This window comes from Schistocerca cancellata, chromosome 6 (genome assembly GCF_023864275.1).
Source record: "Schistocerca cancellata isolate TAMUIC-IGC-003103 chromosome 6, iqSchCanc2.1, whole genome shotgun sequence".
In the NCBI taxonomy this organism is placed as follows: Eukaryota; Metazoa; Arthropoda; class Insecta; order Orthoptera; family Acrididae; genus Schistocerca; species Schistocerca cancellata.
In genome coordinates, this window is record NC_064631.1 from 304,721,227 (window position 1) to 304,793,315 (window position 72,089).

At 45.1% G+C, this 72,089-nt stretch overlaps 2 protein-coding genes across 2 annotated transcripts; both read left to right on the forward strand.

Annotated features, from left to right (window-relative positions):
* Positions 1-7,166: 7,166 nt before the first annotated feature.
* LOC126088303 (calcium-binding protein P-like) lies at positions 7,167-8,293 on the forward strand. Its single transcript, XM_049906434.1, has 2 exons — positions 7,167-7,728; positions 7,770-8,293. The coding sequence occupies exons 1-2, from the start codon at positions 7,167-7,169 to the stop codon at positions 8,291-8,293; spliced, it is 1,086 nt and encodes a 361-aa protein (XP_049762391.1).
* Positions 8,294-13,508: 5,215 nt separating this feature from the next.
* LOC126088305 (calcium-binding protein P-like) lies at positions 13,509-57,607 on the forward strand. Its single transcript, XM_049906435.1, has 3 exons — positions 13,509-14,070; positions 14,112-14,627; positions 57,465-57,607. The coding sequence occupies exons 1-3, from the start codon at positions 13,509-13,511 to the stop codon at positions 57,605-57,607; spliced, it is 1,221 nt and encodes a 406-aa protein (XP_049762392.1).
* The last annotated feature ends 14,482 nt before the right edge of the window (positions 57,608-72,089 follow it).

The following is a 72,089-nucleotide window of genomic DNA, read 5'->3' on the forward strand; positions in this document are numbered from 1 at the left end:
GGCTGCCCGTTCTCAGTAACATAGCCCCTCCTAACCTGCGCCGAGAACACGCTCTGGTTAGAGAATTTCAAAAATCATGAGCATCCCTCAATTACAAATCCATGAAGATACTCACGACATCCAAGGAAAGCGACTCCGGTCTAGGCATCCTCCACTAAAGACCGCACAGGCTCTGCACCAAACCAACTTTAAAATAAATGACCGATGGAAAGAGAAATGGGAGAGCAGAACAGCTGTAAACTGCCACAGTATGCCATGCATCTTTAGTAAATCAAAAGGATTTGATTGCCCTCGCAAAGTTTGGTCAACTCTTAATCGCAACAGAACCAACTGTGGGAGATGCGCCGACTCCTTACACAGATGGGGTAAACTTCCTTCGGCCGCTTGCGACTGTGGCGCTGAGAGAAAGACGGTCAAATACATCGTGCAGGAATGCCCACTAAGGGCATGGCGACCCAAGGGGCAATCGACTATATATTATCTAAGCTGGACGTCTGCTTGTGATTGCTCTTCTGTGAGTGTAAATTTACAATTGGTGGTGTCCTTATATACAAACTGTTATTTATTGTTCTGTTAATACATATGTGACCTTTTTTTTTTAAATCGTGTTGTTTCTGTAATTTTTACTGTGATGTTATGAGCCATACGCTAAATAAATAAATAAATAACCAACTGCCCCCGCCAACAACCGGTTCCTGTTCACGGAGCTTACAAACTGTGCAGTACTGCCAACCTTGGTTGTATATCGATATTTTACACATCGCACGTATACATATATGAAAAACATGGTGTGAAAAATGAAAAGTGTTTATAATGTAGTTCTATGGCAATATACCTCATGATTGTCCTCATATTAACAGTTTTGTAACAAAATAATAATATTTCAGTTTTTGTTTACGTAGCTAAAGTTCACTTGCTCCTTCAAGTTGATTGACGCCACCGCACACCTCACCAGCCGGTGGTATCGGTAGTTTCAGTAGTCCGTTACATTACAACGTGCTGCTTAGAGCATTTGGCAGGATGGATGTTCACTCTGCAGCGGAGTGTTCGCTGTTTTGGAACTTCGTGGCAGATTTAAACGGCGTGTCGGGCTGGGATCCGAACACGGAACATTTGCCTTCGCGGACATCTGCTCTGCCAACTGAGCTATCCAGGCGCGACACAGGGCCTGCTCTCATAGCTTTATTTCCGTCACTATCTCTCCCCTCTCCAAACTCCACAGAAGTTCTCCTACAGATCTTGCGGTTCTTTGGCTAGCCCAATGCCAGCACGGTACTCAGCGTGTACGCTCGTGGGCCTAGTCACCCTCTGTAATAAAAATATAGAGTGATGTTCTCATCGATAGAATTTGAATGGTATCATGCCATATCCTCACAAGAACCTTATTAATTAATTAATTAATTTTCCTTAACAGTACAGAGTAACCCACCGCCTTGAAATATAACGTGGGTTGAATGCTTCTGAATCTAACAGCAAAGACTTCTCATTGTTACAATCTTATTGGTAAACAATTGTTATTGCTTTTTTAATAAGTAATATAAAGAACATAATACATAAATATTTCTCTGAGGTTACAGCGAACTGATTACTTAACAATTGTTAAAATGGTTCTATATAATTTGTATAATGCAAATGTTAAAGAAAAATAAAAAAAGAAAATGTAATACAATGAGTGTGGTGAAAATAATTTGTAGTGTGTAGAGGGAAGTGGTAGACTGTATTTGGATGTGTAATATAGTCTAAGTAGCATGGTGGTTGATAATGTCCTATGTCTACCTACTTCAGATGAGAAGGTCTTTGTAGAACCTCGAGCTATTCTCATCTGAAATGGTTTGTGCTAATGTATGTTTACACAGATTATACATATTAAATACTGATTGAGCACTTCATACATGGAATACATGAATTTTAGCTTTGCATGAGAAATACACTTATGTTTGTAATTTGTTAGTAGAAATAGAATGTAGTTCATTGCTACTTGAATGCATTGTTCCATAAGTAACTTAATACATTACATTTTTAGTGTTATACATACTTTATACATTAAATACTTTTTATGCATAAAATTCATCTACTGTAGCTTTGAATAGAGAATAGTGTATAAGACGAGCAGTACGCTACTGCTTGTGTGCAGTATGCTTTAAACACCATGCGGTATGTCATTGGGAAGGAGGAGCCTCGGAATAAAAGTTCTTCGAGCCTTCTCCTCCCAAGCGACATTACCTTATTACTACAGTCTTAATATGTGGTGTCGGTTTTAGTTTTACGATTGTTGTGTTGTTTGTGACTGTGTTGTGGCATGCAGTGTCATGCATTGTTGGTTTGGGTCCCTTACATTTGGATCCCTTCTGAGTCATGTTCACTTAGTGTTCCTTCCCCGGTTTCGGAATCTGTTGTTGTGCTTGTGTCCTCCCATGTGGTTTGTTGGGTTGCTTGTGCTTGCCTATGACTGCTTCCATATGGGTTTTGGCGCTTGTATTCTTCGTGCAGAGTGTTCGATACAATACCGGCTGCCGCGCGGGATTAGCCGAGTGGTCTGAGGCGCTGCAGTCATGGACTGTGCGGCTGGTCCCGGCGGGGGTTCGAGTCCTCTCTCTCGGGCATGGGTGTGGGTGTTTGTCATTAGGATAATTTAGGTTAAGTAGTGTGTAAGCTTAGGGACTGATGACCTTAGCAGTGAAGTCCAATAAGATTTCACACACACACGATACCGGCTACACTATTTATTGTGTTCCAGTCATCGGGATTACGTATTATTCTGGCGATGTCATTGTCGTTCTGTATAGGTGTCACTTGTGCTAGCGTGTTGCATAGCAGTGTAACATGTTCTGGTGTCCCAGTTTCTCCGCAAACCCATACTTAGTTAGTCATGCTGTTTAAGTGTACCGGATACGGCCCGTGGTCTGTCATTAAATGTACCATCCCCCGGCTTGGGTTGACGTGTTTCAGTTGTAATCTTTCGCGCACGTCAGGAAAGAAAGAGTGTACTCGCCGACCCTTATCGGATGCACCCCACTCTCTCTGGCGTGTTTGTGTTTTGTTCATAATGCTGGTTCCCGTAATTTCGGTGACTTTATCGAGCCTATCCCTTTTAAGCTAGTAAAGTGCAACTCTATAACGTATTGTTATGTATAGGACAGGTCCCCATCAAAACGCAAAGTGCCTCTAGTGGTGTTGAAGACTCCGCTTATTCTCAGGGGTACACTACGTTGACCTCGTCTTGCAATTGTCTTGTTAGTCTGTGTATGTTCAGGCTGTGAGACCAAGCAGTTGCGGCGAAGCATGCGATGGGTTCAAATTTATGTGGTAGGTACTTATCATCTTAATAAGTAATTTGTACTGAGTTGTGTGTAGTCCTGCTCGTTTGTGCATAATTTTCGAGGCTTTGTTTATTGTCAGTTTGATATGATGGTTGGAAGTTGTTTTTCGTCAAGATGCAGTCCTAGATAACGTGTGGCTTGCTTCCTCTGTATGCATGTATTGTCTAATTTTAGAATTGGATTCCTCTGTAGCGTCCCTCTGAGCAGTAAATATACAGTTTTGTTGGGAGCTATTTTTAATTTATTTTCTTTGCACCAACTGTTAATTTTTTGAAGCAGTTGTGCGTCCTTTTGTCTCTAGTGCTGCTCTCGAGTTGACTGAAACCACTACGAGCAGGTCATCTGCGTTAGCCACCACACCTCTTACACTGTCGTCACTGCCCAGGGAGTCCAGCAAGGGCTCGACTGCGGTGTCCCAGAATATTGGTCCGCAGATCTAGCCCTGTGGATATCCCTTTGTTATTCTCTTGACAACCTTCCGTGTACCAGACCTCCACTCCGCCACTCTGCCTCTACAGTAATCGAGGAGGCTGTTGTAGAGGGAACCTGATAGCCTCATTTCCCTTAACCTGGCGAAGAGGGACCTGAAGTTGTCAAAAGCCCCGGCTATGTCGATTAGTATGGCGGCCACATATTTGTCGCTGATGCTGTTTGTAATTGTCAGTGCTTGGTTGACGGCGTCTTGTATTGATCTTCCTTCCCTGAAGCAGAATTGATGGGGCGTTAGGGAAAGGAGGCGTCTGTGTGATTGTAAACGATCACACAGCAACCTTTCCTGTACCTTGCCGAGAGTGTTTAAGAGACACATCGGTCGGTACATTTTGGTGTCTGTTGGCTCTTTGTCTTGTGATTTCCTGATTATTGCTACATTAGCAGTTTTCCAGAGGTTTGGAATTCTGCCTGTTAGTAGCGCTCGTTGAACATGCTTGTAAGAAAAGGTGTGATTTGTGTTACTGTTTGTTTTAATGTTTCTGAAAGTATTTTGTCTGGACCGGGTGATTTTAGGTTTTTAAGCCTGCTGATTGTCATCGCGACTTCTTCTTGCGCGGTATGGTTACACTGTCACTGATGTATGATTGCCTCATGGTCTCTCTTAGGTCAGCGTGGTGTCGCTCGTCTTGTGTGGGGTCGTCACCTGGGAGCAGCCCATTCAGGAGATATTCTGTGGTGGTTCTCCATCCTCTGGTCATTGTGCCTCATCTTGTTTTAGTGTTGACAGGTCGGTGTCTTAATTCGTTCTGTCTCTATCTTGAATGGTTGTCCCAAGATGCCGTTCTGTAGCTGGGTTTTGACAAAATTGGTCCAGTAGGCTTGCTTTGTTGTGTTTATTTGTTTTTGGTATTTCAGTTTAGCGTCACGATACAGAGCAAGTCTTATCTGTCTTTCAGGAGCTGTTTTTGCTTGTTGGCAGTACTTTCTTTTGTCCCGTGAAACCTTCCTTAGTCTTGCAGTACGGTTGTTTCTGTCCCCATCCAGTTTTTGCTCGTGGTATAGTTGCTTCCTGTGCTCTTTGTAGGACCTCTGTCAGTACATGCGTTTTGTAATCTGTACTCCCTATTCAGTATGAAAAGGTTTCATTCATTTACCACGTCAAGCACTAGCTGCCCCCTGTCGTCAGTTCTATCCGAGTTTCACAAGGGGGATTTTGCGTTGATATCAATTAGAATGATCAGCCTTTTCCTTTTTGCGTCTCGTCCAATGACTTATTTTGTCTCAGAAAGGTTCTATATCATACGAGTACTGAGCGTTAATAGACGACATGAGACATACATCCTGTCCGTCAGTTGTTTTTGCTGTGGCAATGTGTTCAGAGAAAAACTGGGTGATCTGTGTTACCACGATGTTTTTATTAACTACTATTATCGCGACTTCCGCGTTTGGTGTTCCTGCTATTATGATGCAATGTGAGGGGAGTCCTGAAATCTTCCCGCCTGACAGGTGATCTCTGCTTTTGTTTCTTCTAAGAGCCTACCTAGTTCCATTTTTACTAGGATACTGCCCTGGCAATTTAGTTGTATTACCTTCAGAAGGGATATCTAGTGAAGGAAAAACACTTGGGTGTGGTGTCTTTAAAATCCAGAAACACGCGTCCATGTGCTCTCACGAAGTCCTTGTATCCTTTCTCTAGGTTTAGGCCCTCTACCCTTCGCACACATGCCTCCCCTAGAACCTTACACAGCTCTTTGGGGTTCGTTGGCATATTTTCAACTCTTAGGATCGTCCTGCCAGTTTGTTCTGTAGTTGGGAAGCAGATTTTATCTCCGTTTTCATTCTTATTTTGTATTACATAGCGAAGAGCTGTTTGGAATATATCCTTGTTTTGTAGTCTGCTAAGCCGTGTGTTAACTTCTAAGTTTTCGTACTATACTTAATTAACGGTATTCAGCTTGGGGTCTTTGGTTGTGTCTAGTTGGTGTTTTGACTGTTTGGTTGTTGCTCCGATTTCGAGTAATTTTCACAAGAACCAATGACGAAACTACGACAAGCATACATATCAAAGAGAGGGAGGGGGGGGGGGTGAAATTGGTTGAGCACCTCCCTCTGCAAGGCAACGCCGAAGGTTCTAGGTTCGAGTACCGGTCCAGTATACCATTTTAATCTGTCACGAAGTTTTAAACCCGTATTAAATTCGAAAATATTTGACAACCCAGAGGCATCAGATTATTTATTTGTTTCCATCGTTCGTTTTGCGATACGCCGAACCTCCAGTTATAAACGCCGATTATTATTTATTATTTGTAAGTATAAGCCGCATCAGCAGACATTCATACCGATGTGGGTTCCGTCTTGTATCAGTTTGTGCTGCAATTGTATGTTTACTGTAGTCAGTTTCTTCAGCGATCTTACTCTGCAACTGCCTACATTTCTACAGCAGCAGCTTTTTCACTTCAGGTTGTACACTGTTTGTAGTCATTATGGCTTTACTTCCTAGAACTGATTCATGCTATGACTGATGGTCTGCCCCTGTTTGTTATGGTGTTACTCTTCCAGGCCGAAAGATTACATTGCCGAATCGGAAGTTTGGCGTAACTGATCCTGTATCGGAAGACCTCCGTTTTTCACAGTTTTCATTGCTATCTTGAGTCTCACATCTGTTCAATTTATTGCTGTACTGTTTTTATTTTAAATACTGTGTTGATATGTTTAACTGTGTTTCTGCATCTCTCTTCGTCTAATTGTTAACTTTGTTCTGTTTTCCTAAAGTGTTAATTTGTTTGTCTATTACAAGCTCTTCTACAGATCTTTTCCCCAAGTTGTCGAGGGAGTTCCTTAATATTTTCTTGCAGGTTGCTATCAAGTCCACGCTCTGTAGCCACTGGCCGCACCACACTAATGGAATTTGACCTGATGGCCTGTGGACTGTCTCTAACGGATGGAAGTCCTCTACCGCTTTGTCCCTCTGTCAGGCCTTGAGCCATGGGCTCGAAGTGCTGTCAGGGTCATTCAGTCTGCGAGTATGGGGCATGGCTGTTCTATCCTTGAACTTAAACTTCAGTGACGAACCTCTACCCACATCTTTGAGACCCACTCTGATGCTCCCTACACTACATCTCCAGCACCGTTTGTTCTCTGGAGGAGTCGCTCTTATGTTGCCACACCTATGCTGGAATGCTGTGGCCACTCTGGGCCTTCTGGAGGTCCAGCTGTCGGTGGTGCTTACTGGCCCAGTGGAGGTCCACCTTGCAGCAGTGTGTACTGGCCAAGTGGAGGTCCAGCTTGCGGCAGTGCGTACTGGCCCACTGGAGACCCAGATTTCAGTGGCAGGTATGGGTCTGGCGGAGATACAGGTTTCCCCAGTGGGTACGCGCCATGCAAAGCTCCAGGTTTCCCCTGCGAGTACGCACCATGCGAGCTCCAGGTTTCCCCGGCGAGAACGCGCCATGCGAAGGTCCCAGTTTCCCCGGCGAGTACGCGCCACGCGAAGGCCCAGGTTTCCCCGGCGAGTACGCGCCATGCGAAGGTCCAGGTTTCCCCAGCGAGTACACGCCAAGCGAAGCTCCAGGTTTCCCCGGCGAGTACACGCCATGCGAAGCTTCAGGTTTCCACAGTGAGTACACACCATGCAAAGCTCCAGGTTTCCCCAGCGAGTACGCACCATGCAAAGCTCCAGGTTTCCCTGACGAGTACATGCCATGCGAAGCTCCAGTTTTCCCCGGCGAGTACGCACCATGTGAAGCTCCAGGCTTCCCCGGCGAGTACACGCCATGCGAAGCTCCAGGTTTCCCCAGCGAGTACGCACCATGCGATGGTCCTGGTTTCCCCGGCGAGTACGCGCCATGCAAAGGTCCAGGTTTCCCCGGCGAGTACACGCCATGTGAAGCTCCAGGTTTCCCTAACGAGTATGCGCCATGCGAAGCTCCAGGTTTCCCTGGCGAGTACACACCATGCAAAGCTCCAGGTTTCCCCAGTGAGTTCGCGCCATGCGAAGCTCTAGGTTTCCCTGGCAAGTATGCGCCAAGCTGGGGGAACATGGAGCTTTGCATGGAGCATACCTGCTGGGTAAACCTGGAGCTTTGCATGGCATGTACCCACCGGGTAAACCTGGAGCTTTGCATGTTGCATACATGCCGGGTAAACCTGGAGCTTCGCATGACACGTACCCGCCAGGGAAACCTGGAGCTTTGCATGGCGCGGACCCACTGGGTAAACCTGGAGCTTTGCATGGCACGTACCCATCAGGTAAACCTGGAGCTTTGCATGGCATATACCTGCCAGGGAAACTAGGACCTCCGCCAGACCCATACCTGGCACTTCAACCTGGACCTCCACTGGGCCAGTACGCGCCGCTGCAAGCTGGACCTCCACTGGTCCAGTACTCGCCGCTGCAAGCTGGGACCTTCACTATACCAGTACGCTCCGCCACAAGCTGGACCTCTGTAAGGCCCAGACTGGTCACAGCATTCCAGCATAGGTGTGGCATCACAAGCAACTCCTCCAAGGAACAAACGCTGCTGGAGAAGCTGTGTTGGTAGCATTAGAGTAGGTTCCAAAAATGTGCATAGAGGTTCATCCCTGAGCTTGAAGGTCAAAGGTAGATCAACGTACACTCCATACTCGCAGGCTGACCAACCCTGAGAGGCCTTTGAGCTCATGGCTCATGGCCTGGCAGAGGGGCAGAGTGGTAGAGGAATTTCAGCCATTAGAGGCAGTAAACAGTCCGTTTGTGTGGTGCGGCCAATGGCTTCAGAGAAAGATCTACGAAGGACAACGTGTGACAGCTTCCTAGCTGGCTTGCACCAAAGGACCAGATTCTACACCCCTCCAGAGCATGTCGCCAGAAGCAATGTGGAGGCAACGTACTGCATTGGAACACTGGGAATGGGAGCAGTGTATCAAAGGTGCATAAGCAAGTGGCTTGCCACAGGTGCTAGTTCCCAGCACCTACCCTGGCATGCGGGAGCTAGTCACAGGCACAGCCAATGAAGAATACTACTCCACGACACAAACCAGATTCATTCCAACCTCAACGACTGGACATGGCCACCATGATGAATGCAGCACAGGAAGCGACGTGGAGTCAACGTATGTCATCGGAACAATAACGAACATTTTATAAATAGCGTGATGCAAACTGACGAATGTAGCTTCACTCATGAGGGTATTTTCAACCCCCACAAGAAACATTATTGGTCGGAACACCACCCACATGTCAACCATGAAAGTGGCTTTCAGGCACGCTTTGGCATGAACCTGTGGGCTGGAATCGTCGAAGGACTGCTTTTGGGCCCCGGACAAGTTGAATTCCCGCGTATCTCGTACGTTTCTTTGCAATACTTCGCCTGACAAACTAGAAAATGTTGCACTTGGTACGCGGCGACTGCTGTGGTTTTAGTACAATGGTGCCAGCATTTCTAGGGACGTAGCTTGGTCATGGAGGTTCAATGTTCTGGCCTCCACGCTCCCCGCAGTTTATTCCACTACATTTTATTTGTGGCGACACTTAAAGGAAAAAGTTTATAGTACTCCACCCATGGGTGTACATGACCTTGAACACTTTCTCTAAAGTTAACATTGCTCATATGTGTACGTACCAGCTCCGTGAAGATAAGACTCGATATCAAATGTACAGAATATAATTATTGTGTGCAGCAATTTGCAGTCTAGTGTAGCTTGCCTAGTGTGTTTTTGGTACCTCACTGGATACAGACGATGTTACTGTTTCCACTATTACTTTCTATTCACTTTATTTATGTCGTGGACGAAACGAAGTGGTTGTTTACATCTGTAAGAAGTTCATGTCACATCTTAATATTTGAATAAAGGTAACAGTAACAGCAAGAAATACACGAGAACCACATTGTGAAGTCTTGAATTGGATACAATTTTATGCTGTAACTGGAGAAAATGTTTGGCGCGAAGGCGACTCGAACTTGTGTGAATCTGCATATCGTTTCCCCTACAGCATTGCCTAACCTCACTGAGCTAACGGGACAGCAACGGCACCGCACAGAGTTCATCGTACCTCTTCTTGGCCACACTGCACGTAGTTACAGCGTTCCCAGAGCCCCATTTCGTAAATTTCTGTTAAACCTATTGGCGGGACCTGGTTTTACTAAATACACTTCTGTCTTGAACTGTGATGAGGAGTCGGGTGCCGACCGTTAGGTGCGGCATATTTTCTTCACCCTGTATATGCAGTAGACTGCGACTGCAACTGCGTATTTGCCTTTTATCTTTCCCCAGAAACGCCACGCTGATGTCTTCGTGTACTGCTTACGGAAGACCTACTTTCAGCGTGTAACTCCGCATCGTGATGTCAGAAACCATCTGTGCCGGCTGTTCGTGCCGTCGTATTTAATTTATCCGCGCACTCTACGCAGGTGTCTCCTTGCCCTCCAGCCGTCAGCTCGCGGAAACGCGTGCTCCAGCAGAGATATTCCTTGATAAATGCCAACCGAGGTGAAATATGTGCTCCTTGAGCACTTCTCGTGCAGTGTGCCCGCAACTGAGACAAATGCAGAGTGTAATCTGTCGCTGTTCTGGAGAAGTGGCGGAGAGTGGATGTATGAATTGTCTGCGTGGCGGTTTTCTTTGTTCTTAGAGCACGAAATCGTAGTGATGGAAAGCAGTGTTGTCACCCTCTGGAAATCTAACCACTCGCCAAGAACTCCTGCCCATACATTAATTGAAAATCAGTGCTCATGGCCTCCAACTGCATGTGGATTTGCATCAGTCCACACATGTTCGTTATCAAAATTGGCGATCTCATCTCCACGAAATCAGCCTCGTCTGCGAACGGTATCTTCGTTGTGAAAGTGGATCATCACCACATCTTTGCAAATCAATTTGGCAGAGCTGTTGATCTTACGGCATGAGGGCTTGAAAATTCTAACGTAATACGGGTACAGACAAATGCAGGATGGCCCAGACTAGAGGATGAGTATCTACGACAGATGCTGGGATTCTACGTACGCCAGCTCCAGGACCTTCTTCGACTCGTTCCAATACCCGCTTCTCCACAACAGGAGTGGGAATGGTGCGGGATCTGCAGCGATTCGCGGTTGTTGGAAATGCCTCAGCCAGAATCCGCTAGTCGCTCAAAAGACGGCTGAATAATTGTGCCGGTGGTACCCTGCGTTTCGGATATTTTTCAGCATACAGGACACGAGCGTGATTGTTGCTCCCAAGTGCCAGACCGTAACAGATCAAGTCTGCCACTTCCTGTGTGGAATAATTGGCATTCCATTATGCTGGGAATTGCAAAATTAAAGCTACAAGGTACATATTAACAGAATCTTCCGTCGGGTCTTTGTAGAACAACATTATAATAAATGAAAAGCACCAGTTTGCTTTTGTTCTACAATATTACTTTTATTGTTAACCGGTTTTCGGCTTACTAGGCCATCTTCAGACATTTACTGAGTTTTATCACCAAAGTAGTTAAATATTAGCAAACAACATTGGAAGAGAAGTTCTGTTCTGAGTGTGACAAATTTTACATTGGTCAGTCAGGCAGAGACATATCAACTAGGCTGGCTGAACATGAACGCAGCTGGAGGTTGCAGAATTCAGAGTCTGTGTTTGCTGAACATGTACTGAGTGAGGGTCACAACTACCAGTCAGTGTACTATGTACTTCACTTAGCAAACAAAGGCCATAAACTCAACCTGCTGGAAGCCCTGGAAATTAACAAACATCTTGCTCACAGTCCAGATCTCATCCTAAATGACCACACACAGCTCAACACTTCCCGTCTCCTAAACTTCATATAATTATCTTTGTTGTTCATTACTTCCCACACTCTCTCTTCCTACATATTCCCATTTTCCTGTATTCATTAAGTTGTTTTGTTTTGTTGAAGTTGTCTTTGTATTCGACATAGACTGTAGTTTCAATAGTTAAGGCTTTCTTTTAACTGGTACTTGTATTACTGTCCATGTTTAACACCCCTTGTAGTTGTCTCATCAAATACTGTTCATATTTTACTTTGCTCATTTATTTAATGAAAATTGTTACACAACTACTGCTTTGATTATAACGTTAATGTTAAAACACAGTACCCCTAGAACCTTACACAGCTCTTTGGGGTTCGTTGGCATATTTTCAACTCTTAGGATCATCCTGCCAGTTTGTTCTGTAGTTGGGAAGCAGATTTTATCTCCGTTTTCATTCTTATTTTGTATTACATAGCGAAGAGCTGTTTGGAATATATCCTTGTTTTGTAGTCTGCTAAGCCGTGTGTTAACTTCTAAGTTTTCGTACTATACTTAATTAACGGTATTCAGCTTGAGGTCTTTGGTTGTGTCGAGTTGGTGTTCTTGACTTTTTGGTTGTTGCTCTGATTTCGAGTAATTTTCACAAGAACCAATGACGAAACTACGACAAGCATACATATGAAAGAGAGGGAGGGGGCGGGGGGTGAAATTGGTTGAGCACCTCCCTCTGCAAGGCAACGCCGAAGGTTCTAGGTCCGAGTACCGGTCCAATATACCATTTTAATCTGTCACGAAGTTTTAAACCCGTATTAAATTCGTAAATATTTGACAACCCAGAGGCATCAGATTATTTATTTGTTTCCATCGTTCGTTTTGCGATACGCCGAACCTCCAGTTATAAACGCCGATTATTATTTATTATTTGTAAGTATAAGCCGCATCAGCAGACATTCATACCGATGTGGGTTCCGTCTTGTATCAGTTTGTGCTGCAATTGTTTGTTTACTGTAGTCAGTTTCTTCAGCGATCTTACTCTGCAACCGCCTACATTTCTACAGCAGCAGCTTTTTCACTTCAGGTTGTACACTGTTTGTAGTCATTATGACTTTACTTCCTAGAACTGATTCATGCTATGACTGATGGTCTGCCTCTGTTTGTTATGGTGTTACTCTTCCAGGCCGAAAGATTACATTGCCGAATCGGAAGTTTGGCATAACTGATCCTGTATCGGTAGACCTCCGTTTTTCACAGTTTTCATTGCTATCTTGAGTCTCACACCTGTCCAATTTATTGCTGTACTGTTTTTATTTTAAATACTGTGTTGATATGTTTAACTGTGTTTCTGCATCTCTCTTCGTCTAATTGTTAACTTTGTTCTGTTTTCTTAAAGTATTAATTTGTTTGTCTATTACAAGCTCTTCTATAGATCGATTCCCCAAGTTGTCGAGGGAGTTCCTTAATATTTTCTTGCAGGTTGCTATCAAGTCCACGCTCTGTAGCCACTGGCCGCACCACACTAATGGAATTTGACCTGATGGCCTGTGGACTGTCTCTAACGGCTGGAAGTCCTCTACCGCTTTGTCCCTCTGTCAGGCCTTGAGCCATGGGCTCGAAGTGCTGTCAGGGTCATTCAGTCTGCGAGTATGGGGCATGGCTGTTCTATCCTTGAACTTAAACTTCAGTGACGAACCTCTACCCACATCTTTGAGACCCACTCTGATGCTCCCTACACTACATCTCCAGCACCATTTGTTCTCTTGAGGAGTCGCTCTTATGTTGCCACACCTCTGCTGGAATGCTGTGGCCACTCTGGGCCTTCTGGAGGTCCAGCTGTCGGTGGTGCTTACTGGCCCAGTGGAGGTCCACCTTGCAGCAGTGTGTACTGGCCAAGTGGAGGTCCAGCTTGCGGCAGTGCGTACTGGCCCACTGGAGACCCAGATTTCAGTGGCAGGTATGGGTCTGGCGGAGATACAGGTTTCCCCAGTGGGTACGCGCCATGCAAAGCTCCAGGTTTCCCCTGCGAGTACGCACCATGCGAGCTCCAGGTTTCCCCGGCGAGAACGCGCCATGCGAAGGTCCCGGTTTCCCCGGCGAGTACGCGCCACGCGAAGGCCCAGGTTTCCCCGGCGAGTACGCGCCATGCGAAGGTCCAGGTTTCTCCAGCGAGTACACGCCAAGCGAAGCTCCAGGTTTCCCCGGCGAGTACACGCCATGCGAAGCTTCAGGTTTCCACAGTGAGTACACACCTTGCAAAGTTCCAGCTTTCCCCAGCGAGTACGCACCATGCAAAGCTCCAGGTTTCCCTGACGAGTACATGCCATGCGAAGCTCCAGTTTTCCCCGGCGAGTACGCACCATGTGAAGCTCCAGGCTTCCCCGGCGAGTACACGCCATGCGAAGCTCCAGGTTTCCCCAGCGAGTACGCACCATGCGATGGTCCTGGTTTCCCCGGCGAGTACGCGCCATGCAAAGGTCCAGGTTTCCCCGGCGAGTACACGCCATGTGAAGCTCCAGGTTTCCCTAACGAGTATGCGCCATGCGAAGCTCCAGGTTTCCCTGGCGAGTACACACCATGCAAAGCTCCAGGTTTCCCCAGTGAGTTCGCGCCATGCGAAGCTCTAGGTTTCCCTGGCAAGTATGCGCCAAGCTGGGGGAACATGGAGCTTTGCATGGAGCATACCTGCTGGGTAAACCTGGAGCTTTGCATGGCATGTACCCACCGGGTAAACCTGGAGCTTTGCATGTTGCATACATGCCGGGTAAACCTGGAGCTTCGCATGACACGTACCCGCCAGGGAAACCTGGAGCTTTGCATGGCGCGGACCCACTGGGTAAACCTGGAGCTTTGCATGGCACGTACCCATCAGGTAAACCTGGAGCTTTGCATGGCATATACCTGCCAGGGAAACTAGGACCTCCGCCAGACCCATACCTGGCACTTCAACCTGGACCTCCACTGGGCCAGTACGCGCCGCTGCAAGCTGGACCTCCACTGGTCCAGTACTCGCCGCTGCAAGCTGGGACCTTCACTATACCAGTACGCTCCGCCACAAGCTGGACCTCTGTAAGGCCCAGACTGGTCACAGCATTCCAGCATAGGTGTGGCATCACAAGCAACTCCTCCAAGGAACAAACGCTGCTGGAGAAGCTGTGTTGGTAGCATTAGAGTAGGTTCCAAAAATGTGCATAGAGGTTCATCCCTGAGCTTGAAGGTCAAAGGTAGATCAACGTACACTCCATACTCGCAGGCTGACCAACCCTGAGAGGCCTTTGAGCTCATGGCTCATGGCCTGGCAGAGGGGCAGAGTGGTAGAGGAATTTCAGCCATTAGAGGCAGTAAACAGTCCGTTTGTGTGGTGCGGCCAATGGCTTCAGAGAAAGATCTACGAAGGACAACGTGTGACAGCTTCCTAGCTGGCTTGCACCAAAGGACCAGATTCTACACCCCTCCAGAGCATGTCGCCAGAAGCAATGTGGAGGCAACGTACTGCATTGGAACACTGGGAATGGGAGCAGTGTATCAAAGGTGCATAAGCAAGTGGCTTGCCACAGGTGCTAGTTCCCAGCACCTACCCTGGCATGCGGGAGCTAGTCACAGGCACAGCCAATGAAGAATACTACTCCACGACACAAACCAGATTCATTCCAACCTCAACGACTGGACATGGCCACCATGATGAATGCAGCACAGGAAGCGACGTGGAGTCAACGTATGTCATCGGAACAATAACGAACATTTTATAAATAGCGTGATGCAAACTGACGAATGTAGCTTCACTCATGAGGGTATTTTCAACCCCCACAAGAAACATTATTGGTCGGAACACCACCCACATGTCAACCATGAAAGTGGCTTTCAGGCACGCTTTGGCATGAACCTGTGGGCTGGAATCGTCGAAGGACTGCTTTTGGGCCCCGGACAAGTTGAATTCCCGCGTATCTCGTACGTTTCTTTGCAATACTTCGCCTGACAAACTAGAAAATGTTGCACTTGGTACGCGGCGACTGCTGTGGTTTTAGTACAATGGTGCCAGCATTTCTAGGGACGTAGCTTGGTCATGGAGGTTCAATGTTCTGGCCTCCACGCTCCCCGCAGTTTATTCCACTACATTTTATTTGTGGCGACACTTAAAGGAAAAAGTTTATAGTACTCCACCCATGGGTGTACATGACCTTGAACACTTTCTCTAAAGTTAACATTGCTCATATGTGTACGTACCAGCTCCGTGAAGATAAGACTCGATATCAAATGTACAGAATATAATTATTGTGTGCAGCAATTTGCAGTCTAGTGTAGCTTGCCTAGTGTGTTTTTGGTACCTCACTGGATACAGACGATGTTACTGTTTCCACTATTACTTTCTATTCACTTTATTTATGTCGTGGACGAAACGAAGTGGTTGTTTACATCTGTAAGAAGTTCATGTCACATCTTAATATTTGAATAAAGGTAACAGTAACAGCAAGAAATACACGAGAACCACATTGTGAAGTCTTGAATTGGATACAATTTTATGCTGTAACTGGAGAAAATGTTTGGCGCGAAGGCGACTCGAACTTGTGTGAATCTGCATATCGTTTCCCCTACAGCATTGCCTAACCTCACTGAGCTAACGGGACAGCAACGGCACCGCACAGAGTTCATCGTACCTCTTCTTGGCCACACTGCACGTAGTTACAGCGTTCCCAGAGCCCCATTTCGTAAATTTCTGTTAAACCTATTGGCGGGACCTGGTTTTACTAAATACACTTCTGTCTTGAACTGTGATGAGGAGTCGGGTGCCGACCGTTAGGTGCGGCATATTTTCTTCACCCTGTATATGCAGTAGACTGCGACTGCAACTGCGTATTTGCCTTTTATCTTTCCCCAGAAACGCCACGCTGATGTCTTCGTGTACTGCTTACGGAAGACCTACTTTCAGCGTGTAACTCCGCATCGTGATGTCAGAAACCATCTGTGCCGGCTGTTCGTGCCGTCGTATTTAATTTATCCGCGCACTCTACGCAGGTGTCTCCTTGCCCTCCAGCCGTCAGCTCGCGGAAACGCGTGCTCCAGCAGAGATATTCCTTGATAAATGCCAACCGAGGTGAAATATGTGCTCCTTGAGCACTTCTCGTGCAGTGTGCCCGCAACTGAGACAAATGCAGAGTGTAATCTGTCGCTGTTCTGGAGAAGTGGCGGAGAGTGGATGTATGAATTGTCTGCGTGGCGGTTTTCTTTGTTCTTAGAGCACGAAATGGTAGTGACGGAAAGCAGTGTTGTCACCCTCTGGAAATCTAACCACTCGCCAAGAACTCCTGCCCATAAATTAATTGAAAATCAGTGCTCATGGCCTCCGACTGCATGTGGATTTGCATCAGTCCACACATGTTCGTTATCAAAATTGGCGATCCCATCTCCACGAAATCAGCCTCGTCTGCGAACGGTATCTTCGTTGTGAAAGTGGATCATCACCACATCTTTGCAAATCAGTTTGGCAGAGCTGTTGATCTTACGGCATGAGGGCTTGAAAATTCTAACGTAATACGGGTACAGACAAATGCAGGATGGCCCAGACTAGAGGATGAGTATCTACGACAGATGCTGGGATTCTACGTACGCCAGCTCCAGGACCTTCTTCGACTCGTTCCAATACCCGCTTCTCCACAACAGGAGTGGGAATGGTGCGGGATCTGCAGTGATTCGCGGTTGTTGGAAATGCCTCAGCCAGAATCCGCTAGTCGCTCAAAAGACGGCTGAATAATTGTGCCGGTGGTACCCTGCGTTTCGGATATTTTTCAGCATACAGGACACGAGCGTGATTGTTGCTCCCAAGTGCCAGACCGTAACAGATCAAGTCTGCCACTTCCTGTGTGGAATAATTGGCTTCCATTATGCTGGGAAGTGCAAAATTAAAGCTACAAGGTACATATTAACAGAATCTTCCGTCGGGTCTTTGTAGAACAACATTATAATAAATGAAAAGCACCAGTTTGCTTTTGTTCTACAATATTACTTTTATTGTTAACCGGTTTTCGGCTTACTAGGCCATCTTCCGAAGTAGTTAAATATTAGCAAACAACATTGGAAGAGAAGTTCTGTTCTGATTGTGACAAATTTTACATTGGTCAGTCAGGCAGAGACATATCAACTAGTATGGCTGAACATGAACGCAGCTGGAGGTTGCAGAATTCAGACTCTGTATTTGCTGAACATGTACTGAGTGAGGGTCACAACTACCAGCCAGTGTCCCATATACTTCACTTAGCAAACAAAGGCCATAACCTCAACCTGCTGGAACCTCTGGAAATTAACAAACATCTTGCTCACAGTCCAGATCTCATCCTAAATGACCAGACATAGCTCAACACTTCCCCTCTCCTAAACTTCATATAATCATCTTTGTTGTTAATTACTTCCCTCACTCTCTCTTCCTACATATTCCCATTTTCCTGTATTCATTAAGTTGTTTTGTTTTGTTGAAGTTGTCTTTGTATTCCACATAGACTGTAGTTTCAATAGTTAAGGCTTTCTTTTAACTGGTACTTGTATTACTGTCCATGTTTAACACCCCTTGTAGTTGTCTCATCAAATACTGTTCATATTTTACTTTGCTCATTTATTTAATGAAAATTGTTACACAACTACTGCTTTGATTATAATGTTAATGTTAAAATACAGTACCACCACACTCTCAAACTTTAGATTCCCTCAAACACCTCCATTTTCCTACATTTATTTATTTCTGTTTATCTTACGATATTGCTTAAGTTCCTTATGTATTCTGTAGTTACACTGATAACTGTCCCTTTAATTGGTTGTGTATCACTCTCCATGTTTCATTCCTCCTGATGAAGCCTTGTCTAGTACTCATTTCATTTTATTTTATTAGTTTTGTTTATTAATGTAGACATGCTGTTCCTATTTTGTGCTAAAGGTTTTCCTGTCTACTCCATTGTTATTTATGTACTGTTTAGTTTTTACTTTTTCATTGCAAAGATGTTACTTGCTGTATGTTTCTACTTCAGTCTAGATGTTCTGCTTCTCTTCCAATGTTGTTTGCTAACATTTAACTGCTTTGGTGATAATACTCAGTAAATGTGTGAAGATGACCTAGTAAGCCAAAAACCGGTTAACAATAAAAGTAATATTGTAGAACAAAAGCAAACTGGTGCTTTTCATTTACTACAAGGTATTGTTTACGGTACTAACACTAACAGATGTTCGAGTGCATGTTGTATCCATTGACGGTAACTGAGTAACACGAGTGTATCTTCGCTTGTTTGCTGCATTTTGTAGGTCGTTCGTATTCGAAAAGAGCTTGCAGTAGAAGAGATATACTTCACAATAGCGAAGAAGAACCAGATTTAGGTTTTCCGTGATTTCCCTAGATCACTTAAGACAAATGCCAAGGCTGGGTCGTTTGAAATAGGATAACTGATTTCGTTCCTCATCCTTTCACAATCCGAGCTTACGGTCTCTTCGTTGGACTGTAAATCCACATCTTCTTGTCATATAATTTCGAGTTCGTGTCCGCCGCTCGTGGTCTCGCGGTAGCGTTCTCGCTTCCCGAGCCCGGGGTCCCGGGTTCGATTCCCGGCGGGGTCAGGGATTTTCACCTGCCTCGAGATGACTGGGTGTTTGTGTTGTCCTCATCATTTCATCATCATCCAGGAAAGTGGCGAAATTGGACTGAGCAAAGGTTGGGAAATTGTACGGGCGCTGATAACCACGCAGTTGAGCGCCCCACAAACCAAACATCATCATCATCATCGAGTTCGTCCTACGGAGGATTTTACGTCTGCAGTAGGGATAAAGATTATGCTGTCAAGTAATCGACATGAAAATCGTAATAAATATCCCCTGTTTGGGCCAGCGGTTACATCTAAAGAATAGCAAATAAATTAGATAATATAAGTACTGACAGTAAAGGACTTAATAAATTTTTAGTCGTCTCATAATATTGTTGTTGTTCTTGTGGTCTTCAGTCCTGAGACTGGTTTGATGCAGCTCTCCATGCTACTCTATCCTGTGCAAGCTTCTTCATCTCGCAGTACCTACTGCAACCTACATCCTTCTGAATCTGTTTAGTGTATTTATCTCTTGGTCTCTCTCTACGATTTTTACCCTCCACGCTGCCCTCCAATACTGAATTGGTGATCCCTCGATGTCTCAGAACATGTCCTACCAACCGATCCCTTCTTCTAGTCAAGTTGTGCCACAAGCTCCTCTTCTCCCCAATTCTGTTCAATACCTCCTCATTAGTTATGTGATCAACCCATCTAATCTTCAGCATTCTTCTGTAGCACCACATTTCGAATGCTTCTATTCTCTTCTTGTCCAAGCTATTTATCGTCCACGTTTCACTTCCATACATGGCTACACTCCATACAAATACTTTAGAAACGACTTCCTGACACTTAAATCAATACTCGATGTTAACAAATTTCTCTTCTTAAAAAACGCTTTCCTTGCCATTGGCAGTCTACATTTTATATCCTCTCTACTTCGACCATCATCAGTTATTTTGCTCCCCAAATAGCAAAACTCCTTTACTACTTTAAGTGTCTCATTTCCTAATCTAATTCCTTCAGCATCACCCGACTTATTTCGACTACATTCCATTATCCTCGTTTTGCTTTTGTTGATGTTCATCTTATACCCTCCTTTCAAGACACTGTCCATTCCGTTCAACTGCTCTTCCAAGTCCTTTGCTGTCTGTGACAGAATTACAATCTCATCGGCGAACCTCAAAGTTTTTATTTCTTCTCCATGGATTTTAATACCTACTCCGAACTTTTCTTTTGTTTCCTTTATTGCTTGCTCAATATACAGTTTGAATAACATCGGGGTTATGCTACAACCGTGTCTCACTCCCTTCCCAACCACTGCTTCCCTTTCATACCCCTCGACTCTTATAACTGCCATCTGCCTTCTGTACAAATTGTAAATAGCCTTTCGCTCTCTGTATTTTATCCCTGCCACCTTCATAATTTGAAAGAGAGTATTCCAATCAACATTGTCAAAAGCTTTCTCTAAGTCTACAAATGCTAGAAACGTAGGTTTGCCTTTCCTTAATCTTTGTTCTAAGATATTACTTACCGTTATAATAAAGGAGCCAGCAATACACTCAACCAACTGCAAGGTGTTTATTTTCTGTCTATCGAACGACTCAAAAGACTGATGACCAAAAAAAGTGTTGGTGAAACCGGTTACAGTAATTTCCCCGGTATGTATGTGTTTCCTCGGTATTAGTCAGTTACGTCTTCCGTTGATCAATCTCATGGTAACCATTATGATGTGGAACGTGTCAAGTGCATAAGAAATGCACCGCTGTTGTTTTTATACTGGTCCATGTTGTTGAGAACAAATTTGGTTACTGTGTAAATGTACTGCGAGGCAGGCTGTTGTAACCTTTTAAAGAGATGCCTCCAGTATGTGCGACTATCAGCTCCACGCATTATTATAACCACTGTCTTATTAGCACTGGATACTTTTTGCCTAAGTGTTGAGTTACCCCGAAATACTGTTCCGTATGACATCAGAGACTGAAAGTATGCAAAATATGTTAGCTTGCTAATTTCTGTATCATCAAAATTAGCAATTCTTTTGATTACAAAAGTTGCTGAACTTAGTCGCTTTATGAGATCCTCATCTTGTGCTGAAAACGAAGAGGAACTAACTGCAAATAGTCTAATGGAACCGAACAGCGATGTGGCGGTCTACAAGTCACGGCTGCAAACACCAAGGTAGACTCGTGTGTTTCGCAACCAATTGTGAACATAAATCACGCGCGTGGCAGCACCCTCAAACAATGATAGAATATACACTAACAAATGATGGGACTCGCTTGGTCAAGGCGGAATCTCGCGGTATTTTCGTTATTGTAAAAGCAAACACAAGATTAGATACACAAGCTCAAAAAAATGTGTGTGAAATCTTATGGGACGTAACTGCTGAGGTCATCAGTCCCTAAGCTTACGCACTACTTAACCTAAATTATCCTAAGGTCAAACACACACACCCATGCCCGAGGGAGGACTCGAACCTCCGCCGGGACCAGCCGCACAGTCCATGACTGCAGCGCCTCAGACCGCCCGGTTAATCCCGCGCGGCAAATACAGAAGCTTTTTACCAATAAACTCGAATACGCACATTCTCTCACATTTACAGATTTGCCTGAACTTTTGTATGCGACCGCTGGATGGCTGCCAGAGTTACACGCAGACAACGCAGGAAGCCCTAGGAGCCTACTGTGCCTATTGGCTGAATGGCAGGCAACAGGTTCAGGTTGGAAAAAGAGCAAACATCAACACGTGGAAGGGAGACCCATCACATAGTTCGTCGTTTTCTCCAAGTTAACATTTATTTAAGAAAAACGTACTGATCAATTAAATGGCACATTAATAACAACATGAAAACCACCAGAATTCTAGTGACATATGAAGAACAAAGTACTGAAATTTACCAATATAAGCAAAGGAAAAAGGTATTCAATAAACACAAACCATATGAGTGAATGAAGAGTATAATTTACAAGAGTTCATGAATTAATACTGCTAAACTTCACAGCCTACAACTCTGGCGGCAGTCGCTCAACCCAGGGATAACTCCAAGGAACAAGACAACTACGCAACTTCTGCTAGGTACGACAGACGACGCGACTTAGACCTCGGACATAGAGACCTCGGGCATTGGGCTGGATGCCGCCAAGGTAGCGGCCCAGAAGTCACGGCTGCAAACACCAAGGTAGACTCGCGTGTTTCGCAATCAACTGTGAACATAAATCACACGTGAGGCAGCACCCTCAAACAATAATAGAATATACACTAACAAATGAAGAGACTAGCTTTAGCAAGATAAATACAACCTTAGATAAAACAAATTGGATTGTCACCCATCCAAGTGCCGACCACGCCCGACAGCGCTTAACTTCGGTGTATCCACTGCGGCAAGGCCGTTGCCTGAATTATACTTTCGACTCCTCTTCAGATAACAGGAGGCCCCGTCACCAGAGCTCGAGAGCATGACCTTCGTCACCTTCTTCAGCGGCTGCCCAACATTCGACATTCGGCGATTCGGCTGGGTACATGCGTTGTCCAACCCAAATCGGCCCAACCGAACCCCGCCGCCAGGCACTGTTGCTCTAGGCCTCCTCCTTCCGTCACGCGCCGTTTACAACTCATTGCCCGTGCACCTCACCCAGGAAAACCAAAGATAAGTTACAGGCGGTATGAATATCGATACCAGTTAGGCCAACAAACCGAACCGCCACGGCTCATTGGCGTTTACCATGCCCAGTAATGGCCCAGTTCCATAACTAAGCTCGCTAAAGTACCCTACGAATAACACAAGTCACAGTCTTGCCGTAGTTGGTTCAAATCTTAGTGACACAAGAAATTTTCATCACGAAAATATGGCTAGGAGTGGGCAGAGAGGCAGTGGCGTAATAACGAGACTACGAACCCATGTCCCGAGTTTGATCCCAGACCTATCAGCAGTGTCCCATAGTGTGGGAACTGGTCCCAACGGAACACACTACTTTTAGGAGGAGAGCGGTTTCCCACGGGCCACACATGTTTTGCTGAAAATAGGAGGCACAGCTGCCGTAAAGCCGTTCACACAGTTCACTCTTCGGAGGCAGTAAACCGAACAGGCACCCACTGTTCTTGAACGCCACGAGAGAGAACTACTATACTATCAGGTCAGCCACCTTTGAAAGGATAGCCATGTTTCTACTTACCATTCTTTCAGCGTAAAGGGCCCTTTGTTTTAGAAATCGTGTGTGAAAAAACTGTTCAGATAATGTTTTATTCACATTAATTAGAGTTAAACCTTTCGGGTAGCGGAGTATGTATTCAGGTGTAGACTATCATCAGACTCAAGAAGAAAGAAATATTTAGTACAGAACAGGCCATCAAATTTCGTTTTTAATAGTTGCAAGCATATATGGAAATTTACTTTGTGCTATGATTCAATACAAAACCTGACATATTATGCATTGATTATTTTATTCTCCTTAAGGCTGATGATGTCAGTCTGCCGAAATGCCAAATTTTTAATTTATGTACACCAAGTGTAATCTAGACGCTGTTACATCGTGTAAGTGCGCCATCATCGCTGACCTCTTTCGAGACTTTCCGTCTTTTATCATCTTCGCAGCAGAGATGGCCAACATTTGGTTCAAATGGCTCTGAGAACTATGAGACTTAACATCTGAGGTCATCACTCCCCTAGAACTTGAAACTACTTAAACCTAACTAACCTAAGGACATCACACACATCCATGCCCGAGGCAGGATTCGAACCTGCGGCCGTAGCGGCCGCGCGGTTCCAGACTGAAGCGCCTAGACCCGCTCGGCCACTACGGCCGGCGCCAACATGTGCTAGTGTGGTAGTGGTGGTGGTAAAAATTCACATGCTTGATATTTGGCTGCCAAGGGGATAATAGGGCCAACGGCCTTGCCGCAATGGTAACACCGGTTCCCGTCAGATCACCGAAGTTAAGTGCTATCGGGCTGGGCTAGCACTTGGCTGGATGACCATGTGGTCTCCCGAGCGCTGTTGGCAAGCGGGGTGCACTCAGCCCTTGTGAGGCAAACTGAGGAGCTACTTGATTGAGACGTAGCGGCCCCGATCTCAGAAACTGACATACGGCCGGGAGAGCGGTGTGCTGACCACATGCCCCTCCATATCCGCATACAGTGACGTCTGTGGGCTGAGGATGACACGGCGGCTAGTCCGTACCTTTGGGCCTTCATGACCTGTGCGGGAGGAAGGGGATAATAAGAGGTATTGCTCAGTTTGTGACTTTTAGACACCACTCCAATGACCTTTGTTAATCCTGAATCATCTTCGCGGTTTTGTAATGGGGTGAACGATTGTGGTAATTTTAATAGTGATCCTTCTGTTGATCTGGGAAGTTAACCTCGCTCACTGCTGGTGTTTGAGAAGTTCCTTTCGTACTTATCTGTATCAATACACAGAAGCAACAAAGATAGCCAGTATTGAATTCGTACAAGCACTTCTCAGAGTTATTCATGCGACAAAGACTCGCAGTATACACTTCATAACAGGTAGAAAGTAAAAGCTGAATACAAAGTTTCGTTTATATATAAATCAATAAAATCCTCTCCATGTTAAAATCACACTTCAGGAATAATGAAGAACACGTCAGAGCTTTTAAAGTAGTTATCGCTGGGAGATGGTGTGTATGAGAATCTTACCCTTAGGCCCCTGAGCTACTTACAGCTCTTTGAGCTACCCAAAATACACAAAACGAAAGAGCTCCTTCCGCCCATCATGAACGCCATTGGGACGTCTTCTTATTCTGAATATGCATCGTATCAGGAATAAGGATGGTGTCATCAGCTAAATTAAGCATCTGCGTCTTGAAGAAAGATATACAGCGCTCTCATTATTCACACGTGTCAAAGACTTTTATAGTACAGGATGTCCCACACAAAATCGTTACGCCTCTCGCCCGATATTCAAGTACCAATGAACTAACTAAAAAATAGATAATAGTAACGTTAAAAAACACGTTCTTCTTGTTTACAAGAGATGCGGGAAGCGATGCAAAAAAATCTTCAAATGTGTGTGAAATCTTATGGGACTTAACTGCTAAGGTCATCAGTCCCTAAGCTTACACACTGCCTAACCTAAATTATCCTAAGGACAAACATTCACACCCATGCCCGAGGGGGGACTCGAACCTCCGCCGGGACCAGCCGCACAGCCCAGGACTGCAACGCCTGAGACCGCTCGGCTAATCCCACGCGACCGGAAGTGCTGCCCATGGTCATGTAGGCATCGCTGGCTTCGTGTGTTGTCGTTACCAGTAGTAACACACTGTAATTCTGTAGGGGCGTGATGCTGTTAATTTCTCTAGTAATGTTCCATTGAAGATTGTCTATTGTGCGAGGATTGTCAGCATACACTTCGCTTTTTACTGTGCCCTATAAATAAAAATCACACGATGTTAAGGCCGGGGACCCTGGCGGCCAGAGGCCTCGACTGACAAGTCTGTCTTCGGCGAACACGGCGGTGCTGTGGCCGGGTGTATGAGCTGTTGTTCCACCCTGGTGGAATACTGCATACTGCTTCATTGTGAACAGTGAATAGAAAGAGTCAAGAATCGCTAGATGTCTAGCACTGTTTAAGGATTAACTGAAAAATATGGGTCTAGTAATGCGCATGCTGGACAATGCACACCAAACACCTAGAGAGGACCTTCACGCAAAATATGCAATTCTGGGAATTTACATAATGTGAAAAATGAAACCACGCCTCATCTGACATGTAAAGCAAGGGGTCCAAGTAACCGTTAGCAATTAATGTTAACAGCCAGTTGCTAAAATGAACTCTTTTTTTTCCTGATCCTCAAATTTCATATCTTTTAGTAAACGATGAGACGATGTACGAGATACACCAATCTGCTCTGGTAACCTCCGTACCGACTTGCGGGAACTTCTCGTAATGTCGACGCGAATTCTATTTATAGTTCCCGGGTTTCTCATTGTCGGTCGTCTATTCCTCTGCACATTCTGAACGGATCCTACAATCCTCCGTTTCTTGTACAGATCCTGAATAGTGCTGGTCGTGGGGCATTTTCTGTCAGGATCCTTAGCTTCAAATATTTCTTTACATTCATCCATAGCGACGTCTTTACGTAAGACTCAACAATATCAATTTTCTGTTCTGATCCAAGACTGCTCATTTCTTTAACAACCCAATAACTTGCTTCTCGCAGCAACTGACGCACGAACACGCACCTCACCTCAACTTCCCGATAAAATGTAATGTAGCCAACTTTCCGGGTAGCACACATCTCACGCTAGGTGAGGGGAACCCTACGTCATAGTGACGTAACGCCACGTCATCATGACGTAAATAAACCTAAATCGACTTCATGAGCACGTATATCGAGCTTTGCAGTTGTACCACAGAGGTTGCACCGATAACGTGAAAGCTAAATGTAAATAGACGTGTACAAACGAAGTGAAAGCTGTTGTGTGGTATGCTCATCCCAGTTGAATTATTTATTAAGCTGTAATCTCAACAATTTTGGATGTTATTGTGTGTTTCTTGGTGTAATGAATGTCTGACCGAAGATACCATAACAATAACGAAAGCCAAAAATAGCGTCTAGTCATTTTAAAAAAATCCCATTAATTGTGCATAAATCATGTGGATAGAAACGTGAAATTGAGAGAAATTAGAGTGTTTCGTATTTTTATAAAAGCCAATGGATTGCACATAATTCTTCTGGGCAGAAACATTAAACTGAGAAATTAATGTGGTTCCAAAGATAATTCCAAATGTTGCTAGAATTTTAATTTTGCCTTCATGCTGTAGATCATCAAAGAAACTTTTGCTCTTCAGAAATAAATTATAGCTGTTGATTGTAATGTACTGACCTGTTATAACACGTGTCATTATTTTCCTTCATACGTTGTATACTGTGAAAAAACAGTGACGTACAAGTCACATTTACCAGCATTTTAAGCAACTGAAAGCAGTGAGTGCTATTTCCATTTTCAGCTACTTTTTGTATGACACCCTCGGCAATATGGGAATATCTATAGTAATCTTGCCAAAAACCCCCAAAATTTATACCACGTCTATTGAGAGAATAGTATTCCACCATCGCATATGAAACATCACTTAGTGCTGCTAAAAACTGTGGGTTGTTGAGGTTTTTTTGTCAAGTAGCTCACCCATTGTGACAGTCAGTGTTCAACATCATTTGGCAACTACTAGGAAACTTACTTTTTTTATAGTTGATACTCCTTAAACATTAAAATGTGAGTAACAATTATAGACGAAATATCATTGTTTTTTTACAGTGTACATCATATAAAGAAAAATAATGACGTTTGTTATAAACAGGTTACATTACACATTATAATCATCAGCACTAATTTATTTCTGAAGAGCAAAATTTTCTGAGTTGATCTGCAACATGAAGGCAAAATTAAAATTCCAGCAACATTCGGAATTATCTTTGGAACCACATTAATTTCTCAGTTTAACGTTTCTGTCCAGAAGAATTATGTATAATTCATTGACTTTTATAAAAATACGAAACACTTTAATTTCTCCCTATTTCACGTTTCTGTCCACATGATTTATGCGCAATTAATTGGATTTTTCAAGAAATGACTACTCGCTTTTTTGACTTTCGTTGTGGCTATGGTTCCTTCGTTCAGATATTCGTTATGTTCATGAAACACATAATAACATCCCACATTCTTGGGATTAGAGCTTAATAATTAATTATTTCGCGTTTCTGTCGACACAATCATGCACGAGTCATGGGATTTTTTTAAAATGATTACAAGGGTTTTTTTACTTTCGTTATGTTCATGAAATACGGAATAACATCCCAAATTCTTTGGACTACAGCTTAATAATTAATTACTTCACGTTTCTGTCCACATGATTTATGGACGATTCATCGGATTTTTTAAAAAAAATGACTGCAAGCGTTTATTTGTTTCTTTCGTTATGGTTCCATCGTTCAGATATTCATTATGTTCAAGAAACACACAATAACATCCCATATTGTTGGGATTCCAGCTTAATAACTAATTGAACTGGACTGAACATACCACACAACTTCTGTAACTTCGTTTCTACACGTGTATTTACATTTTGCTTTCACGTTACCGTGTCACCTCTGTGGTACAACTGCAAAGATCGATATACGCACTCATGAAGACGATTTAGGTTTATTTACGTCACTATGACGTAGCGTCACATCACTGTGACGTAGGCTTCTCCTCACCCAGCGTGAGATGAATGCTAACCAAACTTTCCGGACAGTGTTGCCACTTCACAAGCACTTCGACCAGAGATGTTTAATTGGCACGTGAGGCGTACCGTTGTTATGTGGGACATCCTGTGTGTTAGTTTTCAGCACACCTTGATATCATCGCATTTTGTGTCTGACAATCAGTGTTTCAATCAGATGGAAGGCGATCCAGTCGACAGTCCGTTAGCTCCATCCGTAGCAAACCTTTTTACAGAGTAATTTTATGACTTCACCTTTGATGTGTCTCGAGCAAAGCCTAATTGCTGTTATTGCTAGGTCGAGGACACATCGTTTAACTCGCCGTGTGAGCGTGAACAGAATTCATGACCGCATCACCTTGACAACGGAGTAGGATACAGACGGTGCGTTGCCATTCACTGATGAGATCTGCCGAAAAACAAATTCGTGTGTCAGTCATAGTGTGCACAGGAAACCCACCGGTATGTACCATGGCACCGCGGCACTCATCAACATTTTGAAATCCTGTAACTGTCACTGCAGATGTTTGTTGAAGCGTGGTGTATAATAAATAAAAAATTGCTATCGCTCATTGAGTTACTCTGATTTTTGGGGGAATGTTTTTGAAATTTTGACGCTTTTCTCAGCATTTGAAAAAGTGTGAACACAACGTTTGTACTGGTAAAAAAATAAATTTCTATGGTACCACATCTCAGAATCTGCGGTTCTGATATTTTTTCGTCGGAGGCACGGGTACGGTGGTTCCGGCGCCTATAGTCACAAATCAAGCAGTTCCGCATGAACTGTCACTGCCAAGCAGAACAGCTCGGTGAAAGATCTGTTGCAGCAGTATAGTGAAGGAGGTAACTAAAAGAAATGCGCAATGAGACGAACAGAAATGATGATGTTGTGTTCTTCAGTCTGAATGCTGCCCTGATGCAAACTCTCGATGCTGCTCTATCCTGTGCAAGCCTCTTCATCTCCGAATAACTACTGCAACATCCATCCTGCTGAATCTGCTTACTGTATGCATCTCTTGGTCTCCCTCTACGACTTTTACCCCTCAAACTTCCTCCAGTACTAAACTGGTGATCCTTTGATGTTTCATAATGTTTCCTATCAAAGGATTCCTTCTTCTAGTCAGTTTGTGTCACAATTTGTTTTTCTTCCCAATTCTATTCAGTACGCCCTCGTAAATTACGTGAGCTGCACATCTAATCTTCAGCATCCTTTTGTAGCACCATATTTCAAAAACCTCTGTTCTCTTGCAGCTAGAGTCCACATCTATCCCTGCAAATGTCTTACAGTTCCAAATCTGGTTCCGAAATCTCTATCTTACCATTATACAATCAGACTGAAACCTTTCGTTGTCACCAGGTCTCTTCCACATGTACATATTTCTTTCATGATTCCTAAACCAAGTGTTAGCAATGATTAAATTTTCTCTGTGCGATGCTCTTCATCTTTCATTCCTTTTCCCCAGTCTATATTCACCTACTATTTTTTCTTCTCTTCACTTTCCTACTATCGAATTCCTGTTCCTCTTCATTATTAAATGTTCGTCTCCTTTATCTGTGTGATTTCTTTTATCTCATCACGCATTTCTTCAATCTCTTCATCGTATGCGAAGTTAATTGGCACATAAACTTGAATTACTGTGGCGGCGTCGGTTTCCTGCCTGTATTGACAGTGTTTACTATGCTGTTCGTAGTAGCCTACCCGCATTCCTATTTTCTTATTCATTTTTAAATGGACTCCTGCATTACCCCTATTTGATTTAGTGTTTATAACCCTGTATTTACCTACCAGAAGTCCTATTATTCCTGCTACCAAACTTCTCTAATCCCCAGTATAACTAACTGTAACCTAACCACTTCCCTTCTGAAACTTTCTAACGTACCTGCCCGATTAAGGGATTATAACATTCCACGCTCTGATTCGCAGAACGCCAGTTTTGTTTTTCCTGATGACAACATCGAAATGTTCAATTGCGTGTGAATTCCTAAGGGACCATACAGCTGAGGTCATCGGTCCCTAGACTTACACACTACTTAAACTAACTTATGCTAAGAACAACACTGACACCCGTGCCCAAGGGAGGACTCAAACCGGCGGGAGAGGCCGCGCAGTCCATGCATGGCGCCTCAAACCGCGTGGCCACTTCGCGCGGCGATGACAACATCCACCTGCGTTGTACCTCCCCAGAGATCCGAATGGGGGACTGTTTTACCTCTGGAATGTTTTACCCAAGAGGTCACCATCATCATTTAACCATGCAGTATTACTGCATGCCCTTGCGAAAAGTTACGGATGCAGTTTCCACTTTCCTTCTACTGTGCACAGCACCAGCACCAGCACATCAACGCCGGTTTGATTGACGTTACAAGGCCAGATCAGTAGATCATCCATACTGTTACCCCTGCAGCTACTGAAAATGTTGTTATCTCTCTGCAGGAATCACATGTTTGTCAGGCTCCACAAACGGCAAGGTCCATGGTTCATGAGGACGGAACGGAAATGATTCATTGAAAGACAATAATTACACTGAAGTCACTGCGATTAATGATGATTCCCTGGGAGTTAAAAAAAGGCAGGACATGATTCTCAGTAGTGTCTGTTATCAACACAGATGACTGCGTGCTCTGCGACATAGTCCCATGCTGGCCACAAGATTGGTAAAGAATTTTTATATATATATATAAACGTGCCCTAGACCGCGCGGCTACCCCACGCGGCGATTGGTAAGGGATTATTGTGGTAGGGCGTTCCATTCTTCTACCAGCGTAGTTGAGAAATGCTGGATGGTCGTTACACTTGCGGAAGTGCTGCAGCACATCCCCCCAACGCATTAATTTGGAGGAACGGGTATGCCGTTCCATGCCCCAAATGTCCTCTTGTTCCAAGAGCCTCTGAGAAGACGCACATGGGACTGGAGCACAGTGTCACAATAACATTGACCGGCGAGTGTACTGTGTGCTTAGTTTCCACCAAGTACTGTTTACCAAATTTAACTATATTAATATCCCATCTGTTAGTAACCATTTACTTTTACCAATATAACAACCAGGAAGTGGAAGCAGAAGTGCATATAACTTTTCTGAAAACACGCTAGGTCCATAATGTGTTTGTGATTTAATTTATCCCACATCATTCAAAAATTAACGACATTTTCTTTTTAAATATTTTGGGATTGTTCTCCGTGTTGCTAAGCACCTTCCTCGGCACTTCGTAGGAAAGAAATGATTAGTTGATAGATGAGGAAGTAGTGGACTGGTCACGTCTGTGTGGACTGCATGGAATTGAAATGTAGAGCTGTTCTAGGAAGAAGCACGCAAACTCTTCTGTCTTATCGATCACGTTCCTGGAATACTCTGCTGCTTCTGCGCAGCATAGAAAGATCGCGTGACGAAATGCTGTCAGCTGGCGGTAATACACCAAGGAGTTGATAATCTAAAGAGGAGAGATTTCCACATACAACAGTACTTTCTCTAGTACGTCATTCGTGGCTAGATAATAGGCGCCGACATGACCTAAATATTGAACTAGAAATTCCCAGTCCTCCTTATACTGCGTGATAACGTTGGTTTCAGTTTTGCCATTGATAGACACCAAAATTCATTCTCGAACGGAATCCTGATTTTGTGACGACAGTGAACGTAAAAGACGAAGTTCTTGATGCCTGCGATAGTGGTGCACTTATTCAACGAAAGATCCATCTCGTAGTTTGCACTTTAGTTGTCGACATTAAGTGTAAATAACGTGTTTCGGCAGATTCAAAGAGAAAGGAAGGATTAATACAGAATGTATTGTTACATTTTATACAGATTAGTCCCACCGGTTGGCTCTTCTATGTGATACGATTCAGTATAAAATTTATCGTTATATTCTGTATTAATTATATCTTTCTTCGCGAATCTGGTTAAGGCCTTTAACCGAAATACGTAATTTCTGGTTGATCTGGGCAAGTAAAGTGCGATCTAGACTTTTCTTTCATTGTGAAAATACCACAAATCTTTATTAGGCACGATCCTTTAGATGGTATTTTCTTGCCTCCCTATAAATGACGGACTGATTTTGTTGTACGGTGACTTAAAATTAAATGTGGACTCCTAACCACAGTGCAACTCGACATTTCTCACATAGGCATTACTAAACTGGAATAAGCGAGAAGTGAAAGATAATCCCTAAAATAGATTAAAGCAACAAATGTAAACCTAAATTAAATGCTGTAATAAAGTCAGATTTGCATTCAGATTGATATATTTCCAACATTTCACAGCATAACTTTTGAATAACGTCACAACATTTCGTTCTGCAATGAAAGCCAGATACACTCCTGGAAATGGAAAAAAGAACACATTGACACCGGTGTGTCAGACCCACCATACTTGCTCCGGACACTGCGAGAGGGCTGTACAAGCAATGATCACACGCACGGCACAGCGGACACACCAGGAACCGCGGTGTTGGCCGTCGAACGGCGCTAGCTGCGCAGCATTTGTGCACCGCCGCCGTCAGTGTCAGCCAGTTTGCCGTGGCATACGGAGCTCCATCGCAGTCTTTAACACTGGTAGCATGCCGCGACAGCGTGGACGTGAACCGTATGTGCAGCTGACGGACTTTGAGCGAGGGCGTATAGTGGGCATGCGGGAGGCCGGGTGGACGTACCGCCGAATTGCTCAACACGTGGGGCGTGAGGTCTCCACAGTACATCGATGTTGTCGCCAGTGGTCGGCGGAAGGTGCACGTGCCCGTCGACCTGGGACCGGACCGCAGCGACGCACGGATGCACGCCAAGACCGTAGGATCCTACGCAGTGCCGTAGGGGACCGCACTGCCACTTCGCAGCAAATTAGGGACACTGTTGCTCCTGGGGTATCGGCGAGGACCATTCGCAACCGTCTCCATGAAGCTGGGCTACGGTCCCGCACACCGTTAGGCCGTCTTCCGCTCACGCCCCAAAATCGTGCAGCCCGCCTCCAGTGGTGTCGCGACAGGCGTGAATGGAGGGACGAATGGAGACGTGTCGTCTTCAGCGATGAGAGTCGCTTCTGCCTTGGTGCCAATGATGGTCGTATGCGTGTTTGGCGCCGTGCAGGTGAGCGCCACAATCAGGACTGCATACGACCAAGGCACACAGGGCCAACACCCGGCATCATGGTGTGGGGAGCGATCTCCTACACTGGCCGTACACCACTGGTGATCGTCGAGGGAACACTGAATAGTGCACGGTACATCCAGACCGTCATCGAACCCATCGTTCTACCATTCCTAGACCGGCAAGGGAACTTGCTGTTCCAACAGGATAATGCACAATCGCATGTATCCCGTGCCACCCAACGTGCTCTAGAAGGTGTAAGTCAACTACCCAGGCCAGCAAGATCTCCGGATCTGTCCCCCATTGAGCATGTTTGGGACTGGATGAAGCGTCGTCTCACGCGGTCTGTACGTCCAGCACGAACGCTGGTCCAACTGAGGCGCCAGGTGGAAATGGCATGGCAAGCCGTTCCACAGGACTACATCCAGCATCTCTACGATCGTCTCCATGGAAGAATAGCAGCCTGCATTGCTGCGAAAGGTGGATATACATTGTACTAGTGACGACATTGTGCATGCTCTGTTGCCTGTGTCTATGTGCCTGTGGTTCTGTCAGTGTGATCATGTGATGTATCTGACCCCAGGAATGTGTCAATAAAGTTTCCCCTTCCTAGGACAATGAATTCACGGTGTTCTTATTTCAATTTCCAGGAGTGTAGTTTTGAGAATTTCGTAAGACACTCGCTGAGCTCAACCGATTCCTTTACAGAAAAGATAACTCCAAACTCTCGAAGGTTTATCGGAAACTGAAAATAATGCGGTAATCCGCATCTTTTTGAATGCCTATAAATTGCCGCGCTGATACTGTATCTCCTAACTGGTTAGAAGTGGCCCGCCAGGAATCCCTATCATGCTCTAAACTCTTCATCTCAGAGCAGCATTTGCGCCCTACGTCCTCAGTCATTTGATGGATGCATTCAAATGTCTGCCTTCCCCTACATTTTTCACCCTCTACATCTCCCTGATGTCATGGCAAATGTCGTATCATCCTATATCTTCTTCTTGTCAGAGTTCTCCATATGTTCCTTTCTTCACCTGTTCTGCGGAGAACCTCCTCATTCTTTACTTCGTCAGCCTACCTAATTCTCAACATTCTTCTGTTGCACCACATATCAAACTCTTCGATGCTCTTCTGCTCCGCCAGCCGTGGGGCCGAGCGGTTCTAGGCGCTTCAGTCCGGAACCGGGCTGCGGCTACGGTCGCAAGTTCGAATCCTGCCTCGGGCATGAATGTGTGTGATGTCCTTAGGTTAGTTAGGTTTAAGTAGTTCTATGTCTAGGGGACTGATGGCCTCAGATGTTAAGTCCCATAGTGCTTAGAGCCATTTTTTCTTCTGGTTTTCCCATTGTCGATGCCTCGCTACCATACAATGCTGCGCTCCAAAAGCATATTCTCAGAAATTTCTTACTCAAATTAACGCCTACTTTTGACACCATCAGGCTTCTCTTGGCCAGGCGTGCCCTCTTCGCCTATGCTACTCTTCTTTTTTATGTTTCGTTCGTCGTAGGTAACGTTCTTTCTATGGCAGCAGAAATCCTTAACTTCGTCTATTTAGAGATCACCAATTTTCATGTAAAGTTCCTCGCTAATCTCATTTCTGCTATATCCCATTACCTTTGTCTTTTTCCGCTTCATTCTCAACCCATTTCCAGTATTCATTATACTGCTCATTCCACTCAACAGATCCTGTAGTTCTTGTCCATTTTCAATGAGGATATCAATGTCATCAGCGAATCATATTGATTTCCTTCCACACTGAATTTCAATCACACTCATGAACTTTATTTCCGTCATCGCTTGTTTGATGTATAGGTTGAACAGTAGGGGTAAAAGACTACATCCCTTTTTAATCCGAGCACTGCGTTTTTGGTCTTCTATTCTTATTATTCCCTCTTGATTTTTGTATAAATTGTGTATTACTTCTCTTTCCTTGTAACTTATCCCTATTTTTCTCAGAATTTCGAACACCTTGTAGTATTCTACATTGTCGAAGGGTTTTTCTAGCTCGACGAATTCTATGGCCGTGTCTTGATTTTGATCCAACCTTGCTTCCATTATCAGGTGCAACGTCAGAACTGCCTCTCTGGTACCTTTACCTTTCCTGAGGCCAAACTGATTTTCACCTAACAGATCCCCGGTTTCCTTTTACATTCTTTTATATATTACTTTTTCAGCAACTTGGATGCATAAGCTGTTAAACTGATTGTGCGGCACTTTTCGCGCATATTTGCCATGGCCATCTTCAGAATTGTGTGGACGATATTTTTCAGGAAGTCTAATGGTCCGTTGCAGTCTCGTAGATTCTACACACCAGCTTGAATAGTGGTTTGGTTGCCACTTCCCCCAGTGACAGAAAAAATTCAGATGAATATTATTTATCCCATATGCGTTATTTGATCTTAAGTCGAGTTCTTTCAAATTGTAACACTGGATCACTTAAGTCAGCCTTATCGACTCCGGTTTCTTCTATCACGGCAACAGGTAAGTTGCAACTAAAATCCGTGAACTGTTGTTAAGGGCATGTGAGGGTTCTTTGGAACAAGGATGCAAGATTAGTGTTAACGTGTAGTTGACTAAAAAATCATCAAAGACTGATCCGTAACCGGGATAGGGGAAAATTGGCCGTTTCGTTTTCGAAGGAACCGTCTTAGCGATTACCTTAAGCATTTTAGAGAAATAAACTGACACCTAACTCTACATGGCTGGACCTAGATTGGAACCACTGTTCTCCCGTATGCGAATCTTGTGTGTTGCCACTGTGCCATCTTGCTCAGTGCAGTGATTTGGCAGCGAATTTAGAAGGAGTACTTAGAAATTTTACAGGAAGACAATTGAGCATATGTTTTGTAGTCTATGCGGGTGGCCATAAGCGTTTAAATATCACACTAGAAAACCCTAGCAGCGACGATGAAATCTGGTGACATATACAGGCTGAAAGTGCAGATATTTTTATATATGTTCCTTCATATGCTCAAACGTCAGGTTTTTTTTTTTTCCTGCGTCGAAAGTTCTTCCAACAAACACGTCACAAACTTTATGGCCTGTAACTTCTTCACACAGTGGTCGGTGCATGTCAGTATAGGCTAACCGTTCTGCGTCCACTTGTTCTCACTTCAGTTCCTGACCTGCTGCGCAGGGAAAAATAAGCATTAATGGCTCTTGATACTTGTACTTGGAGATACTGACCAGCCTAAAAACATAAGTCTTGAAATAGCTACAATTATTAGCCTGCAAATTACATAAATACTGATGTAATGTTCTTCAGTACGCAGTCCTCAGTCACCAAAAGAAATATCTGCACTTATACCTGTTACACCTTGAATATATATAACTCCACCCACAGGTCCTGGCAGGCCCATCGGTACTGACCGACCACCGTGTCATCTTGTGCCAGTAGCGGCACTGGATGAGGAATGGAGTGGGCGTGCGATCAGGACACCGTACTCCAGGTCGTTGCCAGTTTCCGTGGGTTGGAGCCGCTACTTGTCACTCGACTAGCTCCTCAGTTGGCCTCACGAGGCTGAGTGTATCCCGCCCAATCCTCCCAGCAAGAAAGTATCCCTGGAAATACCAGAAATCGAATCTAGGTGGCCGGCCGGTGTGGCCGAGCGGTTCTAGGCGCTTCAGTCTGGAACCTCGCGACCGCTACGGTCGCAGGATCGAATCCCGCCCCGGGCATGGATGTGTGTGATGTACTTTTTTTTTTTTTTTTTTTTTAACACACCGTGAAGAAATTATCCGAACGGCACGTAAATTGCTAGATGTGATGTACATGCACGGAGAAACAAATGATTCTTATTTCAGAAAAATTCGATGAAATATTTAAGGGAAAGAGCTTCACGAACTGAGCAAGTCAGTAACGCGTTGGTCCACCTCTGGACATTACGCAAGCATTTATTCGGCTTCTCATTGACTGAGTTGCTGGATGTCTTTCTGAGTGATGTGCCAACTTCTGTCCAATTGGCGCGTTATATCGTCAAATTCTCGAGCTGGTTGGAGAGCCTTGCACCTAATGCACCAAACATTCCCAACTGGGGAGAGATCCGGAGACCTTGGTGGCCACGGTAGGGTTTGGCAATCACGAACACAAATAGTAAAAACTCTTGCCGTGTGCAGCAATCATTATCTAGCTAAAATGTCAGCCTAGGATGGCTTGTAAGCCTAGGATAGCTTGCCATTATGGACAACAAAACGGGGCGTAGACTATCGTCTGCAAGAATGCCGCGGATGAAAACGAAAGGGGTCCTGCTATCATGAAGTGGTATCCCAGACCATAACTTGTGTTTATTGAGCCGTATGTCGGGCGACAGTCAGATTGGCATCCGACCGTCGTCCTGGGCGTCTCCAGATGTCTTCGCTGGTTATCGGGACTCTATGGCAAGCGGGACTGTTTACTGAAGACAATTATATTCCCGCCAATGAGATTCCAGGCGTTTTTTTTTTTAAATCTTATGGGACATAACTGCTAAGGTCATCAGTCCCTGAGCTTACACACTACTTAACCTAAATTATCCTAAGGACAAACACACACACACACAATTCCCGAGGGAGGACTCGAACCTCCGCCGGGACCAGCCGCACAGTCCATGACTGCAGCGCCTAAGACCGCTCGGCTAATCCCGCGCGGCCAGGCGGTGTTACATGCGGTTAAACAGTTATATAAAAACAAGTGTTAATGTCGAAATTCGCTATTCATGCACCTTCAAGTTATTACTTGGAGGTATTGAGGCGAGCCACTTGCGGCCCAGCGAAACACGCAACATCGGAAAAAAAACAGCAGATCTTGAGACGATAGGAGAAGCTTTCAGAATACATGTCGCTCACAACTCACTCGTTTACTTAAGGGAAAAAAATAATCGACCGACTGGCGAATTACGAAATGTGCCAGAAAAATGAATAATTAATTTCACTACTGTTTCCGATATGCCTAGCACGGAAAAGAAGATCGTAAGTGCGTATTGAGTGCCACAATTTTACTGTAATATGTGTCTGTAAACAATGTTCCGAGACTTCTTGCTCTCTGCGTGGGATGTAGAGATTTCTGACTCTCGATACATGCTGGCAGCCGAGGTACAGCAGTCTGTGCGAAAAGCACTGTGTGCCCAGATGAGTGCCTACCAGTTTTAACGTTTGTCCTTCACTCTTATTTAAAGTGATTGAGAAGGCCAGTTTCCAAGGGAACTGCGAGCGTTTGAACAGGGAAGGCAACTTTGTTGGGATGATAGTTAAGCCGGCCGCAGTGGCCGGGCGGTTCTAGGCGCTTCAGTCTGGAGCCGCGCGACCGCTACGCTCGCAGGTTCGAATCCTGCCACGGGCATGGATGTGGGTGATGTCCTTAGGTTGGTTAGGTTTAAGTAGTTCTAAGTTCTCGGGAACTGACGACCTCAGATGTTAAGTCCCATAGTGCTCAGAGCCATTTGAACCATTTTTTGATGATAGTTGACTTTTATGAATGACTTTTAGTCGCGTTGCTTGTCCCCCGGGAACAGTGATTTCTTTTCCGTAATAAAGGGTAGCCTATGTGTTAATTCATGGTGTAGGCTATCTCCATTCCAAATTTCATCAAAATCCGTCCAGCCTTTTCAGCGTGAAGGTGTAACAGACATACACACACATTTATAATATATATATGGGATTCTCTTCCTACATGAGGGTGAAGTTATTGGCTCGAAGAACAAAGATGTGCAGTGCAGTTCTAGGCGAGTAGAGTGGGAAATGGCTTGAGAACAAAACCAAATCAGCATCTTGAAAGACGGTAGCGAGAACTGTCGCCGACAATGAGACCGTCTGCCGTAGCAAAAACGCCGCAGACGTATCCTGATAGCGTTCTCATTTTAGTGGCTGAAAGGTCCGTCTGGCTTCATTCTCGGAAGCAAAAGGTCGTACGCTGCACGTCCCAGTTTTATGGCAACAATAAAAAAGATGGTTGGAGCTTGGAGCGCCCTGCGACGTCGTAAGAGACAGGAAGGGCGGGAGAGTGTGTGTGTGTGTGTGAGAGAGAGAGAGAGAGAGAGAGAGAGATGGCTGTTTGTTCTGTTCTGTGTCTTTGAAGGCGTAGTTAATAGGCTTGGACAACGACTGCTTGAAACGTGACTGGGACAAAACTAAGCATCCGTATCTCTGTAAGTCATGGTAGGTTAGTGTCAAAGTGCCAGACTAGGGCGGCTGACGTCTCGGTATCGACACCAGGTCAGTCATCACTTCTTTCAGCACTGGCAATATTTGTCAAAAAAAACAAAAAAAAAAAACCACCGAGATTCACCACATAAACTATAGTCCCTGATCAAATGGCTGGGTATGTCAGTTCAATTGATCAGTTTATGTGATCGCTCTAAGTTTGTTGATACCAGTGCCTACCAATTGTAATTGTATATTACAGCACTGAGGATGGTCAGTAAGTGACCGAAAATCGATTTTTCGGATAATAAAACAAAAAATACGGCCAATGCTGAGTCTCCTTCCAATTCTATCGACTATTTGGTCGTGGTGCACAGAACACTCCATGGAGTCGCGCCGGTCGGAGTAGCCGAGCGGTTCTAGGCGCTACAGTCTTCAACCGCGCGACCGCTACGGTCGCAGGTTCGAATCCTGCTTCGGGCATGGATGTGTGTCATGTCCTTTGGTTAGTTATGTTTAAGTAGTTCTAAGATCTAGGGGACTGATGACCTCAGCAGTTAAGTCCCATAGTGCTCAGAGCCATTTGAACCATTTGAACCATGGAGTCTCCAATCAATATGTAGAAGTCATTACAGAACTGAATATCGCACTCGCGAACACTGTCAGCATCAGGACAACAAGAAGGAAGCCCCGTAAACAGGGAACTGCAGGGCGTGTTGGAAATCCAAAACCACTCACCAGTGATAGAAATGCCGCTAACAGGAAAACGTGGTCCCGAAACCGTAAAACATGGATTGCGGAGCATTGGAAAAAAGTTATATGTTTAGATGAGTTATTTTTCACGCTGTTTCCAACTTCGGGACGAGTTTACATCTCAAGTGTGAAATTTTGCGCGGGTTCGGTGATGAATCGGATAACCATATCGTGGTTTTCCGTGGGTTCCAGGGATACTGTGTAAGGTCGGATTACTGTCAAAGATTATTTGACCAGTTTGGCTGATCAGGTCCATGCCATGGTACAGTTTTAAACAAGGCTGCGTAATCAGCGACTGTTTATAAATTAGAGTTAAAGCAATTACAGCCCTCAGTCACACAGTCAGAACTGACTGTTTCTACCTGTGGTTTTATATGTATGAGCAGCCCATAGTGGCTCGCCTTCCATGTACTCTTTTTAGATTTTTGTGAAGAAAGCCATTCTCGCTTGATATTTACCTTATACGTGACATGCCATTTTGGATATTTAATTTCTGATGAACGCACTCATAGAAATATTGAAACCTGGTCAAAAGACTTAAATTTTTGTGAAACTTCCTGGCAGATTAAAACTGTGTGCCGGACCGAGACTCGAACTCGGGACCTTTGCTTTTCGCGGGCAAGTGCTCTACCAACTGAGCCACCCAAACACGACACACGCTCCGTCCTCACAGCTTTACTTCTGCCAGTACCTCGTCTCCTACCTTCCAAACTTAACAGAAGCTCTCCTGCGAACCTTGCAGAACTTTCAGGAGTGTAGTTCTGTAAAGTTTGGAAGGTAGGAGACGAGGTACTGGCAGAAGTAAAGCTGTGAGGACGGGGCGTGAGTCGTGCCTGGGTAGCTCAGTTGGTAGAGCACTTGTCCGCGAAAGGCAAATGTCCCGAGTTCGAGTCTCGGTCCGGCACACAGTATTAATCTGCCAGGAAGTTTCATATCAGCGCACACTCCGCTGTAGAGTGAAAATTTCATTCTAGAAACATCCCCCAGTCTGTGGCTAAGCCATGTCTCCGCAATATCCTTTCTTTCAGGAGTGCTAGTTCTGCAAGGTCCGCAGGAGAGCTTCTGTAAAGTTTGGGAAGTAGGAGACGAGGTACTGGCAGAAGTAAAGCTGTGAGGACAGGGCGTGAGTCGTGCTTGGGTAGCTCAGTTGGTAGAGCACTTGCCCGCGAAAGGCAAAGGTCCCAAGTTCGAGTCTCGATCCGGCACACAGTTTTAATCTGCCAGGAAGTTTCATATCAGCGCACACTCCGCTGTAGAGTGAAAATTTCATTTAAAATTTTTGTGGCCGAGGTCTGTAATTGCTTTAACTTTAATTCCATGGTACAGTGTGTATTCTCCAATAATGATGCCGTGTTTCAGGATAACAGGGCCCTTGATAACACAACTTGAACCGTCCGGGACTAGTTTTGTGAGAACGAGGATATATCACAAGCTGCGACATCGTCGCGAAAAAACACAATGACTCGTATATGTAATAAGTTTCCTTTAATTTACGTCTATGGTCACAATCTTTTTTGTTTAACAGATTACCGGTTTCGGTCTTTAATGACCATCATCGGATCTGTTTCATAAAACCGAAGTCCTAATGTACTGCAGCCATAGTGGAGGAGGATATATCGTCGCATCTGCGCTGGCCAGTCAGTCACCACATCGCAGTATTATTTAGCCTTTCCGGTCTACTTAGGAGAGAATGGTGCTCGCTCGCTATCAACCTGGATCATCGTTAGCTGAACTTGGCACTGTTTTGCAGGAAGAATGGGAGAAGATTCACATGAAAATCTTGTAGGACCTGAATTTATCCATTCTGAGACGACTGGAAGCTGTTTTCTTACACCATATTAGCCACGATAATGTGTTGTGTCTCCGTATTTTTGGTCACCTCCTTTATATTGCGAATTATTATAAGGCGTCGTGCCCTCGTAGGCTCACTTTCACCGTTTACTACTAGAGACGTCAGGTTGACGTACATTGTAGGTGGAGGTACCCAAGGTCCCCAGTGGTGGTCTGTATTTCCAGGACTCGCAGCGCCTACAGCCCCCCTTCCCCCCCCCCTTTCCAAAACTGCTCCGCCGTGGCGCCGTGTTCCTCGCGAGTTGAGGCAGGAGGCAAGCGGCTTTGTGGCCCGTCGGCTTTGTCAACTCCCGGTGAAATCCACTCACAATGGGGTGGGGCCCTGGACCTGGCGGCTGTTCTGCTCACAACTGCCGGAGCAGTTTCAAACTCAGCCAGCCCCCCCTCCCCACCCCGTCCAAATACTGCTCTCTGCTTCCCTTATTCTCAATCGGCAGCAGCGAAAGTTAACCACTACTGATCACGGGGCAGGTCTGCTAGACAAATGCAACGGACCCACCGGTAGTATTTCCTGGCGCGAACTGTGTTGGGATTGTGGAATACGTCACGTAGAACGAGCGTTACTTCATCTTTTGTAGTCCTGTCTTCCTCAGCTGCGTGTAATACTGCGGTATATTGATAATTTTTACTTATGGAACGTATGACACAACTGAATAAAACACAATTTTAGTGTCATACGCGTTTCGCCTTTATTTTCTGTAAGGCATCATCAGTGGCCGGGAATATGTACATATGTTTGCTATTTAATTTACATTTTTGTCACTGTGAATATAGGTTATAACCGTTCTGGTGGTTGGTATTTCCTACTAAGTAGTAACGTTTTGCACTGTACTTACAGGTTGCGTGGACAGTTTCTTACATATTACGCTCTTGTTGCAATTTTGGTGTTCTTCTTCTTCTTATGAATGTCAATTTGCGATTTTTTCCCCACATTCCACAGCATTATGAACTCAATGCTTGTTTCAATGCAATGTTTTGGTTTCTGTTGCCGACTGTCGAACGTTTTTGCCTAAGATCGAATGTTATTGCTAAACTTTCGAGTGTAATTATTGAAGTATCTGTGATCTGTTCGTTTATGCATTTGTGTGTGCGTGTGTGTGTGTGTGTGTATGTTATGATATATATATATATAATTTTTTTGGGCTCTGCTTATGTGTGTGTGTGTGTGTGTGTGTGTGTGTGTGTGTGTGTGTGTGTGTGTGTGTGTGTATTTTGGTATGGTACTTTTTTTGTGGGCTGTGTGTGTGTCCAGATGGTGAAGGGGGAAGATTTTTTTTTGGTTTTATGTTATCATTTCCTTAAGCGTAGTAGGGAGCCCTGCTGATGTGTGTTTATTCATTTATCACATGTTTGTTTTCTGCTATGGCTTTCTGGATGTGGAAGTGTTAAAATGGCTCTGAGCACTATGGGACTTAACATCTGAGGTCGTCAATCCCTTAGAACTTAGAACTACTTAAACCTAACGAACCTAAGGACATCACACACATCCATGCCCGAGGCAGGATTCGAACCTGCGACCGTAGCGGCCGCGCGGTTCCAGACTGAAGCGCCTAGAACCGCTCGGCCACAACGGCCGGCTGATGTGGAAGTTTTCTTGCATTTGTGTAAGATGTTTGTCATGGTTGCTTATTATCATTATTTTCATTTCTTGTTCCATGTTTGCAGGATGATGGTTATGGTGTTTTAAATGTTCTGCAAATGTGGAATGGTTCGTTTCATACTTCCAACATCTGATATGTTCTTTGTATCGTGTTTCAAAATTCCTGCATGTCATGCCTATGTATACTGCATCACAACTTTGACATTCAAGTTTATATATTCTTGATTGTTAGAATTTGTCCCTCTTGGTAGCTGGCTGGCTGGCTTAGGTGTGATTGGAGAGTTTGCCGAGGCTTATATGCTATTTTGAAGCCCTGTCTCTTTATGATGTTTGCAACTCTGTGTGTTAGTTTATGTGTGTAGGTGAGTGTGTTTGTAAGTTTTCAGCTTGTGAGTTCTCTTGTATTCTGGAAATGTCGTGTTTGTTTTGTATTTGTGTTTTTATTTTTTGATTGAGCCTGTGTACCACATGTGTGTCATACCCGTTGTTACTAGCTATTTGTATGATTGTACTCATTTCTTGTTCAAAGTTTCTCTCGTTGAGTCTCTGAGTTGCTTGTTCGGTATGTAATTTTGCTGAGATAGGTGATCACAACTGTACCATCGTACGACCTTTTTGCTTCAAATAAAATTTTGAAATACTGAATATAAATAAAATAACTAGTAACGGCCGGAAGTTCATGGGGACGCTCAGCTCAATCTTACGAAGCATGAATATGATGAGGAGAGCTATACGAATCGTATTCAAGTGGAAATTAGAGAGTATAGAGTATTAAATGGACCAGAGGCCTGGACAACTAATGAAGAACTTAGTAACAACTGAAATTATTCGAAGTAGATTTCAAGAAAAGAAAAGTTAGCAACTATGAAGTGAGTTTAAAAAGTTCTGTAAGACTATTTCGTTAACTATAGCAGAAGTAAGAACTTCAAAATGTCACGATCACTTCGTAAAGCATTCATTCAGATTACTGATTTCTGGAGACTATGTTGCCATCTTACGAACTACACTTCAAAGAATCTCGTCCGCTCGCACAATAACTTGTGTCACATGAGAAACAGACATTCCAAGAACATCCACTGCATAGTGCATCGGTATGTCAAAACTAAAATAGTCATTATATGAAATATATTACACAGTGTACCGTATATACACTCTCATGTTCGCTTAGAAATCGCATGATTATTGATGATTCTTCATCTCACCCAATGCATGGCGAGCGCTGCTGCCTCTGGATCCTAGGGTCCCGGATTCTATTCCCGGCCGGCCGGGTTTGGGATTACCCTCGTAATTCGAGTCTGCTTTCTGATTTCCAAACTCTTTCCTTCGTTCCATGCAACGGAAGAGTGGGCCAATCCCCCGCCTCCTCACATCTTCGAAACGCCGTTTCGCTCAGAATGTTGAACGGACTCCCAGTGTCGATTACGCACGTAAGTGACACTTCTCTAAATGAGACAGTAACAACAGGGCTAACGGCAGGAACTGTAATGCAAGTAGTTTCACACAGTAATTCCTCCCTCATGTCTTCCCTACCAATAAGCCGTACATCGCAAATTTCTGTTATGTTTTGCCCGGTGGCGACGCCCTCCGCATCATTGCGGCGTCCGCTGTCTGTCATTTGGCCGGTTGTAGCTGGGATTAGCTGACCTTATTTCAACGTCAGGTCCCGGAGAAATATTTTTATTTTGGTGCCTACCATGATCGTTGCAGAATTGATCGTGATTGCCGTTAAGTGCCTCTATAATCATTTGCGGCGTTTCGTTAATCACGCCTCTTGTTCCTCACGTCAGCATTCTGATTATTCCCACCATTACGGTGCCAGTTGTTATGGTATGGCTGTTGTCGGTTGTCATGCTGATTGTTCCACCGCGAGCGGTTTCTCCTCATCCTACTGCGTTCGTGACAGTTATCAAATGGCTCAGAGCACTATGTTACTTAACATCTGAGGTCATCAGTCCTGTAGAACTTAGAACTACTTAAACCTAACTAACGTAAGGACACCACACACATCCATGCCCGAGGCAGGATTCGAACCTGCGACCGTAGCGGTCGGGCGGTTCCAGACTGAAGCGCCTAGAACCGCTCGGCTACAACGGCCGGCGTGACAGTTATCGCGCGGGCGCGGCCCATAATTACTATTGCCGTCAGTGCGTCTATTATCATTTGCGGCGTTTCGTTTATGACGCCTATTATTCCCTGCGTCAGCATTCCGATCATTCCCACCTTTACGTTGCCAGTTGTTCTGGAATGGATGCTGTCGGTTGTCATGCTGGTTGTCGCACCGCGAGAGGTTTCCCCTCGTCCTACTGGGTTCGTGGCTGTAATCGCGCGGGCGCGACCCATACGTACTTCCTGGGGCTTGCCCACCATTTGATGCACCCTCATTCGCGTCGTACTCCAGCTCTTGTAGGAAGTTTTTGAAAGACTCTAGGCCATACTTATACCTACTAGCTAGTAATATATGTCGAAGATGTGGTGGCAGATTTGTGATACAAATGTGGATGATCTCCGCCGCCCCATACGGATTCTACAGGAACTGATTTCTCTGTACCACGTCGTCGAAGAAGCGCGCCGGACTCGTGAAGCCGGACTGGCTGAAGTTTGGTAGCATTATGATGCCATGTTTCACTTGTTCCTGGACCGTTTCTGACTAGTCGGCCGAAAGGAATTCCTCATAGAACTCGTAATCCGTGTTGCAATTTCCCGCAACCGATCTCATTCGTAATGCCGGTTCTCGTTCGAGATAGCCGCACATAAACTCGTATCTTATCTGCGTGAGGCCATGTGGGAGGAAAGGAAAATTGGAACTGGTCAGCCCAGGCTTGAGGATGATTTCCGTTATTATCGTCTCTGAACGCTTCAAATCGCCTGACGGTGAGGAAATGTTTATGGTCGGAATCGTGCGTTTCCTCTCTCGGAGAAAGCACGCGGAAATTATCGTATTTCGTTCGTCCTAGCGCCACTTCACTTTCGTGCCTGAGATCAAAGTCGTCCTTACGGCCCGAGTCTCTGTCCTCATTGTATCGCCTTTTTTATTGTTTCCTTAACTCGCTTCATCTAGTAAATATATGCGCTCATTTAAGTCCTCAGTAGCCCCTCTTTGTCTCCTTTTGACGTCAAACTGCCCTAGTTGAAATCTTCCTCTGTTACGTTTACTGGTGTCGGCACGGTTTGTCCACTACCCACCCGCAGATGAACTTATATGACTCTGCTGTACACAAGTTTTCCTAGATCCCGCTTCACCCTAGAGTTCCTCCTGGCAGTTTAGTGTCAGTTGTAGGAAACGCTCTTCGAGGGAACAAATAACCAAATGTTGTTATCTATCCCAGCATCAGCGGACCTATTGTCCTCCGCCCTCCAGCTTTCCAGCAACGCTAACACTACTTAACGTTCCTGTTGACACTGTTCCGTAAGAGCCTGGAAATCCCGCTCTATTCAGTTGCTGCATACTACGCTCGCCTTTGTCACGCATACCTGCGTCGCTTCTATTGTGTGGAGACGCTGTTCAATGCATTCAAATCTCGGCCCAAGTTCAGAGACGATAGATTCCTTAATGTTCGTTGATACTTCCTATAATTTGCCTTGTACTTTACCCAGTTGCTCGGAATTCGCCGTCATCTGCGCTCCTAAATCTTCATTGCTAGCGAAGATCCGCGCCTCTTATTGGTTTTATTATTCACAGTCATCTGCACCCCATAATTTTCAAATATGTGTGCACTGTTCGCGATCATTAGCGCCTCAAATAGCACCATGAACTGCGCCCAATCAGGTAAACACGGCACTTGGTCCGTGGCTATGCTGTTGACGAATCCAGCAAATATGTTGTGCGCACTTTGGGAACTCCGTGTTGCACATTGTCCCTCAGAGCTTACTGGTAGTAGCTGTTTCGCACTTTGTGAGGGTAATACTCCAGTATCACTACTGAAGTCAGTTGCACAGAACGAATCGTTTGATTCGCTAACACTCTGGGAAGCGGAAATATTGTTTAGTTCGTTTGCGATGTTTTCCGGTCCCCTAGGCGAAATTTCTCCGGAAGGCACGGTATTTTCTGTTTCGTTGCGTCTCGAGTTGCTCTCAGAGCGGCTACGCGTGTCTATCATTTATAGCTGACTAATTTCGTGCACCAGTCACCTACTACAACAATACTGCTTGGTATGCGAAAATTCTTAAACGCTCCTAGCACAAAAATTATCGTACGTTACGCGTAGACGACAACGAGATTGCATTAACCTAACACAAGTAATATATTTCGCACGCAAAACAATGACAAATTACGTATACGTACTTAAAATACGTACCCGGAAATTGATATGGTCACATGCTCCTACCATCGGATTATGAATTAACACAATCAGGGTCGGCATATGATAGGCATCTTTACAATTAAGGGTATCTTCACAATTGATCTGAATATGGGGGGGGGGGGGAGGTAAAGTGTGGCCTTAATACAACTGTTGCGCAAACTGAATGCTGTAGGACGTGCCGTACATGAGAGCTGGATGAAGCATGGAGTGGAATTTCAGCAGTGAGAGCGTAAACAAAAATTCTGGGAAAAGAACATTTATTACATCAGTAAATTCAATGACAGTGTATAGTGAGTAATATGACGGTTGTTGTTGCCTCCAATCTATTACGTCGCATATTAATTAACCCTAGAACTTTACTTCGGAGTCCCCTGCAAGGTCTATGATCTATGGAAGAGGAATGATCAAAGGACAGTTTAATCACGAACACTTACATTCACACGCACGTGAGAGACTAAGAAGAAGGAAAATAACTAAAAAAACATCACCACAGCACACGTGGGTAGCAAGAGGGGCTGTTCCCTTGATTTTAACATGCGGGATAAATGAATGAAATTTCTATTAAAAGTGAATTGCTATAAAAATGAAGCATAATAAAGATTCACAGTTAATTCATATGCTCTATAGCGGAAGATCACTGTGGCCTTGGCACTGCAACCTTTCTCATTACATCACGACCACGTGGTCCTCACGAACAAAAGGGTGCACAAAGAAAGTTATCAAGTGAGACTAATTCCACAAAATTCAGTCATAAAATCACGGAAATCACACGCAATATATATAATTTGCGAAATGGATACTAAACAAAATGGACCGAATCACAATAAACTCAACACGGCTCCACGTGTTTGATTAACAGTTCAACTGAACAATAGCCTACACCGTCCCTGGATTTTAACGCTTTTAAAACTCGCAAATCAGCAAGTAAAATTTGTCACACACTATAATGAACTGTGAACGATGAAAGGAATAATTTATTTTGACTAGCGTCCCATGAAACACTCGAGGAGCATTCGCTCTCCAAACAAAACCGCCCCCGTACCTTCGGAAGTGGCCAGAGGAACCCCTATTTTGGTGCCAACCTATACAAAAGGTTCGTACAAGGCAAACAGAAACCTCTTTGCTACATGGTACGTGTTTCTTACACAGGGCTATTCTGATACAGTGGCAGACTACTACACTTCAACGGATCTACACACTGAAATCCTTGCACACTCTCATTCATACATTCAACTGATCGGACAAGAAGAGGAATGAATAGATACATTGAAATAAGGCACTTAAACGTATCAAGCATGCGTGTGGGGTTCCGACAAGTACCAATACCCTAATGAAATATTAACACTAAATATGGCCGGCCGCGGTGGTCTAGCGGTTCTGGCGCTGCAGTCCGGAACCGCGGGACTGCTACGGTCGCGGGTTCGAATCCTGCCTCGGGCATGGGTGTGTTTGATGTCCTTAGGTTAGTTAGGTTTAAGTAGTTCTAAGTTCTAGGGGACTTATGACCTAAGATGTTGAGTCCCATAGTGCTCAGAGCCATTTGAACCATTTGAACACTAAATATGGATAATATACTGTGGCCACCACAAACACACTCTGCTGCTCAGTCTTTTCCCTTTTCTTCTTTACATCTATGGTAACGGTCGATTTGCACCAACAACTGAGGTGCTAGAGGCAAACAAATGAAGCTGTGTGCTGTGGCAGAATCATGAAGCGGCTCATGCAGAGACCCTTCAAAGGTCTTCGATAGCCTTTAGCATCAGCGATGTGTTTTAATGTTACTGGCTCTTGTTCTCTATATTTTGGGTCCAAAGGTAACCGTTATTAATACTGTATTGCAATATGCTGTCTCATATCGCATTGGGTGAGATGATGATGTTTGATGTGTGGGGCGCTAAACTGCACGGTCATCAGCGCCCGTATGAAGTCCCAAGTTTTGTCCAATGTTTTTCACGATCCACTGTAGCCACTGTCACGGGTGATGCTGATGAAATGATGAGGACAAGACAAACATCTAGTCACCGTATTTTTAAGTCTCAAGGGAGAGAATTTGAATGGAATTTCTGAATAGTGTCGCTTCTTAATGTCGAAGCAATTCTGGGCACTGATTGTATGCATGCCCAACAGGTGGTAATTGAGCTGGCCGAAGGAACCTTGTCGGTTAAAATTGGGGAAGGTTCCACGATACTTGTTTTCAATGAATGCGTCCAGCGTGACGAATCTGAGGTAAGCTGCTTGAAATTTTGTACTCGGTCCCAATCGCGACCCGAACTGGAGATCCTTGTCAACTACGTTAGTGGGTTGAGCTATCCATCAGACGAGCATAACAGAGATGCTGTTTTGCGAAGATTGCGGAGAGGTGTAGTGCCGACGTCGGAGCGTTGGAAGTTGACCAACAGAGGCTAGACCACCACATTTAGGGGAGTCATTCGCGGGTATTTTCGGATGCGCCTGGAGCGATCCAAGGCTTCATATATCAATTTATGGTACTTGAGCACAACCCATTCTTCGTGAAGTCATACCCCATTCCACTGACGTGTAAGGCGCAAGTGGAAAAGGAGATTAATGACATGCTGGACCAGCGCGTGATTGAACGAGCGGTAAGCTCGTACAATCCACCATTTCTTGTACTTCCAAAGCGTGATGCGTCTGCACGCTTAGTGTTAGACTCAAGGCAGGTGAATTCCATTATTATACCTGAAACGGACAGACCGCAGAACTTGGACGAGCTTTTACAACGGTTCCATGTTGTAAAAGTCTTGTTGTCAATTGATTTACGCGCAGGCTTTTGGCCAATTACTCTTCACCCCTCTTGGAGACCGTAAACTGCGTTTCTGTGTTATGGGAACTGTTATCATTTAAAACCCTTGTGGGCTGAATATCTCATCAGCCTCCTTTATTAGAGACGTTAACAGCATCATTCCGGAGGATCTGCGATCACGCGTTACTCTATAAGTGCACGACATTCTGGTGGCAGAAAAGTCATGGGCTGATCACAATGAAGTGGTGGACCGCTTATTGAAAGCCTTTGAAAAGGCGGGACTGACTGTCAAAATTCTTACGTCACATCGTATCTGCGGACGGGATACGACCCGACCCGAACATAATTAGTGCGATTGCGGAATGCGCAACTGCAACTAGCAAAAAACAGTTAAGAGGTTTTATAGGATTCTGTAATTTCTACAAGCGTTTTGTGAACCTAAACTTGACCTCCACACCACTTGTTTGTGCCCTGACTGGGAAGAATGCCCTGTGGATCTGGAACCAGTAGGTGCAAGACGAATTTACGAAACTCAAAGACCGAGCGAGGTGGCGCAGTGGTTAGCACACTGGACTCGCATTCGGGAGGACGACGGTTCAATCCCGTCTCCAGCTATCCTGATTTAGGTTTTCCGTGATTTCCCTAAATCGTTTCAGGCAAATGCTGGGATGGTTCCATTGAAAGGGCACGGCCGATTTCCTTCCCCATCCTTCCCTAACCCGAGCTTGCGCTCCGTCTCTAATGACCTCGTTGTCGACGGGACGTTCAACACTAACCACCACCACCACCAGAAACTCAAAGAGGCGCTAGTCAATGCACCTATTCTTGCGCACCCCGACCTATCGCAGGATTTCTGTGTCACGACTGACAGCTCGTTGTCCAAGCAGAGGATATCAACGACCCATCCTCTTGGAAAACAATTTCTGTCGCAAGTCGGGTGCACACTAGCTGTGAAAGAAATCAGTCGGTTACAGAATTGGAGTCGCTCACGATCGTGTGGGCGTTTACCAAAGTCCGGTAGTACCTATTTGGTGGAACGACAAGGATGTTTACCGACCACCGGGATCTGCAGTTTCTGATGATCGCTAAACTTTCCCACAAGAGACTAACAAGGTGGGCATCGTACCTCCAAGAATTGAGGTTTACGATGGAGTACATTCCCGGGGACGAAAACATCATTGCAGACGCTCTCTCGCGTGTACCCGTAGGATTAGTACATGCAGAAAATGGTGATCCTGGAGAGAACAACTTCAGCGTCCTATACCTGAAAGGGGTGGGCCGGCCGTTGTGGCCGAGGGGTTCTAGGCGCCTCAGTCCGGAACCGCGCTGCTGCTACGGTCGCAGGTTCGAATGCTGCCTCGGGCATGGATGTGTGTGATGTCCTTAGGTTAGTTAGGGTTGAGTAGTTCTAAGTCTAGGGAACTGATGACCTCAGATGTTAAGTCCCATAGTGCTCAGAGCCATTTGAACCATTTGAAACGGGGGGCCAGGAGAAAATTCCATAACAACTTCTCCACGGGACATCGCACACCAGCAGGACAGAGATGAGGTGTTGAAGGATATCAAAGAAAAATGGGGCGATCGCGGTAACGCGGCGATTCCTCACATCTGTTTAATAAAATACGGCGTTCTATTCAAAAGACGTGGTCAGACGGTACGCGTTGGCTGCTATGTACTTGTGGGCAGATTAGTGTGGTACATACACTCGAGTTACGGGCATTACGGCGTGAGGAAATGCTTCGAGAAATTGCGTGAGACCTGTTACTTTAATGACATGCTCAGGCGAATACGTCGCGTCATTAGAGTGTGCGGGCCATGCCAGCGAGCTAAACCATCCGCAGTGACGTGCGCTGCAGCTCTCCACCCAATAATCCCCACGAAGTTATGTGAGATTGCCGCAGTCGACTTGTTCGGACCAGTGACCCGTACTTTTCTCTATGTACTGGTGGCTGTGGAACTGACGTCCAAGTTTGTTTCCCTCATGCCACTGAGGAGAGCAACTGGCAACACTGTGGCAAAGGCGTTCGCAAACAACTTCCTGCGAGAAGTGGGACCTGTGAAGAGGGTGACGATGGTCCACAGTTTCGTTCTAAAGAATTGTTACTAATTCTGAGGCGTCTGGTAGTGAGGCCTATATTCATTTTAGTCTACCAAGCGATCTGTAAACCCGCGGAACGCGTGCTACGAGAACTGGCAAAGTCATGCAAAATCTACTGCCGCAGTAACCACAGAACTTACGACAAACATCTGAAATCGTTTCAGGACATACTAAACGAACTGCCGCATTCATCGACCAGGTTATCACCAATGAACACATGGAACCGCCGAGGAAGTTTCCTAGCCAAACGAATGGAGACTACGGCGTCAAGTAATTGTAGACTTAGCACTAAAGAACATTAAACAGGCTGCAAAGGCTAAAAAAGGGCATATAAGAAAGGTGTTAGAACGATTGTATTTCAGATTGGACAAAAGGTCCTCGTCAGAAACCACAAGCTTTCAAATAATCGTTTTGCCCTGTGCGAAAAGTTTCTCAGAGTTTTCAGTGGACCATATCGGGTGCGAAGCATTCCACACCCCAACGCACTGGTAGTGGAGACACTCCGATCCAAACCATAGAAAGGTCTGCACCACATCCCCAGTGTAAGGTCAGTCCTCGAGTGAGCGGAAGCTGCGGATGAGGGAATCGCCGTATGTTGGGTGGCAATAGACTTAATCACCACATTCTGCTATCCTTATATTCTTGTACATAATAATTAAGATATGTGTATAATTCCTTGTGACATAGTGCAATAATAATTAATAAACAAGTTATGTATCCAAATGGAGACGCTGAAAATATGTGTACTTAATGACAAGGTGTTATTCCTCTTAAAATAAATGTTTTAATTAATGCTGCCATATTTCTGTGTTCATTTACTTTCTTGACGTAATCTACGAGCATCTCGGTGACCACCAAGAAGCATAGGGCCAGCATACAGAATAAGGGGTCTAAGGCGCTGCAGTCGTGGACCGTGCGGCTGGTCCCGGCAGAGGTTCGAGTCCTCCCTCGGGCATGGGTGTGTGTGTTTGTCCTTAGGATAATTTCGGTTCAGTAGTGTGTAAGCTTAGGGACTGATGGCCTTAGCAGTTAAGTCCCATAAGATTTCACACACATTTGAACGGAATAAGGTAGGAAAATCCATGGTTAGAGAACAGTAACAGATGGTTTCGTTCTGGCCAGAGTGTATTCTAGTAGGTGTTCTATGTGGTACTATGGGTGTTGTATTTATGTATACGTCATGAAGTAGTTGGTAGTAGGTCGCATGTGTTCTGTGTTGTACTGTAAGTGCGTTATTAGTCTGACTACCTAATTAAGTAACCAGAATTTGTTGTGTTATATGTGGAGATGGCAGTATTCAGTCTGGGTGAATGTTGATTGTGTGAGGCCATGAATGCAAACAACAATAAACAAATTAGATTTCAACTTTTCTTTTATAAAATCGTGACGAAACTAATATTTTATACCAAATCACGGTAAATAGGCTTGATTAAGTTTTATTTCCTTATCTGTAAAGCTACTGGGAACATTATATTTTTACACCTCATCACGGTGCTTAGAATAGATCCATTTTAATGCCCAATTGTTAATTTCTGGGGAAATTCATTATATTGTTTCATTAATTCACAGCAATAATTAAGTTTTTGTTTTCTCGCTTTTGTCGTCAAAAGTATGGATTTCGGTCTAGTTTGTACGATCTATCTGCTGGAATATTTCTGTAAGTCTAGATGTGATATTTCACGGCGAGGCTGCAGACAGAGGGCCAAAGCCGGCGGCGCTGTTGTCGCGTCATTGGAATGCGGCATTTACCGGTTCCTGTGAATGCGGAGTCCAATGGCTATCAGCGAGCCCACGTGAGCCGATTAGCGCGGTGGGCGCCCAACACAAAGAGCCGCGCGGCCGACTCTTCCTTTGGACAGAACAGAGGACCTCACTACCTGGACACAATTTCGCTGACCTGGGCCAGACGGCAGGTGACGTCATATCCAGTGTAGGCTGAGCATGCCGTACTGAAGCGCTGACAACACCGCTAGGTGCACCCGACCTGTACCTGACACCTACACTACTGGCTGTTAAAATTGCTACACCACGACCATAACGTGCTACAGACGCGAAATTTAATCGACAGGAAGAAGATGCTGTGATATGCAAATGATTAGCTTTTCAGAGCACTCACACAAGGTTGGCGCCGGTGGCGACACCTACAACATGCTGACACGAGCAAAGTTTTCAACCGATTTCTCATACACAAAGAGCAGTTGACCGGCGTTGCCTGGTGAAACGTTGTTGTCATGCCTCGTGTAAGGAGGAGAAATGCGTACCATCACGTTTCCGACTTTGATAAAGGTCGGATTGTAGCCTATCGCGATTGCGGTTTATCGTATCGCGACATTGCTGCTCGCGTTGGTCGAGATCCAATGACAGCAGAATATCGAATCGTTGGGTTCAGGAGGGCAATATGGAACGCCGTGCTGGATCCCAACGGCCTCGTATCACTAGCAGTCGAGATGACAGGCATCTTATCCGCATGGCTGTAACGGATCGTACAGCCACGAGTCTACAGATGGGGACGTTTGCAAGACAACAACCACCTGCACGAACAGTTTGACGACGTTTGCAGCAGCATGGATTATCAGCTCGGAGACCATATCTGCGGTTACCCTTGACGGTGCATCACAGACAGGAGCGCCTGCGATGGCGTACTCAAAGACGCACCTAGGAGAACGAATGGCAAAACTTCATTTTTTCGGATGAACCGAGGTTCTGTTTACAGCATCATGATGGTCGCATCCCTGTTTGACGACATCGCGGTGAACGCACATTGGACGCGTGTATTAGTCATCGCAATACTGCCGTATCATCTGGCGTGATGGGATGGGATGCCACTGGTTACACGTCTCAGTCACCTCTTGTTCGCATTAACGGCAGTTTGAACAGTGGACGTTACATTTCAGATTTGTTACGACCCGTGGCTCTACCCTTCATTCGATCCCTGCGAAACCCTACATTTCAGCAGTATAAGGCACGACCGCATGTTACAGGTCCTGTACGGGTCTTTCTGGATACAGAAAATGTTCGACTGCTGCCCTGGCCAGCACATTCTCCAGATTTCTCACCAATTGAAAACGTCTGGTCAATGGTGGCCGGGCAAATGGCTGGTCACAATACGCCAGTCACTTCTCTTGATGAACTGTGGTATCGCGTTTAAGCTGCATGGGCAGCTGTACCTGTACACGCCATGCAATCTCTGTTTGACTCAATGTCCAGGCGTATCAAGGCCGTTATTACGGCCAGAGGTGGTTGTTCTGGATACTGATTTCTCAGGATGTGTGCACCCAAATTGCGTGAAAATGTAATCACATGTCAGTTCTAGTATAATGTATTTTTCCAATGAATACCCGTTTATCATCTGGATTTCGTATTGGTGTAGCAATTTTAATGGTCAGTAGCGTATCAAAAGCGTCGCGGGCAGTGCTTCTTCACGAGCCAGCCTCCTGTGATATCAATGGAGAAGCGTGCGCCGAAGAACAGTTTGTCACTGCAATGCACGCAGTGCACCGAGAGGGTGTACTAAGCATGACTGTGGCCATTGCGAGCCGGCAAACGACGCATAATATCGCAGACAGTGGACAGTGCTGTCTGTTGCCCAGGGGGGCATGCAGAAGAACTCCTTAGTGCCACCCTTGCACGGGGACTCGCCAGTGATCACCCATCGAGCCACGGCAACGCGGGCATTACCTGGCACGGCTCCCATATTCTGTGCTCATTAGACTGTTCAAATGGTTCAAACGGCTCTGAGAACTATGGGACTTAACATCTGAGGTCATCAGTCCCACAGAACTTAGAACTACTTCAAGCTAACTAATCTAAGGACATCAGACACATCCGTGCCCGAGGCAGGATTCGAACCTGCGACCGTAGCGGTCGCGCGGTCCCAGACTGAAGCGCCTAGAATCCCTCGCCCACACCGGCTGGCGAACGGAAGAGAATCAAAGTATTTGAGATACAGTGCTACAGACGAATGTTGAAAATTAGGTAGACTGGTAAGATAAGGAATGAAGATGTTCTCAGCAGAATTGACGAGGAACATATAGATAACACTGGCAAGAAGAAGCGACTGGATGACAGGAAACCTGTTAAGACATCAGGCAATAACTTCCAAGGTACTAGAGGGAGGTGTAGAGGGCTAAAACTGTAGAGGGAGAGGGAGATTGGGATACATCCAGGAAATAATTGAGGAAGTAAGTTGCAAGTGCTACTGCGAGATGAAAGGGTTATGGGAAAGAAATTCATGGCGGTCCACACCAGACTAGTCTGAAGGCTGATGACTTATAAATAAATAAAAATATAAACAAATGAAATAAAAAAGAGGATCTCTTCAGGCGCTAGGCGCTACAGTCTGGAACCGCGCGACTGCTACGGTCGCAGGTTCGAATCCTGCCTCGGGCATGGATGTGTGTGACGTCGTTAGGTTAGTTACGTTTAAGTAGTTCTAAGTCTAGGGGACTGATGACCTCAGATGTTAAGTGCCACGGTGCTCAGAGCCACTTTTGGATCTCTTCACTGTGGAGCAAAAAGTATATTTTATCTAATGCAACCTATACTTTTTAAGTTTTCTTTTCTCTATGATTTTTACTCACTGTCGTCTATTGCTGATCACAAAGTGCAGTTCTCTACATATAATACAACTTGAGTAAGGTGAAAACGGTGCCAGAAGCGGGGCTTCTCGGCCACAGACAGCTGCTGTGTGACATCCAGAGCGCGCACTGTCAGCGGCGAGAGTGCGCGCCTCCCCTGTACCGCCGGCTGCAGGCCCCCGTCTGCGTGGCCGGGCTCCATCTCGACCCGGCCGCCAGCTAAACGGCAGGCGTTTAGCGGCGACGGCTCTAATGAAATTATCAGCGCTGCCTGCCACTGCCGCCGGCTGCCGCTTTACGCCTTATCGCGTATAAGGCGGCTCTCGCCAAACCCGACGCTCCCTAATGCCGAGCTGCGGATGTTCTCGCGGAAGCTCCGCTGTGTCTGCCAACACTGCCTTCCACCGCCGTCTCAGGATGCTCGCCAAACACGGGAACAGGACGTGCTCCGGCATTCACACACACCAGCGTATAATAAGCATACCGCGCAAATACTAGGGACGTTCGATGAATAATGCAACACTTTCTTTCCGGGAAGTAGGTTGTTTTTATTCTACACTAGTGGCCATTAAAATTGCTACACCAACAAGAAATGCAGATGATAAACGGGTATTCATTGGACAAATATATTATACTAGAACTGACATGTGATTACATTTTCACGGAATTTGGGTGCAGAGATCCTGAGAAATCAGTACCCAGAACAACCACCTTCGGCCGTAATAACGGCCTTGATACGCCTGGGCATTGAGTCAAACAGAGCTTGGATGGCGTGTATGGGTACAGCTTCCCATGCAGCTTCAACACGATACCACAGTTCATCAATAGTAGTGACTGGCGTATTGTGACGACCCAGTTGCTCGGCCACAATTGACTAAACGTTTTCAATTGGTGAGAGATCTGGAGAATGTGCTGGCCAGGGCAGCAGTCGAACATTTTCTGTATCCAGAAAGGCCCGTACAGGACCTCCCACATGCGGTCGTGCATTATCCTGCTGTAATGTAGGGTTTCGCAGGGATCTAATGAAGGGTAGAGCCACGGGTCGTAACGCATCTGAAATGTAAAGTCCAAAGTAACGTTCAAAGTGCCATCAGTGCGAACAAGAGGTGACCGAGACGTGTAACCAATACCACCCCATACCATCACGCCGGGTGATACGCCAGTATAGCGATGACCAATACACACTTCCAATGTGCGTTCACTGCAATGTCGCCAAACACGGATGCGACCATCGTGATGCTGTAAAGAGAACCTAGATTCATCCGAAAAAATGACGTATTGACATTCGTGCACCCAGGTTCGTCGTTGAGTACACCATCGCAGGCGCTCGTGTCTGTGATGCAGCGTCAAGGCTAACCGCAGCCATGGTCTCCGAGCTGATAGTCCGTGCTGCTGCAAACGTCGTCAAACTGTTCGTGCAGATGGTTGTTGTCTTGCAAACGTCCCCGTATGTTGACTCAGCGATCGAGACGTGGCTGCACGATCCGTTACAGCCATGCGGATAAGATGCCTGTCATCTCGACTGCTAGTGATACGAGGCCGTTGGGATCCAGCACGGCGTTCCGTATTGTAACCTCCTGAACCCACCTATTCCATATTCTGCTAACAGTCATTGGATCTCGACCAACGCGAGCAGCAACGTCGCGATATGATAAACCGCAATCGCGTTACGCTACAATCCGACCTTTATCAAAGTCGGAAAAGTGATGGTACGCATTTCTCCTCCTTAAACGAGGCATCACAACAACGATTCACCAGGCAATGCCGGTCAACTGCTGTTTGTGTATGAGAAATCGGTTGGAAACTTTGCTCATGTCAACACGTTGTAGCTGTCGCCACCGGCGCCAATCTTGTGTGAATGCTCTGAAATGCTAATCGTTTGCATATCACAGCATCTTCTTCCTGTGGGTTAAATTTCGCGTCTGTAGCACGTCATCTTCGTGGTGTCGCAATTTTAAAGGCCAGTAGCGTACTAATTGTCTCGGAGTTACATTTATGTTTGGTGACAAGCTACAGTTCCAAATATTGAAATTTATTTCTGAGATTAATCCTGTCATAGGTAAAGATGAACTCCCTAAAGCGACATTTGAAAATCTGTGCCAGACCGGGACTCGAACCCACGATCTCCCACTAAAAACGAACGTTTGCGATCTCTTTCTTCTCGTAGATTATTAATTCAGTCACTCGCACATCTTATGAATAAACATATATATACATCGAAGACTGGCCTGTGACCAAACGGATAACGATAGTCTATGACTTCTCTTTCTCTTGATCCTAAAACCTGCATGAGAACCACGAGACGTGCTAGTTTGGATAAATGGATTTATAATGTATGAGAAGAAGTAGATAGCTATGTAACGTATGGAAGTTTGCGTTGGCCCGGAAGGCGTGCTCGCGACAAGTTCGAGTCCCGGTCGGACAAAAGTTTTCGTACGTCTATACCTATTACAGTTAAGCTGAATTTCAGGAATAAATTTCAAAATTTCTCGGAGAGCACTCTAAGAAAGTTTACATAGCGTACACCGAAAAATTTAATAAAACAAATCCGTCGCGGAAACTTGATGGTTTTGTGAGACGAGTGTGTTGTTCTTACGTGTCATGTGTTTTGGTTCTGTACGTGTGTTTATAGTGTGAAATATACGTTGTTACTGATGTAGGCGCACATTAAATGCCACTGCACAACTCGGGCGCACGTGCTACGACATTTACCCTGTTTCACAGCAACGGGAAACATTTGCTGCCTTGTCGGCTCTGTTGGCCGCTCCAAAGATAGCGATGCGCGTGTTCCCACTGACGTCAGAGATAACACTCCGAGTGGCTCACTGCTTCAGGTTATTACTGTAGCTGCAGCTTTGATCCTCACACAACAGTGGGCAAATGCATCCGAAGGCTGCTGCTCGTTTTTCCTTGGCGGTGTTTTCCGTTTCTCTTCCAATGACAAACCCCCAATCGGAATAGTTCATTTCTGTAGCATAAACCTTTTTTAAAAACGATTATCCTGGACATCACAAACAAATACCTCATTTCAGTATCGGCTATGGGAGACTCTGTGTGTGTGCGCGTGTTTTGGGCGCCCAACTGTGAGGTTGTTTGAGATTTTCAACGCCCACGCTGCAATAATCTGCGACGAATGTGGCCATAACAGGTGAAATGAAGTTTGTATAATATACACTTCTACCCATTATAACTGCAGCACTAGAAAGCAAATAACGATGTTTTACTTATCGTAAATATACAGAATAGTAGGAGGTATACGTGATTGCATTTGTTGGTGTTCCAGGAGGCGGGGCATACGGAAGTGTTTATTAAAAATGTATCACAGTTGCAGCACATATATGTTTTTGCCTATTTTCGGACCTACTGAGGCTGCATGAAAGCGCCTGATCTTAATGACAACCATCTAAAGTTGTACGTGAATCACACAATGACGGTAGACTATATTCGTAAGCTCATTATACAAGTGAGAAACAAGTTTGATTCGGACTTGCGCAGAGAGTGTATGAATATTGTGACATTTATCTACGGTCACAGAGTGATACATCCATTGCCAATTTTAGATGCTTGTATTAAGATCAGACACTTAATGAAATAAAAAGATTGCTAGTCCTACATCAACAAAACTTTGAAAGTGCTTAAATGTTACTAGTCACGACCGGATTTGGCCGCTAGACTGGTGCAGATGCAGCGCTCCTGCAAATACCTCCAACGTCTGCCTGATCGGAATGTTCGTCGAGTCCCACATTATGGGCGTGAAGATGCAGTTTTCTGGTTTCCAAATGGATTGAAATTATATTGGAAAGTAGCAGTTACAGATGTTTAAATATATAATGAGAACTGACTTGATTATACAGAGAGTTCCAGAAAGATTCATTCGTTTTCACAAGACTAAACCTTCTAGATGAATGAAGATAGAAACTTGCATTTTAACTGACGCATAGTAGTACAGTATTTTTATATTCAAACTAGCGACCTGTCCTAGCTTCGCACTGTTAGCACTAACTATGTATGACTGGACTACTTGTCTGGCGTAGTAGAAATGAATTTAATACACGAACCTTCCTCGTGAAACAGTCTGCTAGTGAAAACCGTAACGAAATCCACAGACAGAAAAGCCAGGCAGGAGCTTTAAGTTACAGTATGTATACAAGAAGAAGATACGTACAAATTCTGTCAACAATAATTTTGTGTGGGTCAGTGTTGTGCTAATCTTTCAACTGTACTCTACTTCGGCAACTTGTGTGTCGCTAACTCACCCCAGTTGTCGACCTGGGGAAAGGGGGCCTACACTTTAACGTGAAATCCGAACCACGAGTCATTTCTAGCGAGTCTCCACATCATTGAGAAGTGAATGCTAGATTAGAGAATTGAAAACTCCGAAGTCTGAGGGGGATTCAGCCTCGCGACCTTTGGACTTGCAGGCACGTGCTTTACCGCTAGACACCAGGACCATCACGGATAGTACTCAAGCTTCGCTGCGCTCGGGACTCGTGGTGGCTGTTAATTACTGCTTTTCCTGCCAGATGCTGCCACCTCTGTAGCTAACCAGTTTGTAACTCCCATCGTCGTCACAAGATGTCACTCCAAACGTCAGTTTAATGTTACAAACAACAATACACAAATTACACTCTCTTCAGTAAGTAGCGGTAATAAATTGTACACACAAAGCTTCCTCATGAGTCAGTCTATCTATTAGGGAAAACCTATCTTACTTCCTACGGTAGTTCCTGATAGTATCCTTCATCTACATCTACATCTACATCCATACTCCGCAGGCAACCTGACGGTGTGTGGCGGAGGGTACCTTGAGTACTTCTATCGGTTCTCCCTTCTATTCCAGTCTCGTATTGTTCGTGGAAAGAAGGATTGTCGGTATGCCTCTGTGTGGGCTCTAATCTCTCTGATTTTATCCTCATGGTCTCTTCGCGAGATATACGTAGGAGGGAGCAATATACTGCTTGACTCCTCGGTGAAGGTATGTTCTTGAAACTTCAACAAAAGCCCGTACCGAGCTACTGAGCGTCTCTCCTGCAGAGTCTTCCATCTCCGTAACGCTTTCGCGATTACTAAATGATCCTGTAACGAAGCGCGCTGCTCTCCCTTGGATCTTCTCTATCTCTTCTATCAACCCTATCTGGCACTGATTCCACAGTGCTGAGCAGTATTCAAGCAGTGGGCGAACAAGCGTACTGTAACCTACTTCCTTTGTTTTCGGATTGCATTTCCTTAGGATTCTTCCAATGAATCTCAGTCTGGCATCTGCTTTACCGACGATCAACTATACATGAACATTCCATTTTAAATCACTCCTAATGCATACTCTGAGGTAATTTATGGAATTAACTGCTTCCAGTTGCTAACCTGCTATAGTGTATCTAAATGATAAGGGAGCTTTCTTTCTACGTATTCGCAGCACATTACACTTGTCTACATTGAGATTCAATTGTCATTCCCTGCACCATGCGTCAATTCGCTGCAGATCCTCCTGCATTTCGGTTCAATTTTCCATTGTTACAACCTCTCGATATACCACAGCATCAACCGCAAAAAGCGTCAGCGAACTTCCGATGTCATCCACAAGGTCATTTACGTATATTGTGAATAGCACCGGTCCTACGACACTCCCCTGCAGCACACCTGAAATCACTCTTACTTCGGAAGACTTCTCTCCATTGAGAATGACATGCTGCGTTCTGTTATCTAGGAACTCTTCAATCCAATCACACAATTGGTCTGATAGTCCACATGCTCTTACTTTGTTCATTAAACGACTGTGGGGAACTGTATCGAACGCCTTGCGGAAGTCAAGAAACACGGCATCTACCTGGGAACCCTTGTCTCTGGCCCTCTAAGTCTCGTGGACGAATAGCGCGAGCTGGGTTTCACACGATCGTCTTTTTCGAAACCCATGCTGATTCCTACAGAGTAGATTTCTAGTCTCCAGAAAAGTCATTATACTCGAACATAATACGTGTTCCACAATTCTACAACTGATCAACGTTAGAGATGTAGGTCAATAGTTCTGCACATCTGTTCGACATCCCTTGTTGAAAACGGGGATGACCTGTGCCCTTTTCCAATCCTTTGGAACGCTACGCTCTTCTAGAGACCTACGGTACACCGCTGCAAGAAGGGGGCAAGTTCCTTAACGTACTCTGTGTAAAATCGAACTGGTATCCCATCAGGTCCAGCGGCCTTTCCTCTTTTGAGCGATTTTAATTGTTTCTCTATCCCTCTGTCGTCTATTTCGATATCTACCACTTTGTCATCTGTGCGACAATCTACAGAAGGAACTACAGTGCAGTCTTCCTCTGTTAAACAGCTTTGGAAAAAGACATTTAGTATTTCGGCCTTTAGTCTGTCATCCTCTGTTTCAGTACCATTTTGGTCACAGAGTGTCCGGACATTTTGTTTTGATCCACCTACCGCTTTGACATAAGACCAAAATGAAGACAGGAAAATGCAGCGGAGAACTTTGATTTATACTTGTAAAGAAGAAGGGTATATATTTTACTTGCATGCCCATATGACTGGGACGTACCTTTACAATTACGTTTAGGATCAAAGTTTTTATTACCTTTCACCAATGTTCAGTGTGCCTTCCGCTTCTGTAAAGTTTGGAAGGTAGGAGACGAGGTACTGGCAGAAGTAAAGCTGTGAGGACGGCGCGTGAGTCGTGCTTGGATAGCTGTTGGTAAAGCACTTGTCCGCGAAAGGCATAGGTCCCGAGTTCGAGTCTCGGTCGGGCACACAGTACTAATCTGCCAGGAAGTTTCATATCAGCGCACACTCCGCTACAGAGTGAAAATCTCATTCTGGAAGAATAATTTTTCCAATTTGCGAATTTGCATGCTACAAACCGAAGGTGATGGATCAGTGTGGCTTCAGCAGACGTGCAGGATGCCCCCGCAGACGTATGCGCGAACCATACCGTCACATCATTAAGTTTGAAAGACGGCACGTTATTGGCATGAGAGAATATGATGCATCCATCCTGCAAATTGTTGCTTTTGTGGGAGAAAGTGTTTCGATAGTGCGACGAGCGTGTGCAGAATGGTTCACGGAAGGCCGAAGAACATGACGAGATGGGTCAGGTCGCGCCAGTCGGTCTAGCCCCTTGGAAGACTGATACTTCATCCGAATGGCATTACAGGATAGATCTGCGTCCTACTCGGCTCTGGCGCAACAGTGGAACACTGTAACACATCACAAACCATCAGGTGCGACAGGCCGTCGCCGTTTATTACGGCATGGGTGACGTGCGCGTCGTCCACTTCGCCACCTGCCTTTGACGGAGAAACATGCTAGACGGAAATTATGTGTGGAACAATGTCAGGGGGGTTAGGAATGGCATCAGACAGTGTTTTCGGACGAATGCAGGTTTTGTTGTTTGAAAACGATGGCCGGATTTTGGTTCGCCGCAGACATGGGGAGCGGTGCCGCAGTGATTGAATTCGAAGAAGACGTACGGCCCCAAATCACGGCCTTATGGTGCGGGGTGCTATTGGGTACAACCAAAAATCAAATTCGTACGTGTCCAGGGCACTGTGACCAGTGTGACTTCCCTAAAGGAGTTTCTGCGCAACACACCAGACGTCATTTTCCAGCAGGACAATGCATGACCACAAATTGTTGCACGAACACCTGCCTTCTTGGTGTCACAGGATACCATAGTTTTGCCCTGTCCCGCCAGATCACCAGACTTTCCACCAACCGAAAATGTGTGGGATACGGTGAAACGACGGGTGCAGTGCTATAACCCAGCGCCAACCGACATAGATGAACTTTGGAACCAGCTAATGCAACATGAATGGCTGTACCATATGGCGCTACTCGTGCCTTACACGCGTCGATACCATGAAGCATGGAACATGTTATCGGAGCCCATGGCGGACACTGTGGCCACTAGGCAAAAGGACATAGGCTGAACCGAGGTGACTGAAATGTTAATCATTCTTGTAGAACATAGTACTGTACACGTCCTGTGAATGTGAACGTCCTATCTCTACTCGTTCAAGGTCTTCTATTTTTCTGTTCATGAGCGCGTAAGAAAAAAATTATGTACGTAAAAATCAGTTCACTGTTGGTTAACAAATAAAATAAGAAGAGGGCACTTGTATGACATTGTCCAAATCATAGATGTTACTGCGTTTTAGCTACATCTACATCTACATACATACTCCGCAATCCACCATATGGTGCGTGGCGGAGGGTACCTCCTACCACAACTAGCATCTTCTCTCCATGTTCCACTCCCAAACAGAACGAGGGGAAAATGACTGCCTATATGCCTCTGTACGAGCCCTAATCTCTCTTATCTTTGTGGTCTTTCCGTGAAATGTAAGTTGGCGGCAGTAAAATTTTACTGCAGTCAGCCTCAAATGCTGGTTCTCTAAATTTCCTCAGTAGCGATTCACGAAAAGAAGGCCTCCTTCCCTCTAAAGACTCCCACCCGAGTTCCTGAAGCATTTCCGTAACACTCGCGTGATGATCAAACCTACCAGTAACAAATCTAGCAGTCCGCCTCTGAATTGCTTCTATGTCCTCCCTCAATCCGACCTGATAGGGATCCCAAATGCTCGAGCAGTACTCAAGAATAGGCTGTGTTAGTGTTTTGTAAGCGGTCTCCTTTACAGATGAACCACATCTTCCCAAAATTCTACCAATGAACCGAAGACGACTATCCGCCTTCCCCACAACTGCCATTACATGCTTGTCCCACTTCATATCGCTCTGCAATGTTACGCCCAAATATTTAATCGAGGTGACTGTGTCAAGCGCTACACTCCTAATGGAGTATTCAAACATTACGGGATTCTTTTTCCTATTCATCTGCATTAATTTACATTTATCTATATTTAGAGTTAGCTGCCATTCTTTACACCAATCACAAATCCTGTCCAAGTCGTCTTGTATCTTCCTACAGTCACTCAACGACAACACCTTCCCGTACACCACATCATCATCAGCAAACAGCCGCACATTGCTATCCACCCTATCGAGAAGATCATTTATGTAGATAGAAAACAACAGCGGACCTACCAGACTTTCCTGCGGCACTCCAGATGATACCCTCACCTCCGATGAACACTCACCATCGAGGACAACGTACTGGGCCTTAATCCCGTCAAGCTTGAGTAGATCTGTGTGTGGCTTGATTTTCTGTCGGGCATCTGCAAGAAGACGCTAGATCGGACGCTCCGGACTACCGCTTAAACGCACAGAGCTGGGGACTGACTGTGTGTGTGTGTTTCACACCACCATTGTGTAAAGCAGTGGTTCCGTGGCGGCAGCTGCTGGCTAAAGCGTCTGAACACGGCAGGCAGGCTCCAAATAGACTGGTGGTCGCATGCTGGGGCTAGCGCGCCTGCCGAATAGCCGACAAGGCCCGCTTTGAGCAGGCGGCTGTCCGTGGGAGATTTACGGGCAGGGGTACAGCCACAGGGCGGGCATTTAGGCGCAGGCGTCTGCACTCGGCAAAGGCAGCTTCCTGTCCGTGGCCGATGGCTCGAGCGAATGCGTCAGGCGCAGCAACTAACAGTGCGGGGCTGTGTGTATCCAGCGACTGTGGGCTGTCCTGAAGTACAATGTTAAGGCGAAAAAATCTGTGTGTGTGTGTGTGTGTGTGTGTGTGTGTGTCAGTGAAGTGCTGTGCTGGTTGTCAAACGTTCTTCTGAATAGAATGAACTGTCTACAGAGCACATTGTCCTGATTGTAAATCAAGGACAAACAAGATAATCGGAACAGCGGAAATGAAATTAACGTTGAGCTTAGCACCAAAATTGTGGATCGCGAAGCAGATGATGTGCTACTGTGGAAGCAAAATAACACGTGGCCGGCCGCGGTGGTCTAGCGGTTCTGGCGCTGCAGTCCGGAACCGCGGGACTGCTACGGTCGTAGGTTCGAATCCTGCCTCGGGCATGGGTGTGTGTTCTGTCCTTTGGTTAGTTAGGTTTAAGTAGTTCTAAGTTCTAGGGGACTTATGACCTAAGATGTCGAGTCCCATAGTGCTCAGAGCCATTTTTGAATAACACGTGGCGGGCGAAGCAAAAGAGGATATCACATACAGACTAGCACAGGCAAAAAGGGCTTCCCACCCGCAAAGACCTTATTTTGAAGAAGAAAATTCTGAAAATATACGTTTGTTGTACTGCATTGTATGTAAATGAACCATTGACTGTTGAGAAGAGGAGAATCGAAGGGTTTGAGATGTAGTGTTACAGCAGGATGATGAAAATTAAGTTGACTTATAAGGAATGAAAACGTTCTCCGCAGAATCGGAGAGGAAAAGAATATGTGGGAAACAGTGCCTAGGAGAAGAAACAGGACGCTGGATCAGAGGTCAAAAGCTGTAGGAAAAGACGGAAGTAAGACTATATAAGTACCATATACCTGTGGCTGAAGTAATAATAAAATTTACATAGCTGGCCCTGTGTCCTCATAAGGCGATATGCCTAGTGTGTGTTATCTCTATGGAGTTCTTCCTAATTGTAGTGTGTCTGCACTAGAGGTAAACAGCAAACCAATGATGATCTAGACAGGTTTAATTTACAAGAATTCCCACTTCGTTTCCTCAGTTCAAGGGACTGAAAACATGCCCTAGGATACTAGCACTAGTTCTGGTGATAAGGAGTCTGTTTGGCCGACTGCTCGTTCAATTCGGTATTTCACACAACCCTGTTGTCCTCTGAAACAATCTGCAGCATTCAAAAATGCAGTATACATTCTCAAGTGCATTAACACAGGCTGAATCAATGCCTTGCTGGTGAGGGCATATAGTATACATTTGATTGTTGTAATTGAGTCACAAAACTCTCAGAATCTGTCAGTGTCAACCAGAGTGATGATTTATACTCTACACTGTCGTTCTTTACATGAAAATGACTCATTATGCTTTATACACTTAGAAATACAGCTTACTGATTTGCTATATTAAAATCCTTTTTTTTCGAAAATAATATCTTGATAATAACGTCCTTGATAACAATGCATTATGTGAGTGAATCAGGGGTCTATTCGCCTAGTGTTGGGGGAACAAGTTTACTTTGTAAAACTCTGAATCCGCCACCTGGTACCTATCTGCTCCCCCTCCATCACTCCCGTTCGACGTCCCCCACCGCGCGACTGCTACGGTCGCAGGTTCGAATCCTGCCTCGGGCATGGATGTGTTTGATGTCCTTAGGTTGGTTAGCTTTATGTAGTTCTAAGTTCTAGGGGACTGATGACCTCAGATGTTAAGTCCCATAGTGCTCAGAGCCATTTTAACCATTTTGAACTTCCCCCACCTCCTGATTTACAGCGCGCAGCAGTGCCGCAGAAGAGGAAGGATAATTGTAGCATAGGTAGGCTGGTTAGGATAGTTCTCAGAAGCTCGTGGTCTAGTGATTAGCGTTGCTGCCCCTGGGTCCCAGGTTCGATTCCTGGCCGCGTCGGGGATTTTCTCAGCCCGGGGACTGGGTGCTTGTGTTGTTCTCCCCATTTCATAATCATGCAGGAAAATGGCGAGAATGGACAGCGAAAACATTAGAAATTTGAACGGGCGCTAGTAACCATGCCGCTGAACGTACCACAAACCAAAATCATCATCATTGATCTTCTGAGTGTTCGTTTAAAAAACGCTATCTTTGGTTTACCTTTCTCACAACATTTTCTACATGGTGGTTCCAATTTTAGTTGGTCGTCATTGTAATCCCTAGATATTTAGTTGAATCAGCAACCTTTAAGTTTGTGTGATTTATTGTCTAAACTAAATTTTACAGAATTACTTTTAGTACTCGTTTGGAGGAACTCCCACTTTCTGTTGTGCGAATTTTCGCATCATAATGATATCATGTCTAAATCGTTCTGCAATTCGTTCCGACCTTTCGATAACTTTACTAGATGCTGAACGATAGCATCATCTGCAAAAAATCATTTCGTCTCCTAAATCTTTTGCATAGATTAAGAGCAGCAGAGGGTCGATAACATTTCCTCTGGGAATCGCAGGTATAGCTTCCATTTCACTAGATGACATCCCCTCAGTTACTTCGAACTGTGACCTTCATGACAGGAAAGGTCATGTCACTATAAACGGTGACTAATTCTGCTGCAGCAACATGCGCAAGTTACGAACGTTTGTGACAAGTTAATTTTGTGAGACATTGCAGATTGAACCTTTCGCTGCCAGCTCGTTACCTGTTACGCTATTCGTACGGGTTCATACATTTGGGTTCAAATCTGGGTTTTCACACAAAATTAACTTGTCACACGTTTTATTGCAGCAACAGACTGTCAAATAACAGAAAAATGTACGTTGCTTATCAATTTTATTCGAGAATTCGACTAATTTTCTCACTGTTGGTGCTTCGAACGACTCTGATTTAGTATTTCATATTTTGAGAACGAAGCTTTCTTTTCACAAGTTAATGCATTCTGCCCAAACGGAAGCAATATACTATTTCACCATCTCTCGTCGATGATTGTTAGATGATATTTACTTAGTGTTTGATTGGTTTCGTTAATGAAGTGTGTTGAGTATACTCTCCATTCCATGTCGTTGTCGTAGCTGAAATTTTTTCCCCGCCCCCAAAAGAGTCGAATTGTCCCGCACCGTTTTCAGCTCCTCCGCTCTATTACTAAGCGAGCGTTTGCATACGCTAACCTAGAACTCATTTTCTCGCCGTAGCGTAGTCGGTGATAACAGGATTGCAATGCGTGAGAATGAAGCTTCGTCGGAAGGGCATCTGCCGGGTCAAATGCACTAGGAAGTGCCGGAATTCAGAAGAAAAATATTCTCAGCACGAAGTTAGCTATTCATAGCATCTGCAGGAAGGGGAATGAGTCAGTATTTTACGAGAGACTTTTCCCGTCTGAGCTACAAAGCAATGTACGGAAAAGTAGCGCATGCAATCGAAGAAAGGAAATCGAAAAGCCAATTTCCTAGTAAACTGTGATGAGATGCTGTGGGGTAGCGCGCCTGAGCTGAAAATCGTTAGATATTGGCGAAATTTGAGCAACCCCTTTTTTTAAATTTCTGCAGTAATATGACTGCACGGCATTAACTTCTACGGATGCGTATGAGCGTTTTACGCCATCTTAAGTAATTCACATCTTTCTCCAGTGAGAGTTTCTCCTCTTTCACTAATCACTTTGTCGTCGAAGGTATGTTAAACCCTAATCGCCGGCCGGAGTGGCCGAGCGGTTGTAGGCGCTACAGACAGGAACCGCGAGACCGCTATGGTTGCAGGTTCGAATCCTGCCTCGGGCAGAGATGTGTGCGATGTCTTTAGGTTAGTTAGGTTTAAGTAGTTCTAAGTTCTAGGGGACTGATGACCTCAGATGTTAAGTCCCATAGTGCTCACAGCCATTTTGAAACCCTAATCTCCCTTCCTTTGTTTCCAACTGCGACTGACTAATCGTATAATGAAAATGCTACATACTTTCATTTTGTAAACTGCAGAATTTCATGTATCGTTTACAAATACAGCTTGACGTTTTGAAATGTTATCACAGAGTCGATATATAAGGACTAACACTATTTTTGGGGAACAACAGTTCCTCAAACGTAAGCCATCTGCGAAAAGCCCGTGAATGCAGATAGTAATGGACGCAGATTGGAAAACAACGAGGATACCCTCCTACCATTCGTGGAGCTAGAGGAAACTTTCTAGACTTTATGATGAAATTAGATTTTCACTACCCTTAGAAGGATTTGCGGCAGTAATTTTGTTTTATTTTATGTGAAGATCACCGCATATGTGTTCTTAGGGTCGTAGTTTTGAATGTTGACAACTTCATTATGAGAGCAATGTCTCTTGAAAAGCGTTGGCCGGCCTTTGTGGCAAAGCTGTTCCAGGCGCGTCAGTCCGGAACCGCGCTGCTGCTACGGTCTCAGGTTTGAATCCTGCCTCGGGCATGGATGTGTGCGATGTCCTTAGGTTACTTAGGTTTAAGTAGTTCTAATTCCAGGGGACTGATGACCTCAGATGTTAAGTCCCATGGTGCTCAGAGCCATCTGAATTTGAAAAGCGTTGCTGATTTGCGTTGATTACGATTGAAAATGGTTGGGAGCTACCAAATATTGCGGAAACTGCAGGGGGATGACTGCTGCCAGCTGCAATGGGACATTAAGCGGAATCAGCGGTGACGAGCGTTAATGTGTACCGGACTGGGATTTGAACCCAGGATCTCATGCTTCCTAGGCAGATGCGGTAACCACTGCACCATTCGGGACAACCGTTATCGCAACTGCACGGACTATCCCGATACCCCTCATGGCCGATCCACATCCCACCGAGCGCCACCTACCTGCAGGCCCTGTCCATTGCACGGCCGTTCGCTACTTAGAGATTTCCACAGGAGGTCAGACGTACTTGGGCATTCGCACTGGAGTTATTTGCACCAGTTATTATTGGTAAATATAGTAAGTGCTATCTCACATCTAAAACACGTTTAATATTAAACCTCTTCGATATCGTCATCTGTCTACACACATTTCTAGTCTCCCGCTACGTTTTAGCTTCTGGTGAAGGCTGGTTTAAGAAACTATTGTAAAGATTTTGATACGATTTTTACTGGTAGGTAAGCGGATTCACGAAGAAGGTTTGTGTATATAGCATAACTAGCTGCTCTGTGTAATTTTATTTATGTACAACGTAACTTTAGTATATGTTTATTCAGCCTAATGAACTGGATCAGAAATATTATACATGTTTCTCCGCTGTAAA

What these genes read in the sequence shown, in the direction of transcription:
- LOC126088303 (XM_049906434.1), top strand. Translation starts at nt 7,167, where the DNA reads ATGCGAGCTCCAGGTTTCCCCGGCGAGAACGCGCCATGCGAAGGTCCC. An exon ending in CAAAGCTCCAGGTTTCCCCA is followed by an intron (nt 7,729 to 7,769) that starts GTGAGTTCGCGC and finishes TTCCCTGGCAAG; the next exon opens with TATGCGCCAAGCTGGGGGAA.
- LOC126088305 (XM_049906435.1), top strand. Translation starts at nt 13,509, where the DNA reads ATGCGAGCTCCAGGTTTCCCCGGCGAGAACGCGCCATGCGAAGGTCCC. An exon ending in CAAAGCTCCAGGTTTCCCCA is followed by an intron (nt 14,071 to 14,111) that starts GTGAGTTCGCGC and finishes TTCCCTGGCAAG; the next exon opens with TATGCGCCAAGCTGGGGGAA. An exon ending in AACGCTGCTGGAGAAGCTGT is followed by an intron (nt 14,628 to 57,464) that starts GTTGGTAGCATT and finishes CGGTGCCAGAAG; the next exon opens with CGGGGCTTCTCGGCCACAGA.